We start from the raw sequence: 71,633 nt of genomic DNA on the forward strand, positions 1-71,633 counted from the left end.
CACACACACACTCAGGTGCACACTGCAGTACACACAGCAGCCCCCATGGAAAGTGGATTTCTTCGTCTCGTTCTGAGAGGATTAACCCCCAGACCACATCTCCACGGCAAACAAAAATAGGAGCACGGCCATATTCGTGTCACTCGATTCACATCGTCTCAACCTTGACAGTGCAGCAGGTTTTACAGTAGTTGAAGCAAATGAAGAAGGTATAGCGAGGAAATGAAATATTGGAGATATATCTTCACTAATGTGCTCATATATTATACAGCAGTATTTGGTAATGGCATGTATTCCTAGTGTCAATGGCTATATTAAAGTGACAGGAGTTATCCTGCTAAATTATGGCTCCAATCATGATCCCTGCCATCACTGAAGCTTCACTCTAATATCACTAATGGCCAGTATGATAATTGTAGCACATTAAACGTTTAAGGGCCCACACGATATCTGTGTGCAAATTTATGACAGTGTTGTGGTTTATGACTTTTCACACATTCTTATTCAACTTCAGTCATTTTCATAATTGTGTTTGACACACTTTGATTTAATGTGATGCATTAGAGAATGGCACAATCAGCTCCAGTGTATCTATTAAAACGCTTAACTGCTAGTGCTGCTGTAAGCTCAGCATTTACACATCAAAGCTGGATCAGGTGAATAATTTATGAGCCTCATTCCTCACTGTGAAAGCATAACACAATCTGTCTGATCTGAAAGAAGTGCTGCATTAAACCAGCCAAAACCTGTCCAAAAGTGTCATTTCAGTGTAGAGTTGGATAACTGCACAGTAACTGTACGCATATCTACTGTGTTCCACCTCACACCCGTCTTCAGTCTGCTGTGGGGTGGATGAACAACATCTGGCAGCAGAATAGCCTGTGTTAGCGAAGTGTGGGAAGAAAAACAGGATTCTGCTTAGCCAGACGGATGTAGCTACTAGCTGCAGTACTGTTGACTCACACTCTGGTGCTTTATACCGACTCAAGCATTAACTTGTGTTTAGTTCAACAGGTCTGAGCGACTCATAAAACACAATTGTCAGGCTAAGGTGGCAGGAATTCATAGTGTCTAACAGCTGTCCTCACATCTTTGTTCCTTCATGTTACAAATGGTTTCCCCAGGAGTGTCCCCACATGTGTGAAACATTTTTCATCTATCATCATCTTTTCTTGCTCTAAATTCCATTATAAAAATACCTTTGGTTCTTTTTCCTCAGAGTGAATTCTCTTTGTTTTTAACTAACACCACCAATCCTCCTCCTGCATCATAACTGCTTCCTACAGTAAGCAACACCCTGCATTTCCAGGCTTACAGTCATCTTCAAATTCCAAACAGTCTCCTACAGAAAGGCGACTGACCTCAACTGATCGAAGGTCCAGGTTCTATGACTTATTCAGGGAGGCTGTTTCTCTTCTGATTTTGCTTTTGTTTTGTTTTTTACTTCAATATTAACTGGTGGTACGTTTCTTTTCTGGTGATGGTTTGTTCCTTTTTAACATGTACTGTAGCTGTGAGAAGGAGCCAACATTCTATTTGTGACTAATGAATTAAGCCTTTTACATTTGAATCCTGACATCTTTTAGGTTTATGTGGTGATCACAATATTTATAGCATATAATTTGCAACGACATTCCTACAGCTTTTTATGTGTCAGAAGACTATGAATCACTGGTAGCTCTCACAAACTTCTAGCGCTTCCCAGTGAGTTGTGTAGCACAGCCCCCCCACGTCCTCCTCTTGGAACACGCCCCGGCTCTGTCCGTGCAGCCTCCTCCAGTCAGCAGAGGGGTAGCGAGCTGTGCGAGTCTGTACCGCTGCACTGATTCGCTCCGATAACGCTGACTTCCGACGGGCTTCCGAAGAATGAGAAATCCAACCGCATAATCTGCGGGTCCGCACGCACCTGACTGCTCCGGTGCGCACGGTGCACACCGGGCAAAGCATTCGAGACGGAGCCGTCTTGTCTCTTTATTCTCCAAGAGCAATGTGGACATGCTGTAAGGGTAGCCGCCGTGTCCCGAGGGAAGATGCCGAGCAGGTAAAGTCACTCCCAGAGTTTAGTTTAGTTGAAAGGACTAAGCCTATTTTGTATAAGCATAGCATGGCTCTCTGTTTTGTTTGCCCATATTGTGAACTGTACGAGAGAACTATCTTTAAACTTCATAACGCCACTCATAACGCATGACGCCACTGTTCTGCACAGTCCTTGTCTTTTTAGGTCTGTCTGTTTCTCTTCATCCTGCTGCTCCCTGTTTACTGGGTGGCAGCTACAGTATAGCTGTGACAAAACTAGTGGTAATAGTAATACTTGTAAAGAGGGTTGCTTGAATCCCTTGTTCTTAATAAGTGTGATATGGTTGGTTACCTGAATTTGGAATGGTTTTGGCACTGCTGTGTGTAAGTCATCTTCTTTTGTGATCAAAATGTTCCTGCTCATGTGGCTGCACAGTGTACTTCCACTTACGTTTGCAGTTAATTTGGCTTTGGTGAAACTCTCCACATCTGTGCTTTGCCAATGTGTCAGTAAGCCTTCCTGCAGGTGCATGTAAAAAATATATAAAACATGATGGACGTCACATAAAAGCTTGGCGTCACTGTCCACCCACTGAATCTGTTATCTGTGTTTTGACTCTGTGTCCTGTCCGTTCACAGTCAAGTGTGAAGGTTAGTGTCGGTATCAGGTTTCTGTCTGAGGGAAAATGTGGAAACTCTCTATTCTGTAATGTGATTTCTATTCTGTGTTGGTGCTGTTTAGGTGCCTGACATGGGCAGCCTAATAGCTCTGTGTGCTATGGCTCCTAACCTGCACTTATCACTAAGATTATATTAACTTGTAGTTAGTTTTCTTTCTCTTGAATCAACTCCTGCCTCACCTTAGAATGATGCCTGTACGTCACAGTTTGTTGACCTCATCAAAAGCCACAGCAGTCAGCGTGTTCCTGAAGGTCTCATTTCAGCTCTGAGTTCATAAAAGCATATCGTCCCATTCATCATGACTCCTGTGAGCAGGACAGGAACGGACATTGAGGAAGGACCTGGATGCTCTCTTTTGACCTTCTGAGAGTAACAAATGGGGCAGAAGATGAAACCGAGAGACGAGGAGTTTAGTCTAGAGGTTTCACTAATTTCAGTGCATTAATTCAGCTGCTCCCCACTATTCAAGCTCTTTTTTTTATTTCACACACGTAACTAATTGAAAAACTAATTGAATGAATGTAATATGCAAGCGAAAGTCCACCTACTGTATGAACATGACCTTGGCTCCTACTTCCTTTTAGTGAGCAACAGGCAGTGAAGCCCTGCAGCTTTTTGTCGTCACTTCAACTACATGTAAAAAGAGGTTTTATTTGGGCGGCTACAACCTGGATTCATTTCTACTTTTACTCGTAAGCGTGACAGTGGGGGGGGGGCAGGAATTTGTCAGCTCTCCCTCGTCCCAGTCATCATCTCTGGGACAGTGATGTATGACTAAGGTGACTCTGATCATTATTCACAGACTGGTCGACTTTTCCCTGGCATCCCTTCCTCCAGGCTTTGATCAAGTGTGTTTGATTGATAATCTGAGGAGGTCTGTGACGATGAGTGTCTGAAGGACGGTGCATTGCACAGCCTTATACGCATACAGAAGTTCTTTGATGATGAGAATAAAGGCTTCAATCAGGACTTACATAACTAGTTAATATTGACAAAACAAAAGAATATTGTGTGATGGTTCTTCTCGGGCGGCTTGTCAAGGTTTCTGCTCATTAATTTTGTGTATCTGTTCACCTTCTGAAACATTTACAGATTTTGCATAAAGAACATGAAAATTCAAATCTGAGCTGCTCCCATGAGCCACAAGAACCTGACAGGCCTGTGGTCTGAATCTAAGCGAACCCTCAGGTACTGACGAGTCTCTGTAGCATCCATGTTCAAGGCAAAAGACTTTAGAGCTTGTAAATGAGAGGAGGGTTGCATGAGGCTTATTTCAAGAGATGGTCTAGTGATGTTCACAGAGGATGCAGCTGCATGGGGTAAGATGAATAATGAAAGTAATGCCTCGCCCTGCAGTTCTTGCATTTTAAAGCGTCTGATTGAACTTCTACTGGCTTCTGAAATTAATCCACAGACATACTGTACAGCTTCTGTATTTGCTATGTAACTTATTTTTAAGCCAGTTAATTATATGACCAGGCACCAAATCATTTACTTTAGTTCTGGATCTCTTGGCTTCACTTTCACAAACATTATATGTCTAACTCACTATTCCAGATCCTTTCCAGTCATAGAACAAGTTAAGGTATCTAATACTTTACCCAATGCTCTGTCAGCAGCAGCTTGTTTCCATCCATGTGAATAAGAAGCTGTTGTCTCTGACACAGCTGTCTATAGACAAACACATCGTGAGACAGAGGCATCATTTCCTTTTCCAACATTGGCTTGTGTTGCGTCATGGCTCAATACTTTCTGTCTCAGCATTAGCTGCTGCTGCTGAAACACAGCCATAAAAAAGACTTAGCACTCCAGCTTTATTGACATGTGTGGACATTACGCTGCCCCATGAAATCATTCATAATTATATTTTGAACAGCAAACTGATTCACTTTGAGTAATTTCTGCAGAGTAATAAGATATCTCTAGTTATAGGCAGGTTTTTCAGTTGGGGAGAAATGTTTTCCCTTAAGCCACTTCAGAAATGATGGGAGGAAAACTGAAATGTAACTTTTATTTCCTGCTGAAAAAAATACAGCATGAGGATAAAACCAAAGAACTAATTCAAAACTAAAAACGACACAAAATTTAGATGTCATTCCCCACAGAATGTGCCTGTATCTGCCTTCTGGGTTAGCCTCACATGTATATCGCCCATAGTACCAGTGAGCTGGGTGTGATGCTTAATTCTCTGCAGCTACAGTATCTATCGCTATCAATTAAAGATTTTATAGGGAGGTGCTGTCAGAGTTACCATGGCAACTGATGCCTTTGGCAGAGCGTTGCATCCCCTGCAGTGCTGTGAACGGGCTCTTGCAGCACAGTACATTTTAAAGATTAAAAAAAATTCTCCACTTGGGACACAAACAATGGGCCTGACATATTTAGCAGCATTGGCGGACTTGGGCTGTTGGCCGACCCATTTCTCCTCCACTGTACAAGTTGCTGAGGCTATTTTGAATGTTAACACATAGCTTTAACAATTTCAGGAAGTTGAAAAAGTGTCAAGCCAGCAGAAGTAAGAAGCAAGCCCAGAGTTAAAGAACACATATTTAAAACGTAGCCTCTCACAAGCTGATTTAGTAATAGTCAGCTTGTAAAATCAACAAGTTATTAGTGAATATAAGAGCAAAATTGTTTTTGTACTGTAAATCAAAGTGGGTACCATTGCCTTATGACAAGAAGGTTCTTGTTCTGGTTCTGGGACGCTTAGGTGCCATTCTGTGTGGTTTGAAAGTTCTCCCCATGTCTGTGCGGGTTTTCTCCAGGTCCTCTCATGTCCTGAGTCAGTAAATCTCAGTCAAAAGTAAAAGCTTGTTTACACAGAAGCTGCTGTTTAAAAGTTTCGGCTCAGTCTTCACAGTGGCTCGTAGAGCAGTAAGGGATCAATAGGTTAGACGTATACATGTATATTGGAGTTTGACTATAAAGAGCTCAATGAGTGAGCATGAGGATTTTAAAATTAAAATAAATGTGACCCTCTAGAACAGAAACCTCGAGTAATGTGGGTTCTGCTACTGGTTCCTGTTAGAAACCTGATTTAGTGTTTATTAAAATGTTAACATAAGAAGGAACAAAAGTATGCTGATCATATATAAATTAATTTTCTGAGTTTAGATATGTATAAATCAACCTCCTGGCCATGACCTAGTGCTTTTTAGTAACTAAGACACTAAGGATGAATGTCTTGTTTGCTATGGACCGGCGGTTGAGCTGAACCATCCATAACTCCAGAACATCCAGAAATGCGTCCTGAGAATCTGGGTTGCAGGTCTACAGCTGATGCGTTTGTACTCTAGTTGGGTTCTGGATGAGAAAATCTGGACTGCAGAGGTCAGCATCAAATACACAGGCCTCAGTTATCAGCGCTGGTCTTTCTTGCACGAGGTAGCAGGTAGAAGTGTGATTCTCATCCTGATACTCCATAAATGCATTTTAGACATATATGAGCCATTTTGGTCATGGTTGTATTAGGACAAACTGTCTCAAACAGCATCACACTTCCACTCAAAGACAGTGGTTCAGGAAGCAAACAAATGCAGGTGAAAGTAATGCGTAGTCATTCATTATTGCATTTGTTGTTTTTTAATCTTATGAATGCTACAGCCGTCACCAGTGATTGTTCACTTTGTTACTATTAGCGATAATCTATTAAATACTTATGAGATAAACTTGTAAAATAAATTGATTTGATTAACTATTCACAACACACGTATTTCAGCTTTTATTTTAAATAGCATCTTTGACAAAGTGCATGGCTCTGATTTAACTTTTTACCTCATTTTTTTTTACATTAATCAATCATGCAGCCACTTCAGGAACATCTGTTTCCCAGTAACAATATACCTGTAAATGCTCATGAAAACTTGTGTTATTGCCGAGATGTGCACCCTGGCCTTGTGTTTAGCAGTGAACAAAACCTAGACTTTCATGTTTGCAGTATTGTTCACCCAAGGAAATTACGTTAGTGAGAGGTGGTGAATGGCAGCCCAGCAGCTTCATAGTGAGAATAATAATAATGTTGTTTAGGTCTGCGTCTACCACCATCTGCATTGGAGCTGTGTCTGTGTGGCCACAAAAAGGATGCAGTGATGACACAATATGGATAGGTCCTGGCTTTAACCTTGTGTCTGTCTGTTCTAGCATAAACTGGATCTAGATATGTTTTATGGTATTATTCAAAGTGAACATATGGGCATTGTGGTAACATGGTCAGATGTGCAACCACACGGACTGTGGCAACCTGTCTGTGAAGAGTGAAGCTGATTAGCAGTAATTTGAGCCCAGCAGCAGCTTCTTTCTGCGCCAGCTCTGAGTTATGACCCTGCTTTGTCTGATGGAGCACTTAGTCTCTAGCACAGGCTTGTTTTCAAGTATTCTTTTCACTTATCCCTGATTGATCCTTGCTCCCAAGTGGTAATGATGAGTCATACTATTAAATGTGATGACCTATGGCTGTATCTATTACCTTAGGCAGAAGCCTGTTAAAGTCCAACTGTATGCAACTGGAGGAAAAACTGGAGCCAGATGGCCTCCACATGCACAGCAGTAAACAAGCACTGTGCAGTAGTTTGATGCTTTATTGACCTCTGTCACCAGAGGAGATTCATGTTTTCTTTAAATTGATACTAAGATAAAATACTGCTACACAAGTGGCAGGATAATCATTTAGAGAAATTAGCTTTTTTAATTTATAGTGTTTTCATTTTTCTATGGTCTGGTGGGAGTGTGAGGTGGGAGATGGAGAGTAGAGGAGGTCCGAGGGGTCTTTATTGCCCATTAATTACTGTATGTGACAAAGGACAATGTAACAGAACTGAGTGGGAATAAAGTGGACTCAGACTCAGATAGTAGAATCTCTTGAACCCTTCAGGCTCATGGGCCTGAACATGTGAAGAGGTCCATCTGATAGAATTAGTAATCTCAGCTTGTTGTCTGTGTTGCTATGGTTTCTTGGTTAATATATACTTGTAGGATTTGTTCCAGTTTACAGGTGAATGCAGGGGAATGTTTTAGTTTAAAATATGAATGAACTGCAGTTTGCTTCCCACTACTGTGAATGTTTGTATGATCGTCTTCCTACTGTATATTTACCTGGTGATTGAGGCAGATGTGCATTTATTCGGTGTTGCCAAAGGAGGCAGGTCCATCAGGCGTATTGCAATTCTGCATTCAGGTCAGATTTAAATGCTCAAAGGGATTGAATAAAGAACGTGTCAAAGACTATAAAGGCTGAAAGCCTGGAAATATTATCCAGTCAAAATAGGAAAAGTCTATTAATATTTAATGTGTTCTACTGTGACTGAGCTGAGCTTACACTGTTTTGTCACTTTCTTGTCTGCTATCATAAGCTTACAGCTATTTGTAGCAACACTATGAGAGTTAGTCTTGTTTTTAATATTTACTCGGTGCACAGCAGCATTATTCAAACCTGAGAGCAGGCAGCTTGTAAAGGCTTACCCTAAGAATGATATAATTATAATCACATAGTATTACATTTTTTTATTATAACCAACTGCTGGTAAACACTCCTTCTTTAAGTCTATGGTACATGTATGTGATGTGTTGTTCACAGATGGACTGACACAGACACATATACATATGGTATTAATATTATAAAAAGTCCTTTTTCAGAATTGCGTCTGGTTCTGGTTGGATTCCAGTAAAAAGCTGTGAAATTCCATAAACAAAATGTCACTTTTAATCAAAACTCCTCAACAACAACAACATGCATCAAACAATGTTATCAAACTTGTTACTAGTCTGAATGGAGAAATGCTTTGTGTCCCCTTAGGACTTGACCTCATCTCCACAATCACATACAAAACATCAAGAGTGTTTGTCACAGGTTAGCATGAGTTGGAGATGTGTGCAGCGCTTCTGTAGGGACGTAACCTAGATGCTGTTATCTACACATCCACTGTCGCGCCTGCCTCTGGCTCTGCTACATCGACCTTGGGGAAAACAGAGGGAGATACTGTAGATGTATTGTGTATTAGCCTCAATCGACCCAATAAACTGGGAGCTGGTTTGTTTGAGCTTGTGTTGTTCACCTGGAGACCCTGTCAGGATGATGCTCCTCATGGGAATGCTAGTTGCATAGAGGATGTTTTTTAAGGCTGCAGAAAGTGCTGAGGGAGAAAGAGCCAGGTCATTTCTCAGCACTGTTGTGCTGAGTCTCCCCTTTCACTTTTTCTCCCACCTGCACATGGGCCTTTGCTTCACCTTTGCTCCTTCAGCACAGACATCTGGCTTAATCGCCTTGTTCATAATTCTCACATAAAAATGCCTTAAGACATCTTTATACACATGCATCTCTTACATGAATGTGCCTGCTGGGTGTTTTGCAGGTACAATACTCCACTTCCTTTGCAGATCTAAGAGGGACGTAGAAATACTGAACAACTGAAAAAGGCTGTAAGTAAGTTTAAATCTTTATTGTAGTAACACATATTTGGATATGGCAAAGAAACTATTTAACTAAATTAATCACAAACAAGGATGAGTATTAGTCATGTAAAAGAAAAAGATTTACTGATTTTCTGCTGCTGCTTGTGACCTTCTCCTGTGAGTGGAAGCCAAAAGCTATAATGGATTGGTCCCTCTTGTTTGACATTGGCAGTCATGAACTGTCCAATATGTGTCATATAGATGATGACCTGTTACTGCCCCTTCTAAAGCATAACCATTCGTCTGACTCATAACATTCATTCTGTGTCTCGGTTCCTAGTTTGCTTCTCTAGACATTCTGGTAGTGAATGGTTGGTGGAAGTTGAAGCAGGGACATTGAAATGTACCAGTTCTTTAGGTTTGTTGGAACCAAATGACTTGAGGGCCATTAAAGCATTTTCCCAGACTACAGTAGGTACTGCTGCAGCATCATACTGTACAGTAAGTATGATAGAGATGAGTGCAACGCTTGCTCAGTAAGGACATAGTAAAGGAGAATATGAAGCTGGGATGGAGATGTCTGAAACACCAGCAACATACTGATCAGTATGTCTATAAATGAGCATCTTGGGCTTTAGTGGTCATCAGGCTGAATAGAAATTGACTCAACTGATCCCATGCACAAGTGCCTTCAATGCATAAAAATAGATCCATTCTAACCCTGAGCTCAGCTGCAGTAGAGATGATGGTCTGACTCGCTTTAACAGAAACTCTCAGTGTTTGACCTAATTTCACAAGTGAAATTCTGGTTCCAGGCAACATCAATCACAGGAAAAGGTTTCCAACCACAGAAACTGAATTCTTAAGCTAAGCTTAAGCAGGTGGGTGGCAGGCCTAGAGACAGCTGCAGTCGTCATGTTGACTGCTTTGGAGCATTGCAGGTGATGCAGGGCTTGAGTCTCATATCAGACCAAAGCTCACTTTCACTGATCCAATGTTTATTCTTTTGTTGATCTTGGTGCGAGTCTCCTCAGACATATGTCTTTTCAATCAACTGAACAACGATCAGCTGTTTCAGCTGCCTGATGCTGAACGGCCTTGACCTCTGCGAACCTTGTGGGTGTTCTGTGGTATCCTGTAGGTGTTCAGCCTGTCCCAAAGAGGCTCATTTGGATTAAGATCCTGGGGACTTTGACTTTAAACTCAATCTGGTGTGCGTCAAATCATTTTACTTTAGGGGAGGGAACATTTTTCCTCTGTTTGCTGCTCCCCACAGCTTTCCCACTGCTCTGTGGTCAACACGATCACATGTTCAGTGATCATGCTTTCGACATCACAATTGAGCCTTTGTCAGACTTTAACCCCTGAATGTCATGGGTACATTAGCTGTATGACAGTTCATGCCTCTAATGAAGCTCTGCAGAGTTTCCCCAAGTTGCCTTAGTTTAATTTCCTACACCAACAGATGGTTTAACAAAGTTTATCCGTGTCAATGCATTGATTCAGTTGACCATTTGTGTAAAATGAGTGCATTCAATAAATTGCTCACTAACATCTGGATTGGTGTGTTCACACCCAGAGCTGATGAAATGTCATCTGATCTCATGTTCAGCGAAGAATCAATTCCAGGGATAGCTGTCGAGACACAGCTGTCCATTAGCTGCACCACTTTATACTGTAGCATATTCCTCATGTATATAATGATGGACATGTTCCACAGTGGTAGCTTCGAGCCCCAGTGGTCTTCAACCCCAGTGATCTGACTACTGTCCAGGGAGGCTGACACCTTCACGCTCCACATAACAAAGGACATGTGACCTCACTAATGTGTCGTACTGCATCATCTGCATTCCTTGTCTCAGGCTACTTTTGAGGATGCAGCTTAAACCAGCCATGAGAGGAGACGTAAGCATCAGAGGGACAAGCCCTAAAGGGTTTGTTGTTGGTGTCTGACCATCCCTTTCCCTGAGTTTCTGTTGAGATGAGGAAAGGTACAGTTGAGTTTGGTTCATGGGCAGGCTGCTGAGGTGCCTCACTGAGCTGTATGCCTGCAGTATGTATGACAGGTGTATTAATCTGCTTTCCCCTCCACCTCTAGCTGATGAGAGCAGAGTCATTGACAGTATTTATGCAAACAGTGCCAGGAGAACAAGCATACGTCTACTACTATCCTTTTTTTTACTTTGTGAGTAACTTTTTCATATCTATGTGATCAATAAGAGGTTAATGGCATGAGTCCCAACATATAGTACATACGCTTCATTCTCTCGCAACGTTCCTGTGGTCAAAAGAACCACGATGTGTCCATGGTGCTGAATTAGTTGTTGCCCCATATTGAGAAGAGCTGAGTGGACAATGTTCACAATAATGACTTTACACTTCAAGAAAACGAGTATTTTATGTCTTAGCTTTTCAAGCCTTTTAGTGGGCGTGCACGAGTGAGTGACTTCCAGACTGGCTTAGTCATAACCAGCTACACCACCTTCATACCCAGTTTATAATGATTCATTTTTTATGTTATTTGTTGATTGGTTCATCAGGTCCAGTCCAGTTACAGCTACATGGTCTACAGGTGTAGATCACTTACTGTAGAGACTCTTCACCCATCAGATTCCACAGCCTTACTGTAAAAACAGAAGTAGAAATGTGGTTTCAATCGTTTCATTTCTCCAAATAATCTTTAATAATAATCTTAATAGAGTCTTTGAGGTTTCTGGCAATTACATCATGTCTGCGTATGCTCGCGGTTGTCACATCATGTAGTGCAATAGAACTGTCTGCACTTAAAGCTGCAGGAGCCACAGTCTTCCTCTGCTCCATTCAATCGACGTGTGATTGCTTATGTTGATGTGATTTACTACGGGCCTCGAGCTGATGCTCTCCACATTATTTGTCAACCCAGCAAAGCTTTTCTTATTAATGAGTTCTTCATGCTTTACTAAACTTTCTGTCATAACACCACATCAGGGAGCTCACAGGTTTATTCATCATCCTCTAGGTGAAAAAATTACTGTTTTAGGTTCAAACTAGTTTCTCACACTTTTGCTCACAGGATTTGAAAGGACACCATTTGCAGAACTTAGAGGAGGCCAGGCTTCAGTCAATGCTAGCTGTTCTGATGACTCTGATTCTGTGACATGAAATGCAAAGCTTCACCAGTGGCTTTGGTTTTGCCTGGCACCTGCCAACAGGACTACAGGACCCATTAAGCCCTAATGCCTGTACTGGTAAACGCTACTGTGAGAAGGCTCTTTTTTCCATCAGGAATATCAAGTGAGGCTCCTGGCGTTGAGGCCTGGCCTTGAGTGTACCCTAAACTTTAGTTTGATAAACGTAATCAAACTCAAATGTATGCTTGATCGTTTATAAAACTGGATTGTGCTTTATCGGTGATGCTTCAGTGCATCACATGGACAGAACAGAACAGATCTTTTAGTTTCAGCCAGGTAAAGGAGATAAAATCATCCACCTGAGTGCAGGACAATGTTGCACCATCGCAGCTCAGATGATCAAAGACAAAAAAAACAAGCTAATTGGCATCCCCGGAGGCTCAGAGCTACAGGATACAGCAAGTCTGCCTCAAAACAGTAAAAATATTCTCTTTGAAATTATGCAGTGCCTGTGTTTTCCTGATGCTTTACAATGTCATTGTAATAGGCAGCTGAAAAATGAAACTGGAGTGCTACAATGCTCTTTGTACTGCAACTGGCTTCCACGGTCAAACGGGACTCTACAGGACCTGACAATAAAACTCTTTCTGTGTATTTTAGCTCCATGCCTTCCTCATGTCATTTGACAGATTTTCTGTGTTTCTATGCCAGCATTCCGATCATAAGTCCAACCCGTAGATGACCTCTAATTAGCTAATACTAATCATGGTATGTAATATGATGTATTGTATCACGTTCAACATTAACATTCACTCTTAATCATCACTTTGCTGACTTAACTGCTTGTTCTATTTTATTCTTACTTCTACTTCTTACTTCCTCTATACATATAATCAGTCCACTAAACTTCACCCACTTTCAGGGAAGCAAGGCATCAACTGAAACTGTGACCCTTTTGACTCTTGACCTACCAACACACTGGTCTCCTGCTGTTTGTTTCACTAATGTATGTACATTCAATGTCTACTGACTGATTTCAGTTCTACACCAGGTGGTTGTGTATTTCAGCCCTCTTTGTTATGGAGTTACAGTATTAAATATGAAGTGTTGCCTTGGTCTGCCTTGGTTTTCTAATTCCAGAGATGAAATGACAAATTACTGCAGTTTTGTGCAGTTGTTAGCATGAGAACAAAGTAAAGTTTGTTTTTACACTCATTACCAAAAAGTTAGCAAACCAGTGTTGAGGACCCACTTCAAGATGCCGCTCATCTATCTTTAGGCAAACACAAAAGGCTCTAGTGGCATCTCAAGTCTATTGAGCCTAAAAGGGGCTAAATGTCAGGAAACATAAGCAGCTGCTGGAGCCTGGCAGGCCACTGTTACCTTGGTGATGGGTGACTGGCATCTCCAGCTGCCACAGGAGCCAAGCAGTCATGTGGGCAGGCGGACTCCCTTATTGCTAAGGAACACTTGGAGTATCTTTAAAAGCCTTCACATCTGTCACAGCAGGAAGGGAGTGAGGACACTGGTTGTATCTAGTCTGGGTTGTCTTCAAAGATGTGCTGAGCAGTTAACAGTGAATGTAGAGGAGGAAAACCAAAACAGACGAATCATTGTTCCAAATCCAGGCAGGATAAAACATCTGTTGTTACTGCGAATGGCATCAGTTCAGCCAGGATTTTTTCCTTCATAGCATAACATTCATAGCTTCTTCAGGCTTGGATTCATTTACTACAGTAAAATGGGAAGCTCTCACAGACCCTTTACCAGGCACAGGACTCAGCATTTTACACCAGCTCATGCTCATTATTCATCCACTGTACCTTGCATCTACACCTTTTAACAGTGACTATTTACATGTTTTTCTTACCAAACATTTGAGAACTGACTTGAGAAAGAGAGAAAAGCTTTTGCTTGTTGTTTTGTATCTACGTCTTAAAAATTGCATCAGCCAAGATCATTAGCATGAATGAAGCGTGAAATGTGTAAGCCAGGCAGCGCAATGGATTATTACGTGGACGTGTGGAGCGTCCCTATCTCTGGCTCACACACCACAGCTGTCAGTGTGGAGACATGAGGAGCTGGAAAGTGGTGGTGTTTAGTCCTCGATGAAAAGCCTGCCATGCAACTTCAAGTCATGGCAGCTGGTGGTGATGGGAACGACTGTACTAGAACTGCAGGTTGAGGAACGAAGCAGAAAAAGCCTGGTGTTAACACACATCAACCTCCTCTGACAGACTATCTGGGCCAACATACTTTAACAGTGGCGTTGGACATAGCAGGCGATTAGATCTATTCATTTTCTACTGCTTGTTCCCATGTGGGGTCGCAGGGGGTCTGGAGCCTATCTCAGCTTACTGAGGGCAGGCGGCGGGGTACACCCTGAACAGGTCACTAATCCATTGCATGGCTACACACACACTCACACCTATGGGCTGTTAATTGTCAGTCCTTCAATCCGGGCCATCCTCTGATGTAATTCAGTCAGCCGAGTAACCATGGCCCCCATCGGCGTTTGTAGCTCCACCGCCGGAGGACACGCCAATGAGCCGGCCGCAGATTTTCCAATCTTTCCAATCTTCCGATAAAGCAGGGCACCACCAAAGCCAATCATGAGTAGCCCTGTTATCAAGTCCAAAATATGAATAGATCCTCTGCATCCTCGATGGACAGAGGCTCCAGACACACGGGGCACCAGGAATCCCACGCGTCCCGCACGTAGCCGAAGGCAAAAGTCCCCGAGGGGCAGAGTGGTTCTCCCGGAGATTCTTTCCTTTGTGAAAACATTTTGTCCAATTCGCTGAGTGACCAGTTGATTAGCTCCATGTTCAAAAATGTTATTCCAGAATAGCAGATCAGGGTGCTCAGAAAAAGAGAAGACAAGGACACTGCAAGCAGAGTGGGAGCAGACAGAAAACACGTCTGCACTCCTCAAGAAGCGGAAGTAGAAGGCTATTTTAATCAGTCATTCAGTGTCTTTGACAGTATGTGTCTAAACTTGCAAATACAGTAGCAAATGCAGTAGATACAGATAGATGTTAAACTGTGTTGATGATGGACTCGTCTTTGTTAAGCACGGCTCATATTCTCTGCTCCCCATTCTCAGATTGCATGATCAGGGTTGAATCAGGCTCAGATCACTGGTGTTGCACCTGATAATAGGAGCAGCTTGTACAGGGAGCTTGTAAAACTCCAGTGGATCTTTACTGATTGGTTTGGCAGAGCTGTTTCTATGGTTTCACTTAATCACCAATTAGAATAATGCTGATATTATGTAGTTGTCAGTGAAGATGCTGACATGTTGATGACTCCGTCAGTCTTGGCCAATTTTCTCTAATCTGCATTTAGATTCAAGTTATGCGTCTTTGCTACACCTTTCAGTAGACGGTCTGTGAGCTTGTAAGAGGCCTTCCACCAGGTTCTACACAAGTGCAGACAGATCCCAAGGGTTCAACCATGTTGGGGGACCTCGTGTATAATCTGTTAACTGAATTATTATTAAGCTCCCACATACTCAAACAAAGGAGGTACTGCGGCCTGCATGTAATGTCTTCATCCTGATAGTAGTGAGTGAGAACAAAGAGTGCCAAAACCAGGCGCCAGGCTGGAGAACCATACCTGGCAACCTCGCTGAGACGTCCAAACTCCCTGTTGATACAACCGACAAACGGTGGAGAAACTCGTCAGCCATCCTGATTGGACCAAACTATAGGATGGGCGTGACCGAAAACACGGTTATAAAAGCTGCCGTGACCAAAGACCCTTGTTGTCTCTACGACAAACGACGGACCTTCTCACCAGGATCGAGCAACCTTTGCTTTCCTCGTCCCCTCCATCACCTCCATCCACCTGGAGCTTCCCTCTGCCCCCGGCACACCTGGAGCCTCCACCGCAGCCAGCAGCTGAACCAACGTGGACACCTTCACAGAGAACGGGCCTGATCACCCATCTACCTCCAGCCACCCGGCAGGAAACCGCCAGCTTAACCGCCTCACCCGCTGCCGCCTCAGCTAATCACAACCCAATCACCGCGACGCACCACTGGACCGGACCGCACTGCAACAGCGCAAGCACGCACGCATGCAACGCGGGATCTTCTCTCCAGGATTGAGCAGTAAGGCAGAGGCATTCTTTAAGTCTGAGCAGAGTAGAACTCTTAGGGGATGAGTAATAGTTTTATTGTTGTGTTGTTTTCTTTTCCTGAACACACGATCTGATCACTGTGTATTTTCGCGATCACGTGACTGTAACACTGTTATAGATCTGCGTGAATCTAGGAGGTGCACATTGAAGTGTTGTAATCTGTGATTTCGCTATTTTAAGATTGCTTTATTGTGTTACTGTGCAGCTGCTCTGTTTCTGCTGTGACCACGGCAAGCGCACGTTTCAACCACTGCACGCTTCCGCGATCACGTGACTATATCTCCGAATATAGCCTCACATGTTTGTGTGATCGCAAGCCTTATTCACGCTAGTCCCACTTCACACTCCTTTACACGCTTCTTTCCCTGTGAGCGCCAGACACGCGCGCTCCATTCAAAGGGCTCACCGGCACACGCGCGCACCTATGCCATCTCACCACGCCCCTAAAGGGGGGCACGCTCTCCCTCCTCCTTTCTTTTTCCTTCTCTCTCTCACACACTCACACACACACACACACACACACACACACACACACACACACACACACACACACACACACCCCTTTTATCTCAGGTAACGCACATACACATGCAGTACATACAGACAAACACACCATAAGATTAAGTTGTGATTTGCTGAGTTATTTAAGATAGTGTTGACACTGAAGTTAATATTAATTGTTTAATAAAGCGTTCATAATTTAATTGCTCGTTGTCTGTGATTATTTGTATATGGTTTTGCAGCACTGGTGAATTGAGTCAGCTATGGTCCGAATCTCCTATCCTTCAATTAACTTAAATACAATTAAGACTGTATTGGCTATTCCAAATTGGTTATTGCCCTGGTAACAGGGTTGTGTCCCGTAAATTAATTATTAATTCAGTTAATAATTATTAATGAATAATAATTAAGTGTTTCACTTACAGTACCAAGCTATAGACCTTTGTCATATAGTTATATATTTAAGCTAATAACCAAAATTTTTAAATCTAAATTATAAACATAATTGGTATCTCCACTCAGGAGCTATAAATCCAATTATTATAATTTGTGCTCCTTGCATATCCCCAACATAACTGGTGCAAACCCGTGTGAGGCTAATCAAACTCAGCCCTTTTTGAGAGTAGGTGGTGTTGCTAATTCATTTGGCACTACCACAACCCTCACACTGCCCCAACAACCATATACTGTAAGTGTTTATAGGAGCTGCCAAGTAATTGGCTCGCCAGTTATTAGTCCTCTAAATGTCTGGGGGGAGGCCGACCATATCTTTACTGGCTTGACTTTAAAAGCCTGGGAGGCCACAGAACAGACACTGGGACGGCCTGGCGAAGCCACAGCTGAGGAGCTGACTTGAAGGCTGTCAGTTTTACAGGTGACCTTGAGCAGAGCTTCTCCTCGTAATTTATGGCAAATAATGTTCTAAGGAGACTCATTTCTATGATTCACTGTCACCTCGCACCCAGCCATCACTCCGCCTCAGAAGACAATCTCCACTCTTGACAGAGCGGTCCCATAAAAATACAGCCGGCCACCTCAGTGTCCTATCCAATTATGTGGAGAGGGAATTAATGCTCCCAAAGCTGCTAGTTTATTAACAGTTATTGCGGTTTCTGCTGTGGCTTTAACAGGCGCATTAAGCTTGACGGAGTTGAAGTAACGTTGCTTGTGTGTGGCCTTTACCGATACAACCTGTCCTACTGCATCTGCTCCTCACAACCGTCACACAAACGTTTATAAGCATTTCATGCATCAAGAGCTGAACCTGAAGGCTAATTTTAGTTTCTCCCATCGTCTCCTCCCACACTGTCTGGCTGGAGATTGTCCTGTGACTCGCCAGGAAAGGCTGAGGTGATAAATATCTGGGCTGCTGTCCTGGGATGGTTGGATGCCTGGCCTCTGTCCTTTACTGTTGACTACGCTCACATTCCTGCAGCAAACACGTGACACAGGCAGACTCTACTAAAACCATAAAGGTAGTGTACGGTATCAGTGCAAGTGGTAAGATAATTAAATAAGACAATTACAGCATCCAAACCATGAAGGTGTCACCTCGTCTAATTGCTGTGATGTAATTGGTTGTATAGCCACCAAATGACAAGGCATGCTACATGACATCTTTCTTCTTAGGCTAAATAGTGCTAGTAGTACATCAGCATCCTCTCACTTCTTTGTTCAGTACAAGTCAAGCCAACCTGAAGGATAGGTTTAGAACTTCCTAATAACTCTTGTCAGACTGATAAAGCTACTTGGAAGTGAAATATTTCAAACAGATAGTTTTACATGGCCTAAATCAGGTTTCTGCATGTGGCACAAAACAAAACAAAAAGTCTTGCCCATTACTAACTGCCGTCCACCTCACGAGGACATCTGTTACCTGGGGCTTTATCAGCAGTAACTCTGCAGTTTCTCACCCAACCAGTGTCCCCCTCTCCCCAGGTCTGACGCCAGGTCCAATTATAAATGAAGACATTTGCAGTGTGGGTCGGCTTCCGTGGCGCTGATAGAAAGAGTTTGATAAAGATCCCACAGCTGTATGGGTGGGATAGGAGCTGGTGGACATGACGTTTGAATGCTAATTGGCAAACACAACTGAGCACAGCAGAGACACGGAGGAATATAAAATTTTTGTCTAAGCATTATCATTGTTTAATGGATTCACTCTAATTGGAACAGTAGCACATCGGATTCATAAACAAAGTATGATGTAATCATACCCAGACATGTTGTCCATAGTCACTGATGAGGCTTTTGATCTGTTTGGGTCTGTGTCGCTAACCAATTTTTACATGACCTGGAGGGGACCTTAACTAAATTACATGTCACACCTGAACTGCCTGTAATTTTTTCATGAAAGCCACATCAAATGCAATGGAGTTTCGTCATGTCATATTCAGACAGGTCCAGAATTTAACTCATCCGTTCCCTTCACATGTTGACCCAAAGAACATCTATTATCACTGCACCAAGACCGGGCTGCCCCTGACTATGCAAGCCAAAACCAAAGGTAGTTGTAATCACCTGAATGAAACATGGCTAAATGAACCTTTTAACGCTGTGTTTGGACTCTCTGATCCCACTGTCATGAGTAGAACTCGGGTCAGTCGCCTACTGTGTACCCACCTCTAATTCCCTAGTTTGGCACTAAGATGCAGACGTTCCTTCTACCCAAGTCTTATTTCACAGTAAACATTTAGACATGTTGTGAGCATGAAGCCTGAGCCTGTTGCTTCACTTTCTGAACCCAGCAGTTCATTAGGTTAATAGTGCCAAGTGGTACGAACCAAAATGCTTCCCTGAGATACAAGGTGGTGACGGTCCTGTCTCCAGCCACAGGGAATCTGGCTCCTCCCCACTTCCCTTGTTTCATCCAAGTGCAGCGCTGCTGTTTATAATTAGAGAGGTGGTGTCAGACACTGCCGATTCACCAGCAGAACAATCTGTTGCGTGAGTACCTGTCTCATTTTAATAATTAAAATGAATCTTCTCTTGTGCATATTTGCATAAATTAAATTAATATTTGTTCTGCTAGACCTGACAAACATGTTCCCTTCAGCACGATGAGCAGTCCTCGTTATGACTGGCAGTGATAGGGCACATGACTCTCTCAGGCGGTATTAGGTGAATCTCCTGTGGGATCTGACAATGCAGCTCACGACCTCTTGACCTCTCTCCTCCTCTTGGACATCCAGCTTCTCCCTGCTCCTCTATGAAGCCAGAGGAGATGTCTGAAGCAGAATAATTGTTTTATGCATTATGCAATGATGTAATATGTGATATATATGACGTACATCCTAATCTTAAATTTGTAGCCTGCAGAATATTGTAGGGGCAGAAATATTACTTATGCTCCTACTAAGGATATGAATGGCTGCTGTAGATTCTCCTAATATTTGTTTTCTCCACGATCAGGACTGAGGACTGACTGGGCTCAAACGTGTCTTGCCTGTGTGTTGCAGGCTTTAGTCATTCCAGGCCGTTTCTGCATCTACTGCATTGGTCTTCTGACACTTGCCAACTTTAGTGCCAGTGTCTCGTATCTCATGAACTACAAACTGCATGAGTCTTGCAGCTGAAAGGTGTATTTAAGTTTATCGCATGACATAATGCTTTGCAGGGTTCTTCATTTAGTTTTTGCTCTGTGTGCTTTTCACCACACTCTGTTGATTATAAAGTACTTGAGAATTCTTGTTTTTTTATTACAGACGCAGGATCTGAGCATAAGGAACTGTTCACCTCAGCGGTCATGAGGAGTAGAGGGTATGTATAAATCTCTCATGTGAGTCCCACCATGCCCCTTAGTACAGTAAAATAATTGACAATATAATATGTGAAATTAAAACTTTCACAGAAACACAACACAATGGTGCAAAACTGTTGAAATAACAGATGACCTATAACTACAAATTTGAAATTTACAAAAATTCACAAAATATATTTAATAAAACAAAACATTTCACAAATCAAACAAAATCCAAATACCTAACTATGTTTCACAAACTATAGCATTTGAATAATCACTCTTCAGATTCCAGTTCAGTTGAGGCAGTGGTTACTGGAACAGGCATACATGGAGCCTGAACTAGTCTGCAGTAAATGATGGCGGTGCATGACCTGCTGTCACTTTATTAAACCTGGACTTATCTGCCACTCCTGAATCTGCTCTGGGGTCTGTCCACCTGCTGTTTCTAAGCAGGCTATGACACAATGATATATAATGGTGCTTTGGCTGCAGGCGCAATGCCACTAACCTTGGCTTTTGACCCGTCCTGCTTCAGGCGCTGATGAGACCTGCTGCTGCCTTGCCAGCATGTGCTGCTAGTCCAGTACCAACCGAAGGTGGACGTGGTTGGACAGAGCAGTAAATGCACACCTTGCTCATCCATCAATGTGGCCGTGTCTGTGTTCTCTCCCTCCACCTCGCTTCCTCTTCCCCTCCAGCTTAGTTGAGCTGCGTCCTTCTGTGGCACATGATTAATCCTGCCTCTCATATCTCTTCTCCTGTGTCAGCACCTTTGCTGCTTTATAGGCTTATTCTAAAATGAAATGACAGTTCCACTCTGAAATATCACCAAATTAATACCAGTGGCATGTGTGAACAACACAAATATACAGCAAAAGCTATAAACCTAAAGGATGGCGATGCCCAACACTCCTGGCAAAACTTTGTTGACTCTGTAACATTTAAAGGCTGCTTGTATGGTTAAGTCAGTTAAGTGATATAAACTGTAGCACAGTAATTAATAAAGAAAAGGAAACTGGTTTACTTTCTTATGTTCTTCTAATGTCAGTTCTGGAGACAATGACTAGTTTATATTGTTCATATATACTTTATTAGAAATGTCCCAGTAAACTATGATTGTAAATCTCTCTCTGTGTATCAAGAATAAATAGCAAAGCCTGAATTACAGCGATCTCTACTGTAGCTTGGCAACAGACTCAGACACAAACATGACTAATTTCACAAGACCATGTGTCCCTACACGAGTAAATAAAACAACCCATGCAGCCCTTTGTCTAGCAGCCAGTGGCAGAAACAGAACTGTTGAAGTTTACCTGGCCATCTGCAGACCTGCCAGCATGGGGCTGAACTAAGTTCCTGTGATCTTAATAGGACCTGGTAAACAGGGATAGCTGGGTCTGCTTGTCTGTTATGATGTATGGCAGTGGGACAACGGGTTCTGGTCGACTTCACAAGCAAAAGCTGAATTTGTGTTGGCAGGTGATAATTTAAAAACGATGGAAAAGCTGCTTTCAAAGCATGCACATGTGCACCTGAAGCTTGTCCTGCTCCGTTTAAGCGTCTCTCATCCACACAGCAGCCTTCATACATGATATGGGATGGAATGGATATAGGATAAGAAATCCTAGGATTTCAAATTTTGAAATGTTTTTTTTTTTTTTTTATAAAAATAACTCAAGTATGCTTAAACATATACTATGTATAGAAAATCAAATAACCTTTACTTGAAGTGAAAATGAAACGGGTTGGTCATTAGGGTTGTGCAAATAGATTACATTAGGTTATTGTAATTTACACATAAAGCTTATGTTTTGTTTAAATACCTGATGTACAGATAATGAAGAATTTTATATTAACGTTACTATTTCATCAGTTTATGATTATGTGAAATATCTACATGTGATAAGATAAGACCTAGTTTTTTACTCCCTTGGGGAAACTTTCCTATGGCATAAACTGGGCTTGGACTGATAACCTTCTGCTTCTCAGACTAAAGCTTTACGAAATGAGCCAGCTAAGCGCTAACTGTGGCTCTGTTGAAGAAGTTAGTACTTCATTGCATAAGCAATAGCAATGAAGTATTACCTGTATAATTTTCAATTACGTTTATATGTTTATATGTTTTGAGTTTTCATAAATAACCAATCAACCTTATATATTTATACTTATATATTTATATACTTATACATATATATATGTACATGTACATGTACAACTTCTGGATGTGGCAGCTTGCTACACAACCAGTGAGGGACAACATGCAAAGAACGCAATTTCCACAAGGGAGGCAATGATCCTATTTGATGTAATTAGTACTTAACTATAAACTGATGAAATAGTGAAGTTAATTTGAAGTTCCCGATGATTTCCTGACCTAACCTGACTAAAAGACTTCAGATGTTTTAGCTCTAGTGCATTCAGCTCATTTATGGATTGAAGCTGTCCTGTTTAAGCTTTGGGGCAGAACTTTGCCATGGTCTAATGAGGCAGAGGACAACCTGAAATCAATAGCTGCTCCAGTACGATGCAGTCAGAAAGAGACTCCATTAATTCGGATGCCTGGGTTGAATGTAGACCGGTCTGTTTTTTTGTCAGACCTCATCATGTGAAGGGAATGGAGCCTGTGGTGTCCTCGGCCTTTTTACTCATAATGTGTAGAGGTTTACTGCGTTTCTTGTGGTCACATTAGCCTGCATCCCCTTCTCATGGTCAACACAAGGTCTAAGGTACTTGATTTTGGTGAGTTCAAGGCGTTTGATACAAGCTGATTGGATGAGGTTTATTGAAGATCAAGTTTGCTGTAACTTGTTTTCACGTTGGCCCTCCACTCACCTTCATCCCCATCGTGATCGGGCCCCGGGGGTTCGGGGTTGGGACGTTTATTTTTTTTTGGAAGGCTTCTTAAGACTTAAGGCTTCTTCTTAAGTGTTAACTCTCTAAACAGGGAAACAGGGGTTTTTTGCCCTAGAAAAAGCATAGAGTGAATATTTGCTACTTTGATACAGGCAGGTTTTTATTAAGAAGATTATTTGTCGTTAGTAAACTTGCAATGGAAGTCACACAAAATCCACATCCATAGTGTCCTCAGACTTTGTGTTGTTGATCCGTGCTACAGGATGAGTCATACATGCTGAAGCTATTTAGGCTGATATTAGAGGAACGTGTGAGTCAGAAGAACAGCAGGGTCATCGCAGCTAAATGACGCAGTCACCTTCCCTGTATATGTGACAAACTGCTGCCACCATGCTACATGGGAACAACAACACACACAAAAAGTGCTGCCCTTGACTCCAGTGCTCTGGAATAATAGCATTGTCACCACTTACTGTAAGATGTACTTGCAGGACAGCAACGTGAAGGAGACACTAAGGATGTGAACTGACACTCCACCTTGAGTTGTTTACACGCTGTGAAGGATAACTGCTGCATTACTGACGCACCTGCTGGGCCCAGCGCCATCATCATTCACAGCTACATTAATTTTTGGTAATGCTGGTTTCACTAGGACAATATGATTACTGACAGAAGCTAGAGCTGTGTTGTTATGTGAACAACAGACATGCACTGAATTACAGTAAGCTACTCTGAGTTACTGAGTGGAGTCACTGTGGTCAGTGCAGGCACCACATAGTGTCTGACTCAGTCTATTTCTAGGCTCATTTGCTGTAAGCTGGCATCAGTGTGATCTATCAGAGTGGGCTACTAATGTCACTGAGCTCCACAATGCTGGAGCACAGTTCAACACAATCTGAAGCTATGTTTTACATTTATAATGAAACACTGTCCTGTAGCAGTATTAATGCAGTGAATGTTAATGAATTAATTATTTTTAATTGTAATAAGTGGACATTCCAGGCTCTTTTTACAGAAATGGTAAATGTGTCCAGCACAGACTGAACCCATTAATAACACAGCGACTCTCCGATGGCGGCACTGTGATACTGGACCGTTTTAAGGGATTCCCCTCCAACATCAACTATATTTATATAGAATATAATATAAAATCAACGTAGATGCTTTGCACATTACATTATAGTTACAGGAGAGATCTTTAAAATTGACCCCATGTTGCCTTCACAGCCTCCTCAGCTCAGTTAAAGCCCTGGGTTTGTAGATTAGTGTTCACACATTGTCATGCTGATAAATGCTTTCTTATAAGAAATGATAATTAAGACAGGGACCTCCAGCTCCTGGCCAATCTACCAGAGATCAGAGCACAGAAGCAATGGCTGGGATTAATTTGCCTCCTCCCCCTCTTCCCTGCAGTCTACTGAAACTAAGTTAAAGAAAATACAGTCTGTTCAAAGGCGCCAACACAACACCTGCTGCATATATTATAATGCATTTAGAAGCTCATTTCACTGCTCTGGGATCAGGTCAGCATTGTGTTGGGTGAGTCTGGTCCCTTGATGAAAACAGGCAGTATGGATATTTAATGCCAGCAGGGCACAGGTGAGTCTTTCTTTTTGGATACATAATAAGTAGAAAATCAGGATTTGAATAGAGTAAACTATGGTTCCAGACGTGGTGGAGCAGTCAATGTATCATTGTTTATTTCCCACTGTTCCACAACTCTAGTATTGAAGTGCACACATGAATCTGCAACCCTGGACCTCTCTGCCTTTAACCTTTTTTTAAAATGTCTCTGCTGTTCGGGCTGGGGGAAGTAAAAGCACATGAACCCTGCCTCTTCTGGCCATGAATGGTGATGCACTGCACGTTGCTGCCATTGCCACTCTCCCAACATTGAAGTTGAGCCTGTAAAGCAGTTTATCATTGACGAATTATCATTTTTCAGGAGGCCTTTAACAGCTTTACTGTAGTAACTGCTTCTAAGGTGATGCAAAGCTTTTTGTCCCCTGGCGTTTCTGTTCGTATTTCCTAACAAATTCATGCTCATTTATCCACTCAAGTAACACTCTGATAAAAAATCTACTCATTGATGCACAGTGGGAACTGGCAGCCTGCACACTCACATTCTGACTTTGAGTCTTTTTTCTCAAAGTGTGTCATTGAACCTTCAATCTAAGTAGAGTAACTTATTCAACTGAGTGATCAAGATGTGCATACCCAAATCAGAAAGGAATTTACTTATATTTTATTTACTTTTATTTTAAACACCTCAAGAACAGTAGTGGAAAAAGATTTAGGGTTGATGAACTTGTTAAACCTTCCTTGGCAGCAAAAGCTTCCTGTAGTTGTGCACAACAGCAGAAACGTTCCTCAGCCCTAGAATAATATAACAAGATGTGGGGATGGTTTTCAGGCTTATTCCCAAACGTTTGCTCCCTAATTGCTGTTTCAATCCTCTACACCTATCTAATAAAGGAATAAAGTGATCCAGACATACTCTTCTCTACTCGGTTTCTCAGATCAAATGCTATGGTGGTCTTCAGATATAATAGTTACAAGTGAGTTGCATTTAACCCGACACAAAAAAACACTGTGTCACATCATGTTGACAGTTAGAAACTGTGTTTATATTTTTTATAAATGTTGTGGAAATCTTCTTATAAAATCATCAGTGTGATAAACCATCTAAAAGTTTACTCTCATGTCATCATGGAGTGGATCACAATTACATAACATCTAAGACGTAAGGCACATCTTACTATGTACAAAGTATCCACTGAAGGACTGAGGACACAAGACCTGTATTTATACCCTGTTAGAAATCCCCACATTAGCTGTTGACTGGTCTTTGATATACATGAGTGCAGTAAACCCCCCTTTACTTCCTTTATTAATGTTCCCGTGGTCACTACAGTGAAAACCCCCACCATTTGATAACCTAATGCTTGATGACCCCCCAGGAACAACTATCAGCCAGAGGCACAGCATCTCATGACAACACAAAATTTCCCACATAGGTTAAACAATAAACAGAATGTTCAGAAAGCAATCCCATTCAGAAACAGATGTATGTTTCTTAATTGGATGGCTTTCTGAACATTCTGTTTATCCTTAGCCTTAATCCAGCTTGGACAAATAATAAATATGTCAAATACTTTAACTGTACAGAGCTGTCCTCTTCTTTACCTATGGCAACACGGTATGCTGTCTAATACTGTTTCCAGTGAGCTTGGTGCTATTTACATTGTAGATTTTGTAGATTTTGGACGTTCATTGTTGCACATCTAAGAACAAGAAGATCCCTGTTTTACAGTACACATACACATAGGCTCTAAGGATCTGTGGTCACTCTAAGTTTTTGTGAGGATTTACTATTTTCATTAATTTTTTTATTCACTGTACCATATGTTACATCGACCTATTACAAACCAACAAGTAAATACATCAGGTCAGTATTAGTATATTGTGCTTTTTATAATACATGCATCGACCTAGGGATTAAGACTGGTTCAGTGATCCTGGTAACAGGAACCTAGTCCCTTTACGCCTCTGGGTGAGTGGCCTCTGGGTGAGTGGCCTCTGGGCACAGTTGTCTTGGTTTTTATGATTCCCGTCGTTATCAAACAAGAACTGTGTAAGACAGAAACACAAACCAGCAACAGCTCAGCAAGAACTGCTCATAAATTCAATTAAATGGACAGCACATGGAACGCGATGCTGTGAGAGAACGCAAGACTCTGCAAGAAAAGCATGAGAAATTCAACAAGGCGGCACGACACTGGCATTACAGCTCGATAAACTATCCGCCAATAAATATATATAAATAACTACTACAGTAAATCCCACGGACAACAATCAACCATCTTAACATTCTGGATAACACCGAGGAAAGTTTCGAGTACATCGACGAGTGCTTTGAGCGTCTGGTAATGGGTAAAATTCACACAGCTCCAAACAAAAGATCCCGTCCGTCTGACTCACCTGAGTCACCTGGAGCTGGCTTGGCGGATAAAAATATCACAGACATCTTGGAGTCCATAGAAAAAGAAGCTAGAAAGTTCTGACGCGCGTCTGGCGCTAGTGGAACTCCTCCACAGAGAGTTCCAGGCCCTCCGCGACTCCCTGGAATTCCCTGACAAAGGATATGGCTCAGCTAGCAGCCAAAAATAAAAAAAATTAAAGAAAGTATCATTGACCTGCAGGCCCGCGGCATGATTTCAGAACAGGTGGAGGAAAACGCGGAAACCCCCGTTAAAAACTTTTTGACCCAACAGATGAAGCTTCCAGTGGATGCCAACTGACTGACGGCTGACTGACGGTAAGCGTATCGCGTCACTCCCGGTTACTGAGGTTTGCTGCCGCTGTGTGTGTACAGCGTTACTCTCCGCTCTTTTCTAAATATTATCGTTTTATATCCGATAGCGACTGCTAAAAGTTTCAAAACAAGCTTGTAACACTCAAGCATCTTTTCCTTTCATTAAACGTCCTGCTAATTTACACTGTTATCTAAGTGTTTTCTCCGCTAGCGTAGCTCCTAGCTTACTTTCCTGCTATGGCTTCCCCCTTTTCCTCTCCCTCTCGCTCTGTTCGGTGCTCGGTGTGTCTTATGTTTAGCTTATCCTCCGCCTCCTTTAGTGATGGTAATGGTATCTGTAATAGGTGTACGCTAGTTGCAGGGTTGGAGGCGAGGTTGTTAGACTTAGAGTCTCGGCTTCGCACTTTAGAAAACAGGCCAGCTAGCCAGGTCCCTTTAGCCGGTGCGGAGCCTCCTAGCTTAGCTGCTACCAGTCCCCCGGCAGGTCCCAGGCAGCTGGGCAACGACTGGGTCACGCCTCGTAAGAAAAGTAGCTTTAGGCAGGCGCCCACGGTGCACCACCAACCGCTTCACGTTTCAAACAGATTTTCCCCACTCAGCGACACACCCGCTGAGAAACCCACTCTGATCATTGGTGACTCCATAGTCCGAAACGTGAAGTTAGAGAATCCAGCGGTCACAGTTAGGTGTTTGCCTGGGGCCAGAGCGGGCGACATTGAGTCTTATCTTAAGCTCCTGTCTAAGGATAAACGTAAGTACGCTAAGATCGTAATACACGCAGGAGCTAATGACGCCCGGTTACGCCAATCGGAAGTCACTAAAACTAACATTGAGTCGGTGTGTTCGTTCGCCAAAACAATGTCGGACTCCGTAGTTTTCTCTGGACCCCTCCCCAATGTGACCAGCGATGACATGTATAGCCGGCTGTCATCGCTCCACCGCTGGTTGTCTAGGTGGTGTCCTGCAAACGATGTGGGCTTTGTGGCTAATTGGAGCACTTTTTGGGGAAAACCTGGGCTGATTAGAAGAGACGGCGTCCATCCCACGTTGAACGGAGCCTCTCTGCTCTCTAGTAACATGGCCATGTTGCTTAGTCCCCCCACTCCGTGACAACTCAGAGTGGAACAAAGTAATAGTAAGCTAATGAAGTGTGGTTTATTAAATATCAGATCTCTCTCATCTAAATCCTTTTTAATAAATGACTTGATAAGTGACCATCACATAGATCTGTTCTGTCTCACTGAAACCTGGCTGCAGCAGGATGAATATGTTACTTTAAATGAGTCGACTCCAATGAGTCACATCAACTATCATGTTCCAAGAAGTACAGGTAGAGGTGGAGGAGTAGCAGCAGTTTATAAATCAGATTTATTAATTACTCCTAAACCTAAACATAGTTATAACTCATTTGAGAGCCTCACTCTGAGCCTTTCTCACCCAGACTCTAAAACTCAGAAACCAGTTGTGTTTTGTATTGTTTACCGTCCTCCTGCTCCATATTCAGAGTTCTTAACTGAATTCTCTGAATTCTTATCTGACTTAGTTCTTAGCACAGATAAAGTCATTGTAGTGGGAGACGTTAACATTCATGTAGATGTTGACAGCAACTGTCTCAGCACTGCTTTTAACTCCTTAATAGACACTATTGGTTTTACACAGCAGGTAAATGAACCCACTCATCGTTTTAACCACACTCTAGATCTTGTCCTGACATATGGAGTTGAAATTGATAATTTAATAGTTCTTCCCCAAAACCCTCTGTTATCTGACCATTTCTTATTAACTTTTGAATTTAGCACAACTGACCCTATAACAGCTGGAAAGAAATGTTACTATAGCAGATGTTTATCTGACAATGCTGTTGCCAGATTCAAGCAGATGATTCCATCATCTTTTGCCTCAATGTCTTGCAGATACACAGAGAACAGTCACCTTAATCCTTATGAACAGGTTGACTGTCTTGTAGATGATGCTGCAGCTTCTCTACGTACAGTGTTAGAGACAGTGGCCCCTCTGAAGAAGAAGACAGTGAATCAGAGGAGGTTAGCTCCGTGGTATAACTCAGACATCCGCAGTCTAAAGCAAAGGACTAGACAACTAGAAAGACAGTGGCGTTCCAACAAAATAAATGTAAACTGCATTGCATGGAAGGACAGTCTAATGAAATATAAAAAAGCACTTTGTGCTGCTAGAAAAACATATTATTCCTCCCTAATTGAGGAAAACAAAAACAACCCCAGGTTTCTTTTCAGCACTGTAGCCAGGCTGACAAAGAGTCATAGCTGTATTGAGTCTACTATCCCCTTAAATCTCAGCAGCAATGACTTTATGAACTACTTTACTAATAAAATTATCATTAGAAAAAACATTCAGCAGCGACTTCTTCCAAATGACAGAAAGCACTGTCTAGATCCATTAACTTTAAATTTATTAAATCCTCTGTCTTACCTAGACAGCTTCTCCCCCATAACTCATATGGAGTTAACCTCAATAATTAACTCTTCCAAGTCGTCCACTTGTCTTTTAGATCCAATCCCAACCAGATTACTCAAAGAAGTTCTACCTTTAATCAGCTCATCCATATTAAATCAAATCAACCAATCTTTACAACTAGGCTATGTACCACAGGCTTTTAAGGTGGCTGTGGTCAAACCTCTATTGAAAAAAACCAACCCTTGACCCTGGACAACTAGCCAACTATAGGCCCATTTCAAATTTACCCTTTATTTCCAAGATTCTCGAAAAAATCGGGGCTAAACAATTATCTGACCACCTTAGTGGGAAAAACCTGTATGAAGATTTTCAGTCAGGATTTAGAAAACATCATAGCACAGAAACAGCTCTGGTTAGAGTCACTAATGATCTTCTATTAGCTTCGGACAATGGTCTAGTTTCTGTCCTTGTCCTGTTAGATCTTAGCGCTGCATTTGATACAATTGATCATCACATTCTATTACAGACACTAGAACATAGAATCGGGATTAATGGAACAGCATTGGGATGGTTTAAATCCTATTTGTTGAACAGATTCCAGTTTGTTCATGTTAATGATAAATTCTCCACACGCACAAGGATTAGCTATGGAGTTCCACAGGGTTCTGTGCTGGGTCCAATTCTGTTTAGCTTATACATGTCTCCTCTAGGTGAGATTATTAGAAAGCATTCTATTAATTTTCATTTTTACGCAGATGATACTCAGCTATACATGTCCTTGGAACCAAATGAAACAGATCAACTAGTCAAAATTCAGGGTTGTTTAAAAGACATCAAATCCTGGATGTCCCAAAACTTCCTTCAACTAAACTCAGATAAAACCGAGATTCTTATTGTTGGGCCTAAAAATCTGAGAGAGACACTATTGAGTCAGATAGCCACCCTGGATGGCATAACATTAGCTTCAGATTCTACTGTGAGGAACCTTGGTGTCATGTTTGACCAGGATCTCTCTTTTACATCATACATTAAACAAATCTCCAGAACCGCCTACTTCCACCTTAGAAATATAGTTAAAATCAGAAGCATCCTCTCTCAGAGCGATGCAGAGAAACTGATCCATGCATTTGTTACCTCTAGGCTGGACTACTGTAACTCCTTACTCATAGGATGTCCTAACAGCTCCTTAAAAAACCTACAGCTCATTCAAAATGCTGCAGCCAGAGTTCTGACAGGACTTAGAAAGAGAGATCACATTTCTCCTACATTAGCTTCTCTGCACTGGCTGCCTGTAAAATGTAGGATAGAATTTAAAATTCTCCTACTCACATACAAAGTACTCAATGATAAAGCTTATCTTAAAGACCTTATAGTTCCTTATGCTCCCAGCAGAACACTTCGTTCTCAGAGCGCTGGGCTACTTGCGGTTCCTAGAGTGTTTAAATGTAGAACAGGGGGCAGAGCTTTTAGCTACCAAGCTCCTCTCCTCTGGAACCAGCTCCCTCTTCAGGTTCGAGAAGCTGACACACTCTCCACCTTTAAGATTAGGCTTAAAACCTTCCTTTTTGATAAAGCTTATAGTTATGGTGCTATAATGGTTCAGGTCACTGGCAATTATTGTTAGTCACAGGAACCATCTCTTAGTTAAGCTGCAATAGACATAGACTGCTGGGGGACTTAATTTATACACTGAGCTCCTCTGTTTCCTTCTACCTCCTCTGTCCCATAACCTCCCATCATTGTCCCATGTTTAACTAACCTTGTCTCTTTCTGTCCAGTAGTTGTGCTTCTCTCCTCTCTCCCCCCCCACCCCCACTCTTTCTCCCTCTCTGTCCTCACCCACAGGTATCATTGGACTCAAAGTTTGGTGTCTGTGATGGGCAGCTGCGGATCCAACCATCCTGCCTGCATCCAGTCCCTGGTCCTACCATCCTGCCTGTGCTCTGTTGTTGCTTGTTGTTGCTTGTTGCTGTTGCTGTGCTTTTCTATCTCTCTATCCTCTCACCCCAATCGGTCGAGGCAGATGGCCGCCCACATCCAGTCTGGTTCTGCTGGAGGTTTCTTCCTCGTTAGAGAGGGAGTTTTTCCTCTCCACTGTTGCTGTCAAATTAAATGCTTGCTGTATGTGGGATTTGTTGGGTTTAGTTGTGTGAGGTTTTAAACCTTACTTTGTAAAGTGCCTTGAAATAACTTTGTTGTGATTTGGCGCTATATAAATAAAATTGAATTGAATTGAATTGAATTGAAATTGAATTGAATTGAATTGAATTGAATGTTGTGGACAACATGGCGTTTCATCATGCTTATCGGCTCAGAGGAAGACGACCGGGTGGCCAGTGCTCACGATCCATCATTGCCAAGTTTCTTGACTTTAAGCAGAAGGAACTGGTTAAGACAGCTAAGGAGAACCGACTACAGCATCAACAATGAGTTCCCCAAGGTGATCCTCGACCGCCGCTGCCGACTGTTCTCCATCCGTAAAAAGTTCATGGCGGAAGGCTGTAGGGCTGTCATCAGCGTTGAACAACTATAGATGAATTCTCAGGACTTTCAGAATACTCTATTAACTGGACAAAATATATAGTGCTACCACTTAACTTTAAGGTGAATAACATCTCTTCTACCACACTTCACTTCACACTTCAGGGAACATTAAATACTTGGGCATTGAATTGTCGTTAGGGCTATCAGAGCTTATTGATCTAAACTACAACCCATTATTAAAACAAATAGAAGCCAACCTCAAAAGATTGCAGTCTTTACCCATTTCACTTATGGAAAGAATTGCCACCATAAAAATGATGATCCTGCCAAAAATTAATTACATATTCTCAATGATCCCGACTCAGCCAGGCCAGGTGTGGTTTAAGACATTAGACTCATGCATCTTACAGTTTTTGTGGAAAACCAAGCCACCACAAATTAGTTTAAAAACTCTTCAAAAATCCAGACACTGCGGCAGCCTAGAACTACCTAACTTCCACCCCTATTTTCTTGCCAACAGACTGAACCATGTCCACAAATGTATAAAACCCATTCCAACAGACTGCTCATAGATAGACATTGAACAAACATTTTGTGGAAATATTAAAGTTGCAGATCTACCATTTATCAGCACTAAAATTAAACACCATAGTTGCTTCCAAAGCATTAGCATAAGAGCATCTCTGACAGCCTGGTGGGATTTTCTTAAAATTAATGGATCTTCGCTTACTCTTTGCCAAAACCTCTATGGAACAATCCAGACATCATACAAAACGAAAAGGCAATACACTTTCCAACCCTTTGCCACACTTTGCCCTCTATGTCGCAAAGAAAATCATCCTCATGAACTGGAAAACTAAAAAGAAATTAACCATTACTCAGTACTTGAACAGGTTGTTAGATTACACCATCTTAGACACATTGTCTACTTGTTCAAATCAATTACTCAAAACTATACTCTGATTGATTCCATTTCCAGGTAGAGATGCTTGGGGCTCGGGTGCTGTGCCATGTCTGGCAGTGGGGGGATGCCTGGTGGTCGGGAGTGCCTGCCTGCCTAAGGAACTGGGACAACGGGGCTGGTGGATTCTGGGGTGGCCACGTGGGTCCCCCACGGTGGGGGTGTGGTGGCTACTGGGACTGGCAGTCTGGTGCCGGAGTAGGGCCATTTTGATGGTTGGCTTGTGCCTGTCTCGGGGGAGTGGCCTCATTGCCAGTGTGCAGGGGCAGACCTGGGGATGGAGACCTGGGTGCCCTGTGTCCGAGGGGGTCCCTCTGGGAGTGCCTGCCTGTGCCCTCTACCTGTCTCTCCCCTAGGACTCCCCCCCTGCTCGGTGCCTGCCCTAGCAGTCCGACACCCTTTGGTAACTGCTCGGGCCTGTCGTGGGGGGGCTGGCAGGCTACTCGGGCTGCGGTCTTCATTGGGAAGTGGGCGGAGGTTTGGCCATTAATGCACAACCACAGAGTATGTGTGTAGGCTTAAGTGGAGCACTACACGGGGCGTGTAGTAAGATCCCGTAAGTGTGACAGAGGGGTGACAATGGTACCCGGGTCTCGTCTATCGCTTCCTAGGTGGGGGTTGTGGAGGGCGGTGGGATGGTTAGCAGGACTACTCTGGAACCTTGCTCTGCGGACCCTGGTGCCTTGCTTCCCAGCTACATCTCTCCAGACTCTACGAGGGGCGTCCTACTGATGGAGGGACCTGGGCAACTGGAAAGTGGTTCCATCCCTCCTAAGTGGGATGCTCTGCAGTTTTAATTCCATTAGTCATACACACTTATCTAGGAATTTAGGGGCTGCCTCCAGTGGGGGCAGTAGACAGAACCTTCACTTTGATGGCTCTGTTTGCTGGACCCCTTGGGGAACTGGCAATCTCCCAAAGTTCCCCATACCTAGCCACATACACATACATTCAGCCGGGGTGGGCTATTCTACTGGGGCCTGGGTGTGAGGCCAGTTGTGGCCTCGCCCAAGAGTGCATGGGTTCACGGATGATTGACTAGTTTTTTGAGAGACAGTTTGTGGTAGTGTGTTTTGATGTACACGTGGGTGTGCGGTTAGATTGTGGGGGGTTCCATTTTCCACCCAGGGTACGTGGATCCGCTGCCTGGGTGGTCTCTTTTCTGCTGACCCACACCAATTGCTGGCCTTGTGCTGCGGGCCCGATGTGGTGCCAGGGGATATGGTCAGTCCGATGGGGTAGGCCCCGCTCCGCTTGTGTGGGGCTGGTGGACTGGGGGTGGGCCCCACTTGGGGCGTAGGGGCATCTCCCGGTGGGTTCCCCACAGACTGTGGGTCCTCGGGCTCCATTCTCTCAGGCCAACCCTCCGACTGGGAGGAGTGTTTGCCCCTGGTTCTCATGGGGCGAACAGCGTTGACCCACGTTGGTCCACTCTGACCTCGGATGCTGTCTCTGTGGCTGCTGCAGCTCTGCCTGGGGGGTTCTCTGTAGGCGGCTTCGGTCCCAACACCTGCCATCCTGCAACTGAAGGTGTGTGGGCTCCCTGGCTGCTAGGGTTCTCTCCTCTGCTTGTTGACTGGGTGTAGTGGCTAAGCTCCTCCCATTACCCTGGCTTTGTTCATGCACCAACGTCTGCCTCACCCTTTGACTGATTGACTGAATCTGATTTGTTGGTTTCAGCAGCTGGTTGCACCCCCACCAATGACCCCCCCTCCCGCACACACACCCCAAAGCAAAAATTCAACCCTTTATTTACTCCTCTTATAAAAGCAAGCTGTCCATCACAATACGGTATTCAGCCTAAAACATGCTGTTTGTTGAACTGCTGGACAGAACAAAAAAATGGTCAGCACTTAATTTGTTTTGTGGAGCGCCATCAACATGCAGCACATTCCTTGCAGTCATTCTGAATAGCACTGGTCTGGACACTGACACACAGCATCACATGCTTTTCTGTCAACTTACCAATAATATTTTGAGAGTTCTTGACTGCAAGACCTGAAACAATAGGCCTATCGTTTCAATTGGCTCTGAATTCAGTTTAGTTTTCTTGTGGCAAAATAAAGTTTCAGATTTTTTTGACTTCATAGAAAACCCAACAGATGTCACTTGAGCAAATTTTAAATTAATAAATAGAATTGTATTAATTTATTATTTAATTGTTTCATTTTAATTTAATCTGAATAGCAACAGTGTAGTTACAGCAGAACTACGCTCAAGGTATCTTTGTCCACTGGTTGGGGCGAGAGGAGATGCAGTCAGTCATAGATATGCTGAACTGACACGTAACAGGTAGAAATATAACGTAAACAACATGGTGAGAGGAGGCAGCAGCTGAACAGGGTTTACTAAATGCACATGAGCTCTGGCCTGCTGAGCTGAGCCACTTGCCGGCAGCCTGATGGGGGAGTGATAGCAGGCAGCGATGGGCTTCTGCTGAGGGAGGTGGATGAAATTTTAAACACCTACACTGGCATTTTTATGCAGAGCAGAGCAGAGGGCCTGTCAGAGTGAATCACAAGGTGCTTGACAGCTGGAAACAGTTAAAAGGTTTTTGCATCAGCGCTGCTTGGCTAATTAGCTTCATGCACATGTTGACTTCTGCCGCAGGCCTGCCCCTACACCAGGAGCCACCTCTGCTTCCCCTTCCCCACTATCCTCATCATTCCCAGCATATTCCCAGAGGCTGTCAAGCCCCTGCTAACATCCTATCAGTGTCAGTGTCACTTAGAGCTGAGCACTGCCAAGGAACACACCTCCACTTTTGATATGGCTGTTGAAGGGCGTGAACTAGAAAGAGTCTGAGCCTTTGACTGAAGCTACGCAGCAAGGATGGCCCAAGGTTGTCGCACTTCATGCCAACAAAGAGGAGAAGCTCAGAGGTGAACGGCAAAGAGTGGCTCCTGCAGTGTTTTTGTGACTCACACATTACTCAGCGTTAACCTCTGCCTGCCACCTCTGCTCTCCCCCAGGGCCTTGCTTGTCCGACTATGAAATGAAGTGACACGCTTCTTCCTGTGTACAGAGGCCATCACTGTTCCAGCCTTAGAGGCATGATGGCATCTGTTCATTTGCTTACGCCTGGTGTGAATGCACATAGAAATTTGCAGATGAAATCTGGTGTTCGTAAACAAAACAGAAAAAAAGTGTGTTGTTTGTCAGCATCTAAGTGCACAAAAGAAAAACATTAAAGCTAGATGCTGATGTGGCCAAAGGTATTAAATCCGATCGTCTTCCAGTCACATAAATGTGAAAAACCTTGAACCTTGACAGATCATATAACACGCAAATGTATTTTCATGTCTTCATTCATGAGAAGCAAATCGGATTAGTTGTGGTTTGATGACCAGCACTCTGGGAAAAATCAGTACTTTATTAATCCATGCATAATTACAGCATTTTAAAAAGAAGAAATCTCCTTATTAACTGTTACAGTCCTCGCAGGCCCAGGGACTGTCAGACTCAGGTTTCCTCAGGATACCTGAATATCCTTTTTTGCTGATGAGCAGTTTGGAAGCTATCCAGTTTGGGGAACAACATGTCAGAGTGATGGAGCCAGAGGCGAGCTGCTGCAGGGAGCACTGGGAATCGAGCACAGACACAGCAGGCAGTGCTCAGAGGCACGTCTGTCAGTCTGCCTGTAGCGTAAGGACCAGACAGCAGATCCTTGCTTCCTGGCAACCGGTTGGCTGTAAGTACAAAGCCTGCCTTCTGGGGCTGTGGGGCAGGTGCTTGGACTCAAAGCTTCGACCATAGACACACATCATCTTCAGCACCTGCACTTTCACCATAGCATAGAAACAGGCCATGATAAATAACACAATGTCTGCTTCAAAATCTGTGACACTGTTGAACATGCAGACGGAGCTACTCAATGAGACTGTGAACCTACTCTTTCAACGTTTTTAGGTGCAATGCAGTGTAGCAATCCATGTCTGGACTGAGGTTACCTGACCTACATGTGAACTTAACTCCCTCATTGAAGAGCCTCTATGTCCTCTCCAGTCCCCAGAGATAAGGGACCCTGAATCTTTCTCCACCACAGGAGACTGGTTTCTATCACAACAGGCACCAATTAGCGCCAACATCTCAAATGTCCATATCAAAGAACCATGAGACCACTTTGTTCATCTACCTGTAAATCTCACAGGATTCCACCTCTGCTTATCATTCCAAAAGGACAGGCTGTCACATTTATCACTGAGAAGCTGTCTCTCCCAGAACTGGGACCACCAGCAATAAAATGTGGAATGTTCTCATCAAGAGAACGAGAGACTTCATTTGGACACAAGTTCTGGTTCAGATGCACCAGAACTTCCATGAAACAGATGCCATTGTACTCTGTGGACAAAATGTTTTCATTTGATATTTGATTGGTTTCTGTGTGATGTTTAATGCCTGATCTACAGATTTGCCAGGAAATTCCTAAAGTCACAAAGGGACTTCAAATTATCATCACGCTTTCCTTTGTGTGTAGGCACAAAGTTGAAATAGAGAGACTCACCTTCTATACTTCTTTTAATCTGTGCAACATACACATAGACTATGTCCACCAGCTACAATTAGGTATCCTCATTATTGTATTACATTTTTAAGTGTTGAAATTGTTTAATTAGTAATGTCCAGATTAGGTCATTTATAATTAGATTTTGCTTGCATTTATTATTTGTGTATGTTTTCGTGTTTACTGGGTGTTACATAAGACAAGAGCAGTCATGATGAATAACATTTCATTTGTTACAGCGTTGTAAGGGACCACGTATAAGATTTAAATATTCTACGCATTTTAAAAAAAAAATAAAAAAAGTAACCCTTATTAGTGCCACAGTGGACTCTGCATTTCACCCATCCCCGCGGGGAGCAGTGAGCTGCCATAGTGAACGGCGCTCAGGGAGCTTGTGTAAAGTGACTCGCTCATGGTCACACCTGATTCCGCGGGCAGGGATCGAACCGCGGACCTTTGCCTTCCGCGGGCGACCGATTACTACGCTACCAGGCCACTATTTAATCTATTTAATATTGCTGTTTAACCATTCTGATGTCTCTGCTTATTTGAGTGTCAAAGTGATCATGAACTCAAAGTGAATTTCTTTCACCTTCTCTTTTTGCGTCGCATTACTTTTCGTTAATTTTCTTTTGTTCTTAAATTTGTAAACCTAAGTTAAACTTAGAAACACCAACGAACAATGAATTTTGTAACATTAGAAAGTCATCAAGAAACTCCGCGAAACTGAAACTATTACAACCAGTCCTTAATCGACTCGCTATTTTTGATCGAACTAATTAAATTAGATTCCAGCCCGTTTCATTTTTGGGCCAGTTTAAGTAGCGCTGACGTTTTGAAACACCTTGAAAGTTCAGCCTGGCTGACTGTTGCTTTGCTGAACCCGAGCCGTCATCATCACTGCGGGCGACGATTCCTGTCCCAGAGGCCGTGGCACCTGGACCAGAGAGGTCTCGCCTGCTCCACCAAGCCGGTAACGGGAGACGCTGCAAAGCGGCAGACAGCTCCAAACTAAGGCAAGACGAACATCTCTAATCCTCTGAGAAGTCTGGTGTTTCTCAAAGCGCTAAAATTGAACATTCCAATTTAGTTATTTAGTATTTAGTTATCCTTAGATTTGAATTAGTTAGAGACAAATACTCTTTTCACTTGATCAAAGCCATCACACACTTAAGTCTTAACCAATACTTGTGTTTTCACTCATTGATTCATTCACTGTTTATCATCTCATTCTGATTGTTCTCTCATTTTCTGTTCTGTTTATTTGAGTATTTCCATATGTTATTCATATATCCAGTAGTGTTAAATTAATAAAACGTTAAAAGGAATCTGGTTTTGTGTGCATTGTTCTTCAGATTTAAGCAGAGGTCACTGAACCGACAAGAATTCACGGCATAAGAGACTGATTTGGTTTTATCACAAGAAAGTTGTTATTGTTGTTCATAACTGATAAAACATTGAATTGACATCTGACGTTGACTAGATTGATACAAGCATGGTTTTAGCTTTAAAACAAACCTGGTGCCCCAACTTCGAGGCATATTATAGTTTCTGCATAATATCAAACTCTTAATAATTTGAATCCGCTACAGCAGTTTGTCTGAGCTTTAGCTTGGTGAAGAAAAGGCAAATGAAAGCAAACAGAAGGTGCATTTAAACACATTTACGTTGATGTGAACAATGTGAACACTTGACTAATGGATTGTAGCCTGTGCCGGCAGCTGCCTTGTAGGCAGGATTATGTATCCTGCCAGACTAAGTTACCAGTTCTGTATAATGACATTACACGATGCTGCTGCTTCAGGTGCCGCTCTGTTCACTGACCTATTTTGGGAGAACTTCCCTTTGTTTTTGGCAAGTGGAGACAGAACAATGTTGCTTCCCCGCTGTATGTTCTCACACCTCTTAAAAGATGATATTGAGTTACTGATCCTATCAAAGTGCTTGGTAAAACAGAAGAAATGGGATGGTGCTGACCACTGTGGAGACCCTTGTGGTAATATGTCCTGGTTCTGTCTCCCAGGTTAAAGTTTATAATCTGTGACCTGTGGCTGACATCTGCTACTCTGAGCCATGTAGAGCCTGCATACAAAAACAGAAACATTGTCAGGATCCTGGACTGGCTCTGCCAACTAGTCTCCATTCTCTCTCTACCATGCCACGCCTCTTACTCTGGACCACGCCCACTTCTTTTCTCCCCATCCATCCTTCCATTTTCTACAGCTTCTTCCCATGCAGGGTCGCGGATGGTGCTGCAGCCTATCACAACCGTCTTTGGGCGAGAGGCAGGGTACACCCTGGACAGGTCGCCAGTCCATCGCAGGGCAACACACAGACAGACAACCATTAACACACACTCACACCTATGGGCAATCCAGAGTGACCAATCAACCTAATGCATGATTTTGGATCGCGGGAGGACCACACGCGAACTCGGGGGGGAACATTCAGACTCCACACAGCCCCAGAACCCAGGCCCTTCTCTCTGTGAGGCGACAGTGCTAGCCACTTCACCACTGTGCCGCCCTCCTTGTTTCCCTCTCAGTCGATATTACTATCAATTAGGACACCTGTGAGGAATATATTACACTCTGCTTCCCCTTTATAGACTTACCTCCACACATGCTCCATTTGCTGGGCCATTGTTCTTTGTTCTACTCACATTCATGGTTCTTCGATTCATTATGGTCGCCTGATTTTAGCCTGCCTCGTCTTGTTTAGCCCTCTTTACTTTGCTGATATTTATAAGTTTTGTCCTCCAGATTTTAGTTTATTAGGAGTGTTTTTTGTTTATTCCAGCCCTGCTTACTGTGGTTTATTTTTTACATTCTTCTGAGTATGTGGATTCATGCATTTAAAAAACCCTTTGTTTCCAAAATGTGTTCACACTGTCTCTGTTTCCGGTCCCATCCACACGTTCCACTATTTTGAGTGTTGTATCTTAGCACTTTATTACAAAGGCTTAATACTCTTGTTGTACACTGTTGCTGATAATTTTCCTCTAAAGGAAATAAATAATAAAAATGTTCTCAACACCAGTCGTAATATTAAAGTATAAAACAATATGGAATCAGTTAGCTCATAGTCAGATATCAGATGTTTGAAGAGGTTCTCAAAGTGTCATTTATGGACGTGTGCAAAACAATTATACACATACATACATGTACATACTGTATGTTTATGTACGTGTGTGTGTGTGTGTGTGTGTGTGTGTGTGTGTGTGTGTGTGTGTTACAGTAAAAGTTGCCAGCTTTGACATCAACTGTAAGCAGTAGGAGTGCATACGGTTTGTTTGTTTAACCATTAACCCAACTCTTTGGTTTGATTTGGTTGGTTGCTTTTTGGTTGGTGCGGAAAAGAAACCTGCAGACATGAGTGATAAACATGTTAGAGGTGGACGTTTAATTTCAGGAGAGGAGATAGGCAGAGTGGAGCTTGAATCAGTCCCTTGTGCAAAAGTAGAGATCAATAACAATAATAAAGTTCAATGTAGTAAATTATTCATTAGTGTTCTGCCCTCTCTCTCTGCCATCCATGTCTGTCTCAAGCTCTGGGAAAATTTATTGTTGCAAACAAACAAGCCAAAGCATAATATTAGCATTGTTTTCCTTACATGTAAATGTTTTTAAAGAATTACTTTATATTTGATCACTTCAGCGTTTGCACCAGTTCTGTCAGAACGAAATAACCAAGGCAGACTGTGAGGCAGACTGTGGTGTTACTTACTGTCTCAGTAAAATGAACAAGAACAAACCCATTTATTAACATTTTAGCATTTCTATTGAGTTAATAACAGGGATCTGATTGGTTGAAGTCTTTACACATTGCCTGATTTAACCCTTCTGTGATAGAATGACAGTATGAGCAGGGTTGTCATCCTGCTGCATAAACTGCCTTTGGCAAGTTATGAGGAGAGGTGAGGACTTTGTGTTTTTCCCAGAACTTGTGCATGTGTACTCAACAACTGAGAGCAGCTGTGTAGATTATTAGCAGAATAAAGAGTTTATATTCTAACAATTCTGTGCTGTGTCTAACACTGCTGTTTCAGAATACACTATTATACTATACAGTTTTAAAATTCATAGACCTCAGTCACCAAAGCTTGGTCAGTCAGAGACCGCTTACTAATGACCACAGAACATTACAGCAGCTCATTAGTCACAGTAAAACAGCAGTGTCTGTTGGGATTTTGACAATCAAAAATACATTAATTTATTCAAGTCTATAGAAAATAATTTCTAAATTATTGGCAATTGGAATTTTTATATATATTGATTTTACATTTGATGTTAGTGGAAGTAAAATTCAAAGGGAGTGATGAGCCTAGTGTTACCAAGTTAAATGTATCTGTATTACCAATATGTGCAGGTTAGATGTTGGATCATCATCATGGCTAGGCATCACATGCTCCATGCTTTAACTAAGGGTCAGGCTTAGTCAAATTCCACCAGGAGAAAAAATGTCGCCAGGCTGTGGACAGATGCTGAAACTGTCTACTAAAACAGTGACTCCAGCTGTGAGGATGATGTCTTGCTCTAAATCCAACCAATAAATATAGGTAAAAGCTTGAACTTTACAATAAAAAATAGAATAGAATGGAATAGAATGGAATACAATACCTTTATTGTCCCGCGATGGGAATATTACCAAGTTACCAAAAGGATGCTAAAATTATGATTCCTGAGTAGGAATTGAAGATTGACCGTGGCGAAAGAGCCGAATCTTGGTGCATGTAGTTTGTTGATTAATCGCACAAGCAACCTATTAAGAAGGTTTTTTACAAGTTGGACTTAAAGGGTTCTAAAATTGCTTTCCTTTGCGAATCAACACACACCAGGTGATGAGAGTGCTAGAGCACTAGACTACCAGGAAGAGGTCCCTTTGACCTACAGATTGATCGCAGGGTTAGCCTATTGAGACAGTTCGTTATAACTTACTGGACTTAGAAGCTAAATTACTTTTTTGACCAGGAATCGATCCCAGCCTGTGACAGTGAACACACTAAATCCTAGGCACTAGACCACGAGGTAGAGGTTTCTGTAGGTTCCACATTCGTTGGAGAATCTAGTCTAGACTATTGAAAGGTTCTGTTTGAACTGTTTTGGAAGCAGGGCTCATTGCTCCTATCTGTATAGCGACAGTAGAGACTTTTTTTCCTTTTCTCCATCCATCCATCCATTTTCATCCGCTTATCCGGGGCCGGGTCGTGGGGGCAGCAGTCTGAGTAGAGAGTTCCAGACTTCCCTCTCCCCGGACACTTCCTCCAGCTCTTCCGGTGGGACCCCAAGACGTTCCCAGGCCAGCCAAGAGACGTAGTCTCTCCAGCGAGTCCTGGGTCTTCCTTGCAGCCTCCTACCGGTGGGACATGCCCGGAACACCTCCCCAGGGAGGCGTCCAGGAGGCATCCGAACCAGATGCCCAAGCCACCTCAACTGGCTCCTCTCGATGTGGAGGAGCAGCGACTCTATTCCGAGCTCCTCCCGGGTGACAGAGCTCCTCACCTTATCTCTAAGGGAGCGCCCAGCCACCCTGCGGAGGAAGCTCATTTCAGCCGCTTGTATCCGTGACCTTGCCCTTTCGGTCATGACCCAAAGCTCATGACCATAGGTGAGGGTAGGAACGTAGATTGACCGGTAAATTGAGAGCTTTGCCATTCGGCTCAGCTCCCTCTTCACCACGACGGACCGATACACCGACCGCATTACTGCAGCAGCCGCACCAATCCGTTTATCAAACTCACGCTCCTTCCTTCCCTCACTCGTGAACAAGACCCCAAGATACTTAAACTCCTCCACTTGGGGCAGGAACTCTCCTCCAACCTGGAGAGAGCAAACCACCTTTTTCCGGTCGAGAACCATGGCCTCAGATTTGGAGGAACTGATTCTCATCCCAGCCGCTTCACACTCAGCTGCAAACCGCACCAGCGCACGCTGGAGGTCCTGGCCTGATGAAGCCAACAGGACAACATCATCTGCAAAAAGCAGAGACGCTATCCTGTGGTCCCCAAACCAGACCCCTTCCGGCCCCTGGCTGCGCCTAGAAATTCTGTTCATAAAAATAATGAACAGAACCGGTGACAAAGGGCAGCCCTGCCGAAGTCCAACATGCACCGGGAACAGGTCTGACTTATTGCTGGCAATGCGAACCAAGCTCCTGTTCCGGTTGTACAGAGACCGAACAGCCCTTAGCAAAGGGCCCTGGACTCCATACTCCCGGAGCACCCCCCACAGGATGTCACGAGGGACGCGGTCGAATGCCATCTCCAGATCCACAAAGCACCTTTCCTTTTCTCGTGTTTTTCTTATTTGTGCAAACAGAGTTCTCTACAAGTGCTCTTGTAAACATGCACAATTAGTAACCAGATATGTGTTCCATGAGAAAACACATTTTTCTAACCACCCGGGGGTACAGATTGACCTATGAAGAGGGTTCATCTACTCTATTTAGCAGCTGCTAAAATCACATTTCCTGACGTGGTGGTGAGGTGCCTTTTGAGTTGCTGATTCCTAGAAGGATCAATTGTAGATCAGATTGACTGCAGTTTCAGCTTATTGAAAAAGTTTCTTTACAAGTTACTAGACCTACCATTTATTATATTTCATGCTGCACCCAGTGTGGTGCAAAGCAACATGGAATAAATACCACAGCTAAAATGGCATTTTAATTATTAGTGCTTTATTCTAATAAATCAACGAAACTGATTCATTACTGTTTTAGACATACAACAATTAAAAAAGATTAATTTTTAAATAGAACTTCAAAAACACATTTGGACTGGACTGACTTAGTGACATGCTGTATTATTTTGCCTTGTCAGTGGTTCAAACAGTATGAATAAAAGGATTCCTGTGTAGAGGGTCTGCTCCTACAGTAATAATATATCTAACATTTGAGCCTGGATTTTGCTCTATTAATGTGACCTGGATGTTCTTCTGTAACGCGAGTTTACCTGGTCACACGTGCAGGAAGGATTCTGTAAATGAATGTATGCAGTGCCCTCTATTGGAGAAAGACATCATCTTTTGAGCCGACCAAGACAATTACCTTTAGATGCTAACTGGTTGTATAGATCTGTTGTATGGATGTATGTTTTTGAATGGAAACTGTTGTATAAATCAGATAGACATGTATAGATCATAGAGACCTTGATGTTGAAATCTGCCGGTTTAGGTTCACATGAATTGTTTAGGTAAATTTAAATGTGTACCTTCTTTCCACTGATTTTCTGAAGCTGCTAAATGCATCAGTAGCTGTAGCTTCTGTAGCTGCCTGATTTATTTAAAGCAGGAAGCAAATGAACGTAATAAAAGACATCAAAAATGACTTGTTTAAAAACATACATTTATGGCCAAATTGTAATGTAATCCCATCCATAAAAGCAGCTTTACTTTAACTCACATATATCATGCAAGGGCTTCGTTTCATTCCTCTTTCTGAGCCTATGTATCACAACGTGACAGAAATAAATAAAGAAATACAAAGAAGTGCTGAACATTTCCTCTAATGGCCCTGCAGCACTTTTCAGATGTGTGTGTGGCTTAATCACTTGTAAGGCTTGATTGAGTGTGTGTTAATAAACATTAGGCTGTCTCTCTCCCCTGGTGATTAGTGCTTCTGTTCTTTGGTTTTCTGCAGGCTGAGGACACAGTCCTGAAGATTGATGGAGGGCCATGCTCTTCAAACAGCAGGCATTGCTGAGACAGAAGCTCTTTGTCCTGGGAAGCCTTGCTATTGGAAGTGTCCTTTATCTTGTGGCAAGAGTCGGGACCTTGGATAGGTGAGTGGGTGCTGTAACAGGCCATGTCAGTGTAATGGGGCATGTCTCGTTTTTATAACGCAGTTTTATTTGCTACACCACAAAATAGTCCTTCACTCCACTGCTTAAATACAAGAAAACAATCATGTAGCAGACTAGTTAGTGCACAGGCGCGAGCCCTGCTGCAGCACGCTTCGATCGCTCTGTCATACCGTGTTGTCTTTTCTGTATTTTTCCTTACTTTTTACCTACTGCGTTTGATTTACTTTAATTAGTCTTAGTATGTATGTATTAGTAAGGTGCACCTTCTCTGATCTTGTTGTTTGAGAGAGTGTTTTTGTCTGTTTTTTTGCTTGGATTTATACTTTCCCTCATGCATAAAGCTTGTGCGCAAGAGCAGGACAACGGCGCCACACGAACTTTGTTTACACCCGGGATAGGCTGATCTCACTAAGTTTGGCAGCAAAATGCCTGACTCGTCAAGCTTCTCCGAAGAAATAAGGAGAAAACGAGGGGATGCAGAGGAGGCATCAAATTGCTGGCTGTAGGCCTCCGTCCATATTATTTACCCAGAGAGTTTCCACACGTTATCCTCATCTGTGTTTACGTCCCCCCATTCGCGAACACTGCCGCGGTGTGTGACTTCACAGACGGCCGTCTCCAACCTGCAGTCCAGACATCCTGACGCTTTCTTTATGATATCCGGTGACTCGACAAGTCACTTCCTACATTTACCTAGTTTGTGAGCTGTCCCACCAGAAGTAAGAAGACACTGGATCTGATGTTAAGGATGCCTACACCTTCACTGCCCTTTCCCTCTGGGAAAGTCGGATCACAATTTGATTTAATCTGCTGCCACAATACACACCTCAGGTTTTAATGGTGGTTGCCTGCCACCATTAAAACTGTTAAAAGGTGGACAGATGAGGACCGCTTTGCTCTGCAGAGCTACTTTGAAGACACTGACTGGGAGGCTCTCTGTGAACCTCATGGTGAGGACATTGATGGACTGACAGACTGCATCACAGATTATATTAATTTCTGCGTGGACACCCATGCACCTGATAAAACTTTTCGCTGCTTTCCTAACAACAAACCATGGGTCACTCACGATATTAAAGCCACCCTGAATGAAAAGAAGAAAGCATTCAGGTCAGGTGACAGGGAGGCGGCTAGGAGTTTCCAGAGAGAGCTGTCAGTCAAAATCAGGGAGGGGAAGGAGGCTCACAGGAGGAAACTGGAACACAGACTTCAGAACAACAACACCAGGGAAGTGTGGAGGGGCATGAGTATCATCACTGGCTACAAATCCAGCAGCCAGGTGACAGAGGGGAAGGACAGGGCCAACAAACCTAATAACTTCTTTAACAGGTTCCAGGTTGGGCTTCTAAACCCCCCGCTGCCCACGATTGGCCCCCCTTCACATCAGTACAGTAACAGACTGGACAAACTGATTAGGAGGGCTGGTTCTGTTTGCCGCCTCTGACGTTCTGACAGAACAATCTGGCCAGAATAGGACCCAGCCGGCTTCAAGTTAGTTTCCCAGTTCGTTTTTTTTTTCCCCTTGCTTTTCGCGTTTTGGAGGAGGGTTTCTGCCGTAAGCCATGGATTTTTGTGCCTGGTCGCATCCCTGATGCCCCCGGATTCAGCTGACTCCTCTGCTCCTCCTCCCACACCAGATCAGCCCGCGGTCCCAGTTTCAGTTTCTTTTTCCCAGCCCTGTCTGACCGTCGCTTCTGCACCAGCCTGCCCCGCTCCAGTTTTACTCTGCTGGGAGGACTCTTGCACTCGTGCGGTCCCCCATCTAATGCCCCCGCTCTTGCCACAGAATCACAGAGAGCAGCAGTCCCCGCTCAGGTTCCAGCCCAGTTGTGTTTCGCTCAGGTTCCAGCCCAGTCGTGTCCTGCTCCGGTTCTAGCCCAGTCGTGTCCCGCTCCGGTTCCAGCCCAGTCGTGTTCCGCTCAGGTTCCAGTCCAGTCGTGTCCCGCTCAGGTTCCAGTCCAGTCGTGTCCCGCTCAGGTTCCAGCCCAGCCGTGTTCCGCTCAGGCTCCAGTTCAGCCGTGTTCCGCTCAGGCTCCAGTTTAGCCGTGTTCCGCTCAGGCTCCAGTTCAGCCGTGCTCCGCTCAGGCTCCAGCCCGGTCACGTCGCGTACAGGCTCCAGCCCAGTCACGTCTCGCTCCAGTCAAATCACGTCACGCTCACGCTTCAGTCTTGTCCCAGCCAGGTGGCACAACACACCGGTCAAGCTGGGTTCGGCGCCCGTGCCGTCAAGCTCAAAGGCCGCGCGCAGCCCTGCCGGCTCCAGAGAGGAGGCCGCACGCAGCCTTGCCAGCGGAGAGTTGTTCCTGTTCGTGTCGGCCTCCAGGCGGAGGTCGTTCCTGTCCGTGTCGGCTCCAGTGAGGAAGCCGTTCTAGTTCGTGTCGACTCCAGTAAGGAAGCCATTCTAGTTCCTGTCGGCTCCAGTGAGGAAGCCATTCTAGTTCCTGTCGGCTCCAGTGAGGAAGCCATTCTAGTTCCTGTCGGCCTCCAGGAGGAGGTCGCTCCAACTCCAGCTTTGGTTCCTGTCGGCCTCCAGGAGGAGGTCGTTCCGGCTCCGGTTCCTGTTGGCCTCCAGGAGGAGGTCGTTCCAGCTCCGGTTCCTAGTGGCCCGGCTCCGGCCACACCTGCATCGGTTCCTGGTGGTCCGGCCCCGGCCACGTTCGTCTCAGCGTCACGTCCAACCCGGACTCGTCGTCGGGTCTGGTGGCCTCGCCCTCGGCACCTCCTGCCGTTTGCTTGGCGCTGCCTCCTTCGGTGCCGTCCGCCTCGGCTCCGCCGTCGTCACGGCCCCTCGCCTGGGGAACGTCCTCTCCTGCCACGACCATGGCGCGGCCTCTGCCGTTGTCGATCGCCACGTCTCCACCCTCCATGAGAAGGAGCAGCGAGACGTCTGTTTATTCGTGTATCCTGGACTTACCTTGTGGACATTCAGATTGGTTTTCCTTGTTTATTGGACTTGGGTTCGTTTTGTTTTTTGTTGTCTGGTGGGGTTCCCCTGTCTGTCGTGTTTGGGCGTGAGTCTTATTTTGAGGGGGGTTCTCATTGTGCCCTCCTCCAGTCCGCCCTACGCCCGCCCTGTTGGTGTTCCATGCGGGTTGAGTTTAGTTTTTGCCCTCCACCAGTCCTCCCCCTGCCCACCCAGCTCAGTTGGATGGTGTTGCCTTTGGTCATCTGGTATCCGCCCTAGGGGGGGGGTACTGTCACAGTCTCGGTCTAGGCTTCTGGTCATGTTCTGGTTTTTATTTTGAAGCACTTCCTGTCGGTCTCGATTGTCTGTCTTGATTATAGTCCCTGGTTTTATTTTGAAGGACTTCCTGCCATAATCACACCACAGCTGTTTGTCCCTGTCACTACCGGTCTTCATCATGCACACCTGTCAGTAATCGGTAATCAGAGTCAGTATTTAGTTCCACCTCACACACTCTCCAGTTGCCAGATTGTTGGTTTGTGTTTTCGTGATTTCCACCGTCTTGTGTTCATGTCTAGTCCTGTTATCTGTAACCCTGCTTCTGACCACCGATACCGTTCCTGCCTAATCCCTCTCTGCCTTGTATGCATGTTCTTTGATCCTGCCTGGTAACGACCCTGCACGCTTATTTGACAACGATCCTGCCTCAGACTGAACGGTACTGTAACATTGATCCTCATGTTAACGAATCTTGCCTGCCTACGGAACTGAGCTTGCCTAACCCACCGGACTGTTCATCATTGCCTACCTGTGTATGACCCTGCCTGATCTTGACTCTGAGTTTTGGAATAAATCCCTTTTTGTTTTCATATCCGAGTCTGTCTGTGCCGTGCATGTGGGTCCGCCGCCTCTGACGTTCTGACACCTGGGAGTGTACTTGAACAATAAACTGGACTGGAAAAAAAACTCTGCCGTGTACAAGAAGGCTCAGAGTAGGTTGTACTTCCTGAGGAGGCTCGGGTCCTTTAACGTCTGTAGCACCATGCTGATGAGTCTGTGGTGGTCTGTGTGGGGTGCTGGGGCAGCAGCATGAATGTAGTGGACAGTAACAGACTGGACAAACTGATTAGGAGGGCTGGTTCTGTTCTGGGGTGGAGCTGGACCTCCTACATGCTGTAGCTGGGGAGGATGCTGTTCAAACTCCTTTCTATTTTAGACAACACCTCCCACCCCCTACATAGTGTGCTGGCTGGACAGAGGAGCACCTTCAGCCAGAGACTCATCAGTATTAGGTGCTCCACAGAACGCCACCGGAGATCCTTCCTACCGGTGGCCATCGGCCTGTACAACTCCTCCTCTGTCTGTAAGGGTTAATAATAATGTATAATAAAACTTTAGCTAGTAATTAGATGTAATTAGACAATAGTAATTGGACTCAATGTGAGTGTATTTAGATGTGTTAGCATTCTATTTTCAATCTCGTCCTTCTTGTGTGTACCTCTATCTGTGTCAGCGATCAAAATAAGTGTGAAAAATAAGAGTGTGCAAAATAATTTACTGTTTTTTGAATCTTGAATTTTGAATCTTGAATGTTACACTTAGTTTAGATTTAAGGGGTGCAGCTGTACCACCAAGATGTATTATTTTCTTCCTGTTATTGCACTAAAAGTTAATTGACCTTTGACTTAATTTAAGGCACCTGGACACTCCAGAACAGCAGACTGCTAAAACCTCTGTGTACACCTGCAATTGATAATCAAGAGCTAATGACTACCTACTCTCCTAAATGAAAGCAGTAAACAACAATCTCATATTAAATAATAATGAAAGAGTATGAAAAAGTTATTATCATATTGATTATAATTACTAAGACCCTATATATTCAGAATACAATTGGTCAGTTAAATATAAATAGATATTAACATGATTGTAATGTATTGTTCTGTTCTGATTTTTCCACTTCAGGCTACAGCCCATTTGCCCCATCGAAGGCAGACTGACCCCCCAGGAGTTGGAGCAGATTCCTCTCCGCGCGTTGCAGTTCAAACGTGGCCTCTTCCATGAGCTACGTAAGGGCAATGCTACCAAAGAGCAGATCCGGCTACACAATCTGGTCCAGCAGCTGCCTCGAGCCATCATCATTGGGGTGCGCAAGGGGGGCACTCGCGCATTGCTGGAGATGCTCAACTTGCATCCAGCTGTGGTCAAGGCTTCGCAGGAGATACACTTCTTTGACAATGACCAAAACTATGCTCGAGGAATGGACTGGTACAGAGGGAAAATGCCCTTCTCTTTCCCTCATCAGATCACCATTGAGAAAAGTCCTGCATACTTCATCACAGAGGAGGTCCCTGAACGTATCTTCAAGATGAATTCTTCCATAAAGCTGCTCATCATTGTCCGTGAGCCAACTACCAGAGCTATATCTGACTACACTCAAGTGCTAGAGGGCAAAGAGCGAAAAAACAAGACTTACCACAAGTTTGAAAGTCTGGCAATGGATGCGAACACCTGTGAGGTGAACACAAAGTACAAAGCTGTCCGGACCAGTATCTACACCAAACATTTGGATCGCTGGTTGAAGTACTTCCCTGTGGAGCAGTTCCACATTGTGGATGGGGATCGCCTCATCACTGACCCCCTGCCGGAGCTGCAGCTTGTCGAGCACTTCCTTAACCTTCCCTCAAGGATTAGCCAATATAACTTGTACTTCAATGCCACCAGGGGGTTTTACTGTCTACGATTTAACATAGTCTTCAACAAGTGCCTGGCAGGCAGCAAGGGGCGCATCCACCCGGAGGTGGACCCAGCAGTGGTAACCAAGCTACAGAAGTTCTTTCACCCCTTCAACCAGAAGTTTTCCCAGATCACCGGCAGAACATTCAACTGGCCATGATGACGTTGAATGTCTCTACTGACATTCCTTCCTTTTTTAACACCAAGCTACAAGATCTCAACAAGCATTTATTAGTAGCACTTTCATTGAATTTAATACAAAACTGACAGTGTGACCAAATACAAGAGATTGTTGTAAATTTGTTTTATGTGTGAAAATTGTTTTAAATATTATGTTCATAGCACTTGATCATACAAATAAATGTACCTGTCTGTGAAAGAGTGATTAATTAAAGAGATGATTTTATATATATATATATATATATATATATATATATATATATATATATATATATATATATATATATATATATATATATATATATACACACTCTATTCTCACCCTCCGCGGGTGGTCTCATCCACTTTCCAAGCTCGGGTCCTCTACCAGAGGCCAGGGAGCTTGAGGGTTCTGCGCAGTATCCTTGCTGTTCCTAGGACTGCACTTTTCTGGACTGAGATGTCGGATGTTTTTCCAGGGATCTGTTGTAGCCACTCCTCCAGTTTGGGGGTCACAGCCCCCAGTGCTCCGATCACCACAGGCACCACTGTGGCCTTCACCTTCCAAGCCTTCTCCAGTTCTTCTCTGAGCCCTTGGTATTTCTCTAGTTTCTCATGTTCCTTTTTCCTGATGTTGCCATCGCTTGGTATTGCCACATCCACCACTACGGCTTTCCTCTGTTCTTTGTCCACCACCACAATGTCTGGTTGGTTCGCCATTACCATTCTGTCAGTCTGTATCTGGAAGTCCCACAGGATCTTGGCTCGCTCGTTCTCTACCACCTTGGGAGGTGTTTCCCATTTTGACCTTGGGGATTCAAGTCCATACTCTGCGCAGATGTTCCTGTATACTATGCCAGCCACTTGGTTATGGCGTTCCATGTATGCTTTCCCTGCCAGCATCTTACACCCTGCAGTTATGTGCTGGACTGTCTCAGGGGCCTCTTTGCACAGTCTACACCTTGGGTCTTGTCTGGTGTGGTAGATCTGGGCCTCTATGGCTCTGGTGCTCAGGGCCTGCTCCTGTGCAGCCAGGATGAGTGCCTCTGTGCTGTCCTTCAGCCCAGCCCTTTCAAGCCATTGGTAGGATTTGTTGAGATCAGCCACTTCAGTTATGTTCCGGTGGTACATCCCGTGTAAGGGCTTGTCCTCCCATGATGGTCCCTCTTCCAGCACCTCATCCTCTGTTCTCCACTGCCTGAGACATTCACCCAGCACGTCGTCTGTCGGGGCCTTATCCTTGATGTACTTATGGATCTTGGATGTTTCATCCTGGATAGTGGCTCTCACGCTCACTAGTCCTCGGCCTTCTTCCTTGCGACTAGCGTACAGTCTCAGGGGGCTGGATTTGGGGTGGAACCCTCCATGCATGGTGAGGAGCTTTCGTGTCTTAACATCTGTGGTCTGTATCTCTTCCTTGGGCCACCTTATTATTCCTGCAGGGTATCTGATCACTGGCAGAGCGCTGTTTATTGCCCGGGATTTGTTCTTGCCATTGAGCTGTATATATATATAAATCTCGCTGGATAGCTCAATCGGTAAAGTCACAGGACTTGCATGCGGGGGGTTCCCGGTTCGAATCCCCGTTAGGGCGAATAGGCATCCAGTGTGGGTCCTTGGGCAAGACCCTTCAACCTCATATCATGAGAGACAATGAACCACATGAGATACCGGCTCAGACGTCGCCCGGTCTAACAAGGTCTGCGTCAGGTGTTGGGGAACCAGAGCACCTTGGCGAGAAGTGGGCTACTGGAAAAAGAAAGAAATGGCTGAGATGCGAGAACAAGGCTCTGTTGCAATGCTACTACTCAAGTAACCCTAGTCATAAGGGCTACATGCAAAGAATGTGTGGTGAATGGGAACGGAGAAACCCACATTCAAGGCTGACGGCGAAGCAACTAGTAGCTCAGTGTTCCAACATCCACAAACTGCAACTGCTATCACAACTTGAGATTGACGAGATACAACACAAATGCTACGGCAAGGGGGAGCCAGGACGCCAGGTCAGAGGGGAGGTTTCACCATCTCCCCAACCGGAAATTGGGTACGAAGCCCCAATAAGCACAGATACGCTGAGCGAGGCAGCGACTGACCTGAAAGATAAGATCATGGCGAGATTGAACAGGCAACCCCGAACCCCACTACAACGGCTAAGTGAAGTACCATCAGAAAGTCTCATGGAAGATGTGAATGCAGCATTGAGAGCGATCCCTACCACAACAATCACAGAAACCAATGAGCTGATATACGCTTCAGCATCAGTGGTCCTAGAGGAGCTTGGCTATAAGAGCAACCATGGGAGCCATGAGAAACAATACCCACCATGGAAACGAAGGTTGGAGGCAAAAATCAAGGCAGCTCGGAGGGAAGTGAGCCAAATGACAGAGGCCCAGACAGGTGCAATGAAAAGACCAATGCCTAAGAGGTACAGCCAGATGACCATACCTGAAGCACTCGAAACTGCCAAGCAAAGGCTACAAGCCTTGGCCAGCCGCCTAAAGAGATACACCAGAGATAACGAAGCCAGACGAATAAACCGGCTGTTCGCAACACAACCTGCGAAAGTGTACTCTCAATGGCAGGGTAATAACAACAGAGCAGACCCACCAAGGCTGGAAACTGAACAGTACTGGAAGGGTATATGGGAAAGGGAGGCATCACACAACAGTGATGCACAGTGGCTGGTGGATCTGAGGGAAGACCACAGCAACCTCCCTGAACAGAATCCAGTGACTATCAAAGTGGTATGAAAAACTGGACAGCACCTGGCCCTGACATGATCCACGCCTACTGGCTAAAGAAGCTCACTGCAATCCATGAGCGCCTGGCAGCACAAATGAACCAGCTGCTAAGGGATGGGACTCACCCTGAATGGCTAACCGAAGGGCGAACCATCCTGATAATGAAGGATCCCTCAAAGGGCACAGTCCCATCCAACTACCGGCCAATAACCTGTCTCTCCACAACATGGAAGCTCATGTCAGGCATCATCGCAGCTAAGATAAGTGGGCACATGAGTCAATACATGAGCGAAGCACAGAAGGGCATTGGTAAGGATACCAGAGGAGCCAAACACCAACTCCTGGTAGACAGAACAGTCGCCCAAGACTGCAGAATGCGTCATCACCAACCTGTGCACAGCCTGGATCGACGACAAGAAAGCCTATGACTCAATGCCACACACATGGATCACTGAATGCTTGGAGCTGTACAACATCAACAGAACTCTAAGGGCCTTCATTGCAAACTCGATGAGGTTGTGGAGAACCACCCTTGAAGCCAATGGGAAGCCACTTGCCCAAGTATCCATCAAATGTGGCATATACCAAGGAGATGCACTGTCCCCACTGCTGTTCTGCATCGGTCTGAACCCCCTCAGCCAAATAATAAACAAGACTGGCTATGGATACCGACTCCGGAACGGGGCCACCATAAGTCACCTCCTCTACATGGATGACATCAAGCTGTACGCCAAGAGTGAGCGAGACATCGACTCGCTGATCCACACCACCAGGATCTACAGCTCGGACATCGGGATGTCATTCGGACTCGAGAAATGTGGGAGGATGGTGACAAAGAGAGGCAAGGTAATCCACACAGAAGGGGTCTCACTCCCAGAAGGAAGAATAGCAGACATTGAGGACAATTACAAGTACCTTGGAATACCACAGGCAAACGGCAACCTTGAACAGGCAACAAGGAATGCGGCAACAGCCAAATACCTCCAACGAGTAAGGCAAGTCCTAAGAAGCCAGCTCAATGGCAAGAACAAATCCCGGGCAATAAACAGCTACGCTCTGCCAGTGATCAGATACCCTGCGGAAATAATAAGGTGGCCAAAGGAAGAGATACAGACCACAGATGTTAAGACACGAAAGCTCCTCACCATGCATGGAGGGTTCCACCCCAAATCCAGCCCCCTGAGACTGTACGCTAGCCGCAAGGAAGGAGGCCGAGGACTAGTGAGCGTGAGAGCCACTATCCAGGATGAAACATCCAAGATCCATAAGTACATCAAGGATAAGGCCCCGACAGATGACGTGCTGAGTGAAAGTCTCAGGCAGTGGAGAACAGAGGATGAGATGCTGGAAGAGGGACCATCATGGGAGGACAAGCCCTTGCACGGGATGTACCACCGGAACATAACTGAAGTGGCTGATCTCAACAAATCCTACCAATGGCTTGAAAGGGCTGGGCTGAAGGACAGCACAGAGGCACTCATCCTGGCTGCACAGGAGCAGGCCCTGAGCACCAGAGCCATAGAGGCCCAGATCTACCACACCAGACAAGACCCAAGGTGTAGACTGTGCAAAGAGGCCCCAGAGACGGTCCAGCACATAACTGCAGGGTGTAAGATGCTGGCAGGGAAAGCATACATGGAACGCCATAACCAAGTGGCTGGCATAGTATACAGGAACATCTGCGCGGAGTATGGACTGGAAACCCCAAGGTCAAAGTGGGAAACACCTCCCAAGGTGGTAGAGAACGAGCGAGCCAAGATCCTGTGGGACTTCCAGATCCAGACTGACAGAATGGTAATGGCGAACCAACCAGACATTGTGGTGGTGGATAAAGAGCAGAGGAAAGCCGTAGTGGTGGATGTGGCAATACCAAGCGATGGCAACATCAGGAAAAAGGAACATGAGAAACTAGAGAAATACCAAGGGCTCAGAGAAGAACTGGAGAAGGCCGGGAAGGTGAAGGCCACAGTGGTGCCTGTGGTGATCGGAGCACTAGGGGCTGTGACCCCCAAACTGGAGGAGTGGCTACGACAGATCCCTGGAAAAACATCCGAAATCTCAGTCCAGAAAAGTGCAGTCCTAGGAACAGCACGGATACTGCGCAGAACCCTCAAGCTCCCTGGCCTCTGGTAGAGGACCCGAGCTTGGAAAGTGGATGAGACCACCCGCGGAGGGTGAGAATAGAGTGTGTATATATATATATATATATATATAATAAATAATAATCCCTATTATACTGAAGTGGATTAGGACAGTTATCTAAACTGACATATTCTATTCCCATTTTTTCTTAGAATTCTGACTTTAAACACTTGGAACCCAATTTTTCTAAAGGTTTGCAAGAACAAAAACACATGTGAGCCTCATCTTACCTGGAAAACAAACTGATCTGGGGCTTGAATGTGATCTTAGTATTTGTACTTAATGCACTGGCAGTTGCAATCTGCTTGCACACAGCCTGCTGTTATTTATGGAGGAAGATTAATGAAAATAAAGAATGCATCAAGAATGCACCTTGACCACTTGTTCAGTGATATGTAAGGTTCCAGTGTTCAAATTTTGCATCTTTGGGGTAAGCAAGTCAAGGAGCCACACAAGCCTGACATGTTCTTTGTGCTGAAGCCATATTTACATGGGCAAAATGAGATTCTGACATTATATTCTCAATTCTCAAAGTCTTAGATGTAAGTGACGTAAAATTAAGTCAGAGTTCTGAAACAAAACGGTGGGCATCAATTATTTGACCCAAACCGCATGTGCAAACAAAATGCGATTATGACATTTTCAATTTTATGCTCGTCCACTTTCTCTCGTCCATTTTTAATTTTGAGCTGTTATGAACTGGGTAATCATCACTTTTCCACCCAACATAGTCCAGAGCAGGCTGAACCACAGAGTCTAGTGTTTGGTTCAAAGGAATACAAAGCAGACATGAACTTGTGTTTAATTGTATGTATATGTTGTTTCTTTTCCGTAAAGAATTTTCATAGGTATGTAAAACACTTGCCAAAAGACCATGGAAAAAATTCAGATTGATTCATCATTTATTGTATGAAGAGTAGCAAAATCTGTCTCTGTGCAAATATTCATTCTGTAACTGTGTTGTAAAAACAGCTAAATTAAAATAAATTCACACATTTGTCAGCTGACTTATTTTGTGAAAAAAAAAATCCTCACTCGCCCCTTTTTTCTTTGGAGTGGTTTTACTTTTACAACCTCGGGTCCTCTACTAGAGGCCTGGGAGCTTGAGGATCCTGTGCAGTATCTTAGCTGTTCCTAGAACTGCACTCTTATGGACAGACATCTCAGATCTCATGAGTCTGGTATGGTACGAAGAACTGGACTGGTTGAAGAAGCTAACCTCACTCCATGAGTGCCCGGTGGCACATATTAACAAGCTACTAATAGATCAAACTCACCTTAATTGGTTATCGGAAGGCCAAACAGGACCCCCAGAAGGGAGCAGTCCCATCCAACTACTGCCCAAGAAGATGGCCCCCACAGATGACATGCTAGGTAGCAGAAACCAGAGGAGGAAGGAAAGGAGGAGGAGGAACCCTCATGGAAAGACAACCCCCTGCACAGTATGTACCACCAGCAGATAGAAGAGGTGGCTGGTATAGACAAATCCTACCAGTGGCTGAACAAAGCTGGGCTAAAATACAGCACAGAGGCACTAATCCTAGCAGCACAGAAGCAGGCTCTGATTACTCAATAAAGGCTGTGATTTACCATACCAGGCAGGTGCAGGCTGTGCAAAGATGCCCCTGAAACAATACAGCATATAACAGCAAGATGCAAGATGCTAGCAGGCAGGGCATACATGGAAAGCCATAACCAAGTAGCCGGCATAGAGTACAGGAACATCGGTGCTGAGTACAGGCTGGAAGTCCCAAAGTCCAAAGGGGACACACCTACAAAGGTGGTTGAGAATGACAGAGCTAAGATTCGGTGGGACCAGATACAGACTGACAAGCTGGTAATGGCCAAGTAGTGGTGGACAAACAAAAGAACAAGGCTGTAGTGATAGATGTAGCAATTCCAGGTAATAGCAACATCAGGAAGAAGGAGCACGAAAAGACTGAAAAGTCCCAAGGGCTGAAAGAAGAAATAGAGAAGATGTGGAGGGTGAGGGCACAAGTGATACTTGTGGTGATAGAAACACTGGGGGCTGTAACTCCCAAGCTGGGACAGTGGCTCCAACAGATCCCAGGAACAGCATCTGAGATCTCCTTCCAGAAGATTGCAGTCCTAGGAACAGCTAAGATACTGCGCAGGAACCTCAAGCTCCCAGGCTTCTGGTAGAGGACCCGAGCTTGTAGCAGCAAGACCGGTTATTAGTTATTGAAGTCTCCATCTTGATGTAGCACCAGCACACAAATTACAAACTAGCAGGAAATCATATTTATTTTGTTGTTGGACACAAGAGGAGTGATCCTGGTAAGTGTTCGATAATTGTTGTAAATGAGGTAATTAAAAAACATCAGACTCATTAGTTACAAAAAATGGTACACAATATGGTACACAATATAACGATTTTGGTTCATTGACAAATTGCCCGCTTAAAGACAGTAATGTGATATTTAAGTAATACAATATCATACAATGAGATGAGAATAACTTTATTGTAATACAATACTTGTGTTTTACTTGTTGTAGCTGTAACACTAACCTGCTAATGTCTACGGTTGTTTCTTTTATATTCTCTGCTTTCTCACTAACCAGTACCCGCATATATTGCCTCCTCGCAGCTTGTCCTGTTTTGCTGCGGATAATGCCGCTGATGCTGCGACGACAGATTTTTGCTCCATGTTGCTGTGTGACGCAGGGTCAAGCCCCGCCCTCATCAAGCCCATGCCCCACCCACTCCGCCGTGCTTTCTTCTGTGTGGATGCTGTTCGACCTCGTCTCTGTCTCGCTCATTCTCTGCAAGTGTCCAAGTCATGGCTTACACGACTGCAGGTGGTACCAAGAAGAAGGTGTGCTACTACTATGATGGTACGGGACGTCCACGATGTGTGAATGGGGGCTGGCTGGAGAATCTAGCTGGCTATGGCTAGTGTTTTATGTGCTGGGTAGCAGGCTAGCTAACGAGCAAGCTTGCCGTTGGTGCTAACCACGGTCACCCTGTGTGGTAATTGAATTAATTTAGCAATGCAGCTAGACACAGATATAATTTACACTTTGAATAGTACGGGGGAGCGTTTAAAGACCGAATGAAATCTAAAGGTGAAGTGAGCCAGACATGGCCGTGTTTAAGTGGAGTATTAACACTGGAGCCGTCATTGTTTGACGCCAGCGTTAATTGTTGCGCATCAGGCTTGGTGCGCCATGTTGTGTCTGTCGGAACAATTCGGACCGGTCACAAGACCACGACGATAAACCTCCAATTCGGAACTGCGTTTAAAGGTTAAAGTTACGTACAACGTGGTCGGGCGAAAGTGGGTTTATACGGTTCGTCCGTGCTTCTTCCAGCCCAGATGTTCAGATCCACTCTGGTTCTTCTGGGTGGACGGACATTTAAAGGCACTAGCCTGATCATAGCGTACAACTTTACAGCACATGCATAAAACAACTATTACTTTCACTGTAGCGCTGAAGGTTTTAAAATGACATGCATATCCTTTATTCTTACCCAGCCAAACTCAGGGAGCCCTCTGATTTTGGACTGTTTGTGCCTTTGGATTAGATTGATTAGATAGGACTTCTGTCAGTAGAGTTCAATCTTCCTTATTACTATATACCATGCCTTGACTTTGTTATGTGTCGGTTTGCAGGTGACATAGGAAATTATTATTACGGCCAAGGACATCCCATGAAACCACATCGTATGCGGATGACCCACAATCTGCTTCTCAACTATGGACTGTACCGCAAAATGGAAATCTATGTGTGTTTGACCTTTTAGCCTTTACTAAATATTGAAGACTTGTGACTGATTGTGGCTATGAGATTATGATGAAACATGAAAACATGACAGCTGTGCTGTCTTTCTCTTGCTCTGCATTCATCCAGGTCCATTTTTGTGTTACAGAGACCACACAAAGCCACAGCAGAGGAGATGACAAAATATCACAGCGACGACTACATCAAGTTTCTTCGATCCATACGGCCAGACAACATGTCTGAGTTCAGCAAGCAAATGCAGCGCTGTGAGTAGCATGTTGGCTCCTTTAACAGTCCTCCCTATTTACTCAAACATTATACTATATATTAAGTTTGTTATATTTCCTTTACTGTTCTTAATGTGATGGCAATTGTGCGTTTGATTATTTATTATAGCATTATTTAAATTTTTTTATCTCATAACAATCAACCAGATGTGACACCAGATGTGAATGCTTAGCTTGCTTTGTAAGAGTTGCAAAGAGGATTTGACCTCAGTAGTGTGAAAGTGCTTTGTTAAAATGGCAGAGAAGAAATCTATCTGTCTATCTATATGGAATAAAATCTGTAGAATTTTTACATTAATCAGTCATACTTTGAAGAGAACCTGTGTAACAGATGCATGTTCTACCCACTGCCGAACACCTGGATCATGACTCTGCAACTTTTATTGTATTTAGAGGCAATTCTGAGCTTTAAATATGTAATTTATTTATTTGTTTTTTAAAAAGATAATAAGCCACGAAAGAGAGTACTCCTTTTAATGTATACTGTATTCTCTTCTGGTTATCCTGTTTTAGAGTCACAGCAACGAATACATACAGTACTCTATAACGCATACATTTCCGCCTTAGCCTTAAGTCCCCAAAAAGCTTTTATGAACTAAATTCACTAAATTATGAATTCTATGCTGTGTGAATTTCCCTAATTTTGCTTTACCTATAGAAAAAGCCAATAAACCCTTAGTCCAGAAACATTATACTTTTCCATGTGCAAAGAGAATTTAAGTGATGTTTTCTTACACATTTTTCTCACAGTCAATGTAGGAGAAGACTGTCCTGTGTTTGATGGCTTGTTTGAGTTCTGCCAACTCTCTGCTGGAGGCTCTGCAGGTAGGTAAACGGATGATGATCCAAGTGGATGTAACTTCACATAATTACACACAGGCAAACTGTTTGCTCTAGCAGATAAACCAAACGTATGCCCTTCTGTATTTGGACAGTGTTCTAAGTCATTAGTTGCAATTTTTATAGTACAGGGCAAATAATAATTATACCTTTTTTTTAAATGTTTTAAAAGCAATGTAAGTGGGTCACATTATAAATAAATGTGATGCTGCTGTGACGCTCAGACAGTTACTTTTATAGCACAGAAGCTTAGAAACAGTGAGACATAAAGCAAGGGACGTGCTTGCGTATCAATTTCATTCTGCGTTAATGTTTGATGTGAAGTGAAGCCAGACTTTCAACTGCTTACTTCTAACACAATGCTTTATCTAAACAAATGAGCAGAACTGAAATCATGTTTTTTGCTAGGGGCAATTGATCTTCATCTTCCATTTTTAATTTGGTTCCAATTTGGACCTTGGCCTTGTTACATCTGTAATCATTTGTCGTTTAATTCAAGCCAACATGTCTTCTATTCCATGCTTAGCTGGTTCAGTGAAACTGAACAGACAGCAGACTGACATTGCAGTGAACTGGGCGGGGGGACTTCACCATGCAAAGAAGTCTGAAGCCTCTGGCTTCTGCTATGTCAATGACATTGTGTTGGCCATCTTGGAACTGCTAAAGTGAGTGTCAGAAACTCACACCATACAAACATACAGTAGTGTAAGCAGGCCTTCAAATCTCTCCTTTTGTTTTCCCTCACATCCAGGTACCACCAGAGAGTGTTGTATATTGATATAGACATCCATCATGGGGATGGAGTGGAGGAGGCCTTCTACACCACTGACAGAGTCATGACTGTGTCCTTCCATAAGTATGGAGAGTACTTCCCCGGAACCGGAGATCTGAGGGTGAGCTTCAGCTTTTGCCGTCACTTGGCATACGACTTGTCCACCAAGATTGTTTCAAGGGAGGGGGAGGGGGCTTTTAAGGAGCTTTGGGGAATAAAATAGGTTCTTAATTATGGGTAATGTGAGTCAGTTTTTCAGTGCGATGGGAAAACATCTATTTAAACAATTTCTCCTGACAAATGTGAAAAAATAAATAAATATTGGAGTTTTATCTGTTTATCTTCTGTGTTTAGGATATTGGAGCTGGAAAAGGCAAATATTACGCTGTCAACTTCCCTCTGCGAGACGGCATTGATGATGAGTCATATGAGCAGATCTTCAAGCCTGTGAGTTAACTCATAAAACACACATGTACAGGCCACTTTGCTGCGTTCAACTCAGTCCTATATTATTTAACAACCTGTATGTGACTGTTTTCTATTTGGTGCATAGGAACATTCCAGAACTTTGATTCAGTATAAACTATGAAAATAATTCCGGTCCATATCGAAGGCAGCGTGCACCGTGCCCTCTGGGAAGCAGGCTTAGATGACAGAACAGTTGCTACCAAGCTTGGGTTCATGACTCTAGTAGGCTTATTTCCACACACATGATGCAATGGTGATGGGTTATGGCCTCTCTCTGCAGGTGATGGCCAAGGTGATGGAGATGTACCAACCTAGTGCGGTTGTTCTTCAGTGTGGAGCAGACTCCCTCTCCGGCGATCGCCTTGGTTGCTTTAATCTCACCATACGGGGTAAATGGACGCACTGATAAACACAACTGTGATTACTGAATGACTACATTTACACATTTTACACTTTGTTTACCTGTCATTAGCAAAACCTGTTGTTTCTGTTAGGCCACGCCAAATGTGTTGAGTACATGAAGTCCTTCAACCTTCCGCTGCTGATGCTGGGTGGAGGAGGTTATACCATCCGAAACGTTGCCCGCTGCTGGACCTATGAGACAGCTGTGGCTCTGGACACGGAAATCCCTGATGGTTTGTCATCAGTTTCATTTCACTAAATAGAAAAGATTCTTTTTTTTGAGTCCTTAATTGTGCATTTGTATCAGCATTCACATTTTTTTCCTGTTGAGCTGACTTGAGTATCTGTAACTTGGGCACTATCCAAAACTAAAGGCTTTTATTTAGGTTATTCCTTGTTTATACCCCAGCTTTATGGGGTATAAACCCCAGACAGCTATGGAAGTCTGTTCCAGTATGTGATTTACTGATCGCTGGGGCTGCAGGATTTTCAGAATTATTTTAACTGAACTCACCACTCATTTCCATTCATTGTCATCTCAGTCAGCATGAGCTTAGGTCATAAAGCCTCAGTGGAACCTAATATTAGTGTGTTTTATTACTTTCTGTTTCATCATTTCACACGAGCGTGTGATTATTGTGCAGCTTAGTGGTTTTCATAGTTTTGCTTCTTTACATGATTTTGTTACAGAGCTTCCATACAATGACTACTTCGAGTACTTTGGGCCTGACTTCAAGCTGCACATTAGCCCTTCCAACATGACCAACCAGAACACACAGGAGTACATGGATAAGATCAAGTACGTGTAGTCCTTCTACTTTCCTAATGGCTTCAGTGGGTTTCATGGCAAAAATACTGTTTCATCAAAAAGCATGGTCAGATAAGCTTAATTGACCACTGTATTATAAACTGTTCATAAAAGGACAGTTGTGTCCTTCACAAGTAAAGATTGTATAAGGTTGTCATTCTGTTAAACAGAGAGATATACAGCTTAACTATTCATTACAGTTAAACTTCAGTTAATTTAATATTAGTTTAGATGCAGCACAATCAGTGGTCAACATGCATGTTACCAGGTTAAATAGGATGAGTAAACCGAGGCTTTATGAAGCAACATGAAGCACTTGTGTCCAAAGTGGTTAATTGTTTGTGTATTTCATACTTAGTTTGGCGGCATCCGCTGGTTAACTCCTGACATTACATTTCATTTCTGGGCAGTGTCGTGAATGTAAGGCTCAAGTGCAGGGGTGGCCAGGTCATCGAGAACCACTGTCCGAGTTTATACTGATTACCTTGACCAGGTGTGTTCAGTCAATCAGCAGCTGACTGACAAACCTGATCAAGATAATCAGCAGAGAGAGTTGGAAAACAAGAAGGACAGTGGCTCTCGAGGATCGGGCACCCCTGCTCTAGTGGAGCACAGAAAACCATGATTTGGCCATTGTGTATATTAACATGGCTTGTGATAAAATAACAGCCTGGAGCTCTTTTTATTCAAAGAGAGAATCAATAAATGTAGCAAATAGTATGTGGTGGTCTGATGGTTAGTTATTTAACCTTTCAGAGCAACCCAAACGTATTGCTTTTGTGTCTGACTCTCCAGGCAGCGACTGTTTGAGAACCTGCGGATGCTACCTCATGCTCCTGGAGTTCAGATGCAGGCCATTCCAGAGGACGCTGTCCCAGATGACACTGTGGACGAGGACACTGAGGATCCCGATAAGCGTCTGTCCAGTAAGACAGCCCAAAATACGGTCCTGTGTGTTTCTATTCTAACTACATTATGACTAATAATATTATGTTGCAGTCCGCGCCACAGATAAGAGGATAGCCTGTGATGAAGAGTTCTCTGACTCTGAGGATGAGGGGGAGGGTGGCAGAAGGAACACAGCCAATCACAAGAAGGGAGCGAAACGTCCCAGAGTGGATGAGGACAAGAAGGAAGGAGATGACAAGAAAAGTGGTGAGGGCTAAAGAAGGCATGCACACATTTGTTCTGTAGCAGTCAAGTGTTATTCAGTTGTTTCCTGTCTCAACCTAGTGATAAAAGAGGAAGAGAAAACAAAGGACAGTGGTGCTGACAAGGCGGATTCAAAAAGGTAATGAGCCAAAAACTGTCCCTGACACAAATTTAATGGTTTTTCTTTTTAAATTCCGCAAGTGGAATCTTTCCACACTTCCTACACATAGTTAGGCTACATTATATGTATTTAGTTGAATTACCCACTCCTTTAAGTTCCAAACAAATTAACTCTCCAAGACGAATTAATTTTTTTTTTCTTTGGCAGTGTGAAGACTGAGCAGACCAGCAGTGCCTGAAACCTTCCAGGGTCCAGACGCATTCTATTTATTACCCATCTTAGTTTTCTACCTGTAAACCTCTTGTGAGTTGCAAGTGTTTGACTGTGGCGCATCAGTGGATCTGTTGAATCCACGACTTGAACTAGCTGCACTCTGTCCTTCAATACACGTTTGATTCCAATGTGCTCGATCTTCTGAAGGAACCATTTGATGGGTTTTTTGTTAGGAAACTGTGGGTGACCCTACAAAAATGTCATGTTTACATTTTGATATTTTACAATTACCAATAAAATCTTTAATGCCTTTCTATTGGGAAGTGTCTAGTTGTTTGGGCTGTGTAATGCAGAATTATAATTGACAGGTGGCAGCTATTGTCAATTCAACAAAACGGAGTAAGACGCTGTTGGACCAGAGTTGGGCCCTGTTAATATTTTTTCCTATAGAGAAATCCAGACAACCGGCCTGCACAGTGTATTCGCAACCTTTGGACATTGTCATATTGTTCTCACGCTGCTGTCACCAGTACCTGTTGCTCTGACTTGAAATGCAACACATCCTTTCTTAGACAGCTACTCTGAACACCGCAATGTCAATGAAAATACCTGGCCTACACAGCTTTTACCCTACCCTGTGGGGGTAATTAATCACTTCATTCATCAGATTCTTCTATAAGCAGGACATTGATCTGCATACGTGACATTGCTATTCCTAATAAGTGTAATGCAGTCCAGCAAGGCTTTGACAACCAAGCCGTGTCCATTGTGACTCACATTCATCTTGGGTTTTTAAGGCTGCAAGACAAAGAAGAGCAACAGTATAAAATACTGTTTACAACAGGTACAGTTGTTATTCACATTTATTCTTGCTTCTAGTGTGCTCACAAAAAAATAGAACACCTTAAGCCCAGGGGTTTAATAGCAGTTTGTAAGCAAAGTTACATTCCATCTCTAAGTCAAATTGGCCAAAGCTTGTCCAGTATTTACAAAAGGGAAATGAGAAGATGCTACACAAATATTTGCATCTGATAGATTCCTTATGTCAAAGACCACTGAAAAAGCATTGGCAGCTGGAAAAAAATACCACAGTATATAAACAGTTACCCATTCTACAGATCACAGCTTTGTTCTTTAAGTTCTAAATTGCTGAAGGTCTTCCAGACTATTGGATCTGTGTGTTATCTTACAAAAATGAGCGGGTGACAAAAGGACCTGCAAACTTTGTGCTTCTTGAGATCCAAGATTTCATTTTGTACAATAATCACAGTTAAAAACACCCCGCCTATACATACTTACATTTTTATTAAGGTCAGAAAACCAACACTAAACAAAAAAGCCTATACAAGTCTGTCTACAGAATCACTGGTACTGCTAATAAGAAGTGAAACACTCCTAACTGTAAAGTGTAAATGAATTCCTACAAACCTAACTCTGGAATCCTTTTGTTGACTTATCGTAAAAATGATTTAGTGTTGGATTGTGTGTCAATGTTGGTTTTTTTGACTACTCTTCTTCATAGTCTGTGGCACATTTCCCAGCCCCCCCCCATTTACAGCTCAGGCCCCACCTTCTTCATACCATGGGCATGTCCATTATCATTTTAGTTTACATTTTTGTATAGAAGTTCAAAAAGGAAACGCATAATACTGATGAAAAAATATACGGCGGAGTGTGGGTTTGTTTATTCTGTATGTATCTGAAGCCACCCACCGCTCTCGCCCGAAGATGGACTCAGATGGGTTTTGTGTAACAGTGAGGTTGGGAAAGGGGCATGGAGACCAAAATAAAAAAGAAAGAAAAGCTTTAAAAGATCCCTGCTTGTAGATAAGTTCTTTAGCGCCAAGACCTGGCATCACTCCAACATACAAACAGGGAAATGTTCTTTGATTATCTCTTTTCCGTATTTTGTTTTGTCATTCTATTCTGCAGCCTCTGCAGCCGGAGCCTCCGCTGACTCGGCCTCCTGCGAGGTTGGAGCAGCGTCTTCTGTTTTGGGTGCCTCCTCCACTCCTGGCTGCTCCTCTGCAGGTGCGGTCTCCTTCACCTCCTCGGTAGGCTTCTCCTCTGTTGCTGCTGCTGCTTCAGCCTCTGGCTGGGCTTCGACCTCCTCCTTGGCCTGCTCTGCAGCAGGTGCAGCCTCCCCTTCAGCAGCAGGCTTGGCCTCCTCGCTAGCAGCTGCTGGTTTCTCTGTGCCTTCTGCCTTGGCCTCTTCCTCTGTGGGTGCTGCTACTGCAGCGGCCTCCTCAGTTTCTGCTCCATCTCCCGTTTCCTTTTTGGTCTTCTTAAAAGAGAAGCCACTGAGCTTGAACGACTTCTTAAAGGAGAACTTCTTCTTTTTCTTCTTGGGGGTCTCGTTGCTGGTGGATGGTGTTGCACCATCCTCTGCCTGCGCTGCCTCTCCTTCAGCAGGAGCAGGAGATGCTGCTTCTACCTTCTCCCCATCTGCAGCTACCTGCTCAGTGGGAGCAGCCTCCACCTTCTCGGCCTCCTCCTTTGGGCTCTCTTCAGCTGTGGCAGTGCCATTGGCCTGCACCTCTTCTTTACCGTTCTCAGCCGCTGCTGGAGATGCATCCCCGTTTGCTTTAACGTGGCCATTTTCCTGGAGAGACAAAAACAGTAGTTCATAACATGATGTTGCGAAGGACACTGTAACATAAGCAGTGACCCAGCCGGTTCACTCCAGCCTAAATACTACCTTCCGAGGAAACGGTGACATTGCGCACTCAAACATGAGAACAACAAACTGAATACTGGCTGTCGGTCTGAAATGCTACGTGTTCCATGACGCACGGTTCCAATCATAGCCGGCGCGAGAGCAAGCGCAGTGCCTCCGCTGCGTCGCAAGGGGTCGGTGCGAGACTGCTTCAACGGCGAAGCGCCAAAGCAAAGCAGCTGCTCATTAAAGCAGCAGATGGTCATTAGTACCGCACATCACGGAGAGCAGAGTTCAAAAGCGGCTCCTGGTGCAAGATGCGCGAGTACGATAAATAAGTTTCATCGTTTTCCGCTAAATCAAAAGCAGAAGCCTGTCGAGCTCTGCGCGCACCGCTGGCTCCACGCGTCCCCCCCGGCGTGCGATAGCTGCCGTCTCCACTTTCTAGTTGAGCATCTGTAACCAAAGGCGTGGTGCTTCAAGCGAACACTGCCTTTGTTTGCTCCGCGCACGTTTTCCTGTTTAACGAGTACCAAATTGCGTCGAAGAGCTGGATCTTATTTAAATCTCAATTAGCAGAGGTTCAATCAACAGTCTTCAAAAGATTTTTAAGATCCATCAAACTCAGCAACTCCACACATAGCTTTACTAAAATCCTTGAACGGAGATTTAAAAGTTAGACACTGATTTTAAATCTCATCCTAAGTAAAAGCTTATTTCTTCATATTCTATAATATCTGTTCTGTCGCTGTGAGCTGACTAAAATGTCGAAGAAAAACATACTGAAAGTAATAAGAAAAAAATACATTTTCTATGCTTTCGTTTTTTAAACTTTCACCACGAAGATCCATCTGTCCACATTTACGCACGGATTGCGCCCTCAGATCGCGGTGCCCTCCACAACGAGCAGACCCCCCTGGATGTAACGAGCTAGATGTTAAATTTTCCATTTACCTGTCCGTTGGCCTTGGTGGGTGATGCGGCTGCCTCTCCGGGCTTGTCGGCCGCGGTTTCAGCCTTTCCAGTTGTCTTGGACAATTGCGCTCCCATGCTTTTTGCTCCAACAAAGAAACTCAAGCGTTCCCCCAAAAACGAACAAAGACCCACAAGCCTCTTTGTTAAAACGCAACGCTTTTCGTTGCTATCGCCCTGCTCTTGTCTACACAAAGAAATAAAAGTTGACAGGGGGGATTGCACAGGGCAGTCCGGTGAGGACGCGGAGAAAGCTGGCAGGTGATTAGAAGTAATAAAATCCCAGGTTGGTGGCCTTGTCGCTGTAGACAGCTTGCAAAATGGAGAAACGTCCCTTGTTGCTAATAAGATGCAGAGTCCAACGCCCAAGTGAAGAGATGAATGGGCGTCCTGAATGATGACGGCACTGCATAGAGTTTTCACCAATCGGAGCCCTCTTCTGAGATAATGGGCGGGGTTTCAGAAGGGCGTGAACAATAAGATTGTAGGTGCGTTCAGGGTACATATAACTTCGGAAAATTCATTTTCCCAAAAAATAAAAAACAAAGTTAAGGTTGTGGCTTGTTTTCAATTACAAAAACAATTATTTTGAATTACTAACACAACAATGAACCAGGTGGAGAATATTTAAATACAAAGCATGTTTTCTCTTTGTACGAACAAGATCCAAATTGTGCAAGCTATAAAATTTGTTCTTTTTTTCTTTTATCCATTGGTAGTTATAACGACACACATAAGCTACAAGCTAAAACAAAAAGGTCTATAACACAAGAAGATGTCTTTTTTTGTTTAGTTCTTCACCAGTGTTATAGGTCCAGTCTGAATCCTAAGACATCTACACATGCGTCCACATTAAACCAGTTCATTGACACTAATGCTGACGTTACTTAGCTAAGCTTTGATTTCATCTGAAAAGAAATGGAAATGGCTTTTGTTAGCATTAGCCTTTCGCTATCGGACTGGCAAAACCTCTGCTTTATCACACTGCAGCTGAATAAGTCCAATAAATCCTACACAAGTTTGATCATGGATGAGATAATCCTTCCTTGATGACTGTGGAAAATAGGCTCCAGCCTCAAACCACGTTGTGCACATATATGCACTTCTAAAATGTCATCTAACCAGAGAATCTGATGTAGTTCTGTTTAGAGTGAAGTGGGTCGTTTTGCAGTTTCATAGCTGGAAAATACCTGGGTCGGACAATTAGAGTTAGCAACTTAATGGACACCATTAGGAGACCAGGTCATACAAATAAAAAACAGTTGGATATTTGTCAGATGAAAAACAGGATTCTCACTGTCAATCAGATCTCTGTGTTAATTGATGCCTGTGCCTTGAATGCAGCATTGTAGACTCTGCTTTTTTGATTTCTATTGCTTTATTTTTTATATCCAAATATTGTCTGATTATTTATAAGGGTCTTTTACACAGCTAAATATTCTTATAAATGATGATAACATTGACTAGTGAGCTTCCTTAAGATAATGATAATTATAATAATCACACAGTATATAATAATGTGTAGAGATAAATGTCCTGGCCACATTTCATGCTCTCTTTACAGATGATCATCAAGTTAGAGTAAGTATAGAACACCACAGTGTGTGTGTAGCAGTAGTTGGGGTTAGGGTAGCAGTATACTATAGGTGGCACATCAGCATTTGCAATGCAAATCAACTGGAGGTTGTGCTTGGCTGGACTGACCACAGCTGAACAGACATGGTGGGCTTCCTGGACCATTTTAATGTTATCTAGAGCAATGCAAATCAGCAGAGCTGGTCTCTGTGAGTTATAATCTCCAACCCCCCCAAGACCACTGAGTCACACATTATCGTCCTCTGTAAAAAGCTGGGCCAGCAACAGCTGCTGTCCCCTGTGAATGAAACTTGGCTTTGCAGCGGCGTGCCCCCCACTGAGCTTGCACACAGTCCAGACACAAAACTGGCTAAAGGATCAACTTTACGTAAATCTGTTTATTTGAGATCTATTCTGTTCAGTTACAGCCAAGCAGGACACTATCAGATGGTTCCACCAGATTGGAACACTTCACTATGCAATGGCTTTTCCTTGTTGAAGTTCAGTATCTCCTGATGTTTAAGCAATCATTGTATTAGCAGAATGCATCTTCACTAACTGCAGATTGTGCTGGTTTTCCTGCATCTCATACAGTAAATGTTTGGTAACATGGACAAACACAGATGTGGGGAAACCCATCTCTCATCCGCTGGTTATAGGGGCGATCAGGCTGTCATTCTGTGGAAACAGGAACATTGCCAGTAAAGAGGGAACATAATGACTTTGATTAATTGGCTTCTGTAAAAAGAACTGAGTTTTCATCTTGGTCTGCATTATTCTGTCTGCACCATAATGCCTGTATAAGGTTCACCCTCAGAGCCTTCCTGCTCCAGCATGTGATGACCTTTTTTAAGGTTGTTGCTGTTCAGCGTGATCTGCACATGTGACACCTGAAAGTTTGGTCCTCAGCTCTCTAGAGTACCAGACTACATTTACCAGCATTTAGGGAGCAAAACACAGGAAGGTGAATAGTTTAGAAACTCCCCAGGGAAGAGCCCTCACCTGCCTGAAT

The 71,633-nt window shown here is 43.8% G+C and overlaps 4 protein-coding genes across 6 annotated transcripts; 3 read left to right on the top strand and 1 right to left on the bottom strand.

Moving 5' to 3' along the window:
* Positions 1–1,754: 1,754 nt before the first annotated feature.
* LOC114849748 (heparan sulfate glucosamine 3-O-sulfotransferase 5) lies at positions 1,755–51,987 on the top strand. Of its 3 annotated transcripts, none has more exons than XM_055506288.1 (5): positions 1,755–2,041; positions 9,045–9,111; positions 20,543–20,597; positions 45,766–45,907; positions 50,799–51,987. In XM_055506288.1, exons 4-5 carry the CDS (start codon positions 45,801–45,803, stop codon positions 51,727–51,729), a joined length of 1,038 nt encoding a protein of 345 aa, XP_055362263.1. In that variant the 5' UTR covers positions 1,755–2,041; positions 9,045–9,111; positions 20,543–20,597; positions 45,766–45,800; the 3' UTR covers positions 51,730–51,987. The 3 variants fall into 3 exon arrangements, with proteins under 3 accessions (XP_055362263.1, XP_028997296.1, XP_028997297.1); XM_029141463.3 differs by lacking the exon at positions 9,045–9,111 and adding an exon at positions 21,116–21,198; XM_029141464.3 differs by lacking the exon at positions 9,045–9,111.
* LOC129603677 (uncharacterized) lies at positions 28,869–30,540 on the top strand. Its single transcript, XM_055506260.1, has one exon. It carries the CDS (start codon positions 28,892–28,894, stop codon positions 30,425–30,427), a length of 1,536 nt encoding a protein of 511 aa, XP_055362235.1. The 5' UTR covers positions 28,869–28,891; the 3' UTR covers positions 30,428–30,540.
* Positions 51,988–59,307: 7,320 nt separating the features above from the next.
* LOC114849675 (histone deacetylase 2) lies at positions 59,308–65,734 on the top strand. The gene is made up of 14 exons (XM_029141350.3): positions 59,308–59,467; positions 60,247–60,359; positions 60,504–60,621; positions 61,393–61,467; positions 62,009–62,147; positions 62,234–62,375; positions 62,609–62,701; positions 63,003–63,111; positions 63,217–63,357; positions 63,815–63,923; positions 64,728–64,858; positions 64,932–65,087; positions 65,166–65,223; positions 65,413–65,734. Exons 1-14 carry the CDS (start codon positions 59,413–59,415, stop codon positions 65,441–65,443), a joined length of 1,470 nt encoding a protein of 489 aa, XP_028997183.1. The 5' UTR covers positions 59,308–59,412; the 3' UTR covers positions 65,444–65,734.
* Positions 65,735–66,263: 529 nt separating this feature from the next.
* On the bottom strand, positions 66,264–69,431 carry marcksa (myristoylated alanine-rich protein kinase C substrate a). The gene is made up of 2 exons (XM_029141351.3): positions 69,029–69,431; positions 66,264–68,020 (listed from the first exon to the last, which is right to left on the bottom strand). Exons 1-2 carry the CDS (start codon positions 69,122–69,124, stop codon positions 67,340–67,342), a joined length of 777 nt encoding a protein of 258 aa, XP_028997184.1. The 5' UTR covers positions 69,125–69,431; the 3' UTR covers positions 66,264–67,339.
* Between the last annotated feature and the right edge of the window lie 2,202 nt (positions 69,432–71,633).

This window comes from Betta splendens, chromosome 24 (genome assembly GCF_900634795.4).
Source record: "Betta splendens chromosome 24, fBetSpl5.4, whole genome shotgun sequence".
NCBI lineage: Eukaryota > Metazoa > Chordata > Actinopteri > Anabantiformes > Osphronemidae > Betta > Betta splendens.

Bases quoted from the DNA above. Each gene is read 5' to 3' on its own strand.
- LOC129603677 (XM_055506260.1), top strand. From the start codon at position 28,892: ATGAAGTGTGGTTTATTAAATATCAGATCTCTCTCATCTAAATCCTTT.
- LOC114849748 (XM_055506288.1), top strand. From the start codon at position 45,801: ATGCTCTTCAAACAGCAGGCATTGCTGAGACAGAAGCTCTTTGTCCTG. The intron at 45,908-50,798 runs GTGAGTGGGTGC...TTTCCACTTCAG, and splicing joins AGAGTCGGGACCTTGGATAG to GCTACAGCCCATTTGCCCCA.
- LOC114849675 (XM_029141350.3), top strand. From the start codon at position 59,413: ATGGCTTACACGACTGCAGGTGGTACCAAGAAGAAGGTGTGCTACTAC. The intron at 60,360-60,503 runs GTGTGTTTGACC...TTTGTGTTACAG, and splicing joins ACCGCAAAATGGAAATCTAT to AGACCACACAAAGCCACAGC. The intron at 61,468-62,008 runs GTAGGTAAACGG...TTCCATGCTTAG, and splicing joins CTCTGCTGGAGGCTCTGCAG to CTGGTTCAGTGAAACTGAAC.
- marcksa (XM_029141351.3), bottom strand. From the start codon at position 69,124: ATGGGAGCGCAATTGTCCAAGACAACTGGAAAGGCTGAAACCGCGGCC. The intron at 68,021-69,028 runs GTAAATGGAAAA...TTGTCTCTCCAG, and splicing joins CCACCAAGGCCAACGGACAG to GAAAATGGCCACGTTAAAGC.